The 70,834-nt window shown below is 48.4% G+C and overlaps 1 protein-coding gene and 3 long non-coding RNA genes across 5 annotated transcripts; 2 read left to right on the top strand and 2 right to left on the bottom strand.

Annotated features, from left to right (window-relative positions):
• Positions 1 to 27,099: 27,099 nt before the first annotated feature.
• Positions 27,100 to 36,861, top strand: LOC141751953 (uncharacterized). 2 transcript variants are annotated; one of them, XR_012590154.1, is made up of 4 exons: positions 27,185 to 27,323; positions 33,743 to 33,841; positions 34,611 to 34,706; positions 36,733 to 36,861. It is a non-coding gene; the product is annotated as an uncharacterized LOC141751953 (long non-coding RNA). The 2 variants fall into 2 exon arrangements; XR_012590153.1 differs by lacking the exon at positions 36,733 to 36,861 and having other exon boundaries at positions 27,100 to 27,323; positions 34,611 to 35,795.
• Positions 36,862 to 42,400: 5,539 nt separating this feature from the next.
• POU3F3 (POU class 3 homeobox 3) lies at positions 42,401 to 43,909 on the bottom strand. The gene has a single exon (XM_074609593.1). It carries the CDS (start codon positions 43,859 to 43,861, stop codon positions 42,542 to 42,544), a length of 1,320 nt encoding a protein of 439 aa, XP_074465694.1. The 5' UTR covers positions 43,862 to 43,909; the 3' UTR covers positions 42,401 to 42,541.
• Positions 43,910 to 47,220: 3,311 nt separating this feature from the next.
• On the top strand, positions 47,221 to 64,159 carry LOC141751960 (uncharacterized). The gene is made up of 2 exons (XR_012583929.1): positions 47,221 to 47,352; positions 63,563 to 64,159. It is a non-coding gene; the product is annotated as an uncharacterized LOC141751960 (long non-coding RNA).
• On the bottom strand, positions 60,405 to 64,696 carry LOC141751957 (uncharacterized). The gene is made up of 3 exons (XR_012590155.1): positions 64,385 to 64,696; positions 61,604 to 61,678; positions 60,405 to 61,506 (listed from the first exon to the last, which is right to left on the bottom strand). It is a non-coding gene; the product is annotated as an uncharacterized LOC141751957 (long non-coding RNA).
• Positions 64,697 to 70,834: the final 6,138 nt, after the last annotated feature.

Below are 70,834 nucleotides of genomic sequence, written 5' to 3'. Positions count from 1 at the left end.
AAAGCTTCACTATCAACAAGAGAAAAACTACACGGGTTTCATTTTCATAGCATTCAGTAGAAAGTTATTAGGAAGTGATTCGGGGACCTCCAGAGCTGTAAAACCGAGGGGACCAAGGGGACAGGAATCTGCGTAGCCAGCACGCTGCAGTTTGCTGGTTGGCTTGGGTCTCCTTCCAGCCCCACAGTATTCCCAGTTCTCTTTGTGCTGTACTCAGGAAGAGCACAAAGCTGTTTTCTTTCCAGACAATTTTACCGATGGGCCTGACTGCTTAATTGGTTTGGCATAGGATACCAGAGCTCCACCATTTGTCTGCGCTTCCTGTTTGCTTCTGGTCTGTAATTCAGGCTGTAGAACTGCTCTTCAAAGTTTAGTGTGGTATGGTGTGGCAGATTGTGTAGCAGATTGTGTAGCTTTGTATTTGGTGACAAATTTGGTGTTATTTAGATGGCCTTAGGTAGCTCTTGACCCTCCAGCCCCTCGGCTACTCATTTCCAGCCCCACGTCACCGCGTCGCTTTGCTTAGCCAGGTGTTTATGTGGCCATGAAGTACAGCAGCTCTGGGAATTGATCTGGTGGGAAAAGCAGGTTGTGCTTCCCCCAGCTTGTTCACTTTGGCTGTGGATGCAGACGTGCCAGCACTGCCCAGGACACCAGCCCCGGCACTGAAGGGCCACTTGAGGAACCATGGTGTGCACCAGTCACCGCCCCGTGGAAGCGCGAGTCTCTGCAGAACGCTCACAACAACGGCCCGGAGTTTGCACTGCTTTTTCAGCTTTTGCCTGCAGGGATTGGAGGAGTTTTAATATCCGTGTGCTCTATTTAGCTCAGTTATATTCCACTTCTACTTTTTCAATACAATGCTCTTGGGGATGCGCACACCTTAAAAATGGAAAAAGAGGATGTGCCCAGTAAAACTTTTCCAACAAAAGCCTGTCAAGCAACCTAGGGCATGTGCCTGCATGTGCACTTCTATGTGTGTTAGCCTGAATGACACCAGAGAAATTATGCCAGAAGGAGATTAATCCTTTTGCATTGTCCTGTTCTTCCTTCAAAGTCAGGAGGAGGTGGTGCTGTGCATAGTATAAGACACATACTTTATCAAGGTTGCACAACTTGATTTCTTAAAGATTTGTCTTACTCCTAAAATTGTTAAAAAGGAGAAATTGGGACATCTGTTACAAAAGAAACATCAGGTTATAAATAAGGAATGGTCAGGGCTTAAGATAGATGTTAGGTGGATGAAAAGCTGGACATGAGCTGTCAATGTGCACTCACAGCCTAGAAAGCCAACTGCATCCTGGGCTGCATTAAAAGAAGTGTGGCCAGCAGATCCAGAGAGGCGATTCTGCCCCGCTGCTCTGCTCTGGTGAGAACCCACCTGGAGTACTGTGTCCAGCTCTGGGGTCCCTTGTGCAAAACAGACATAGACCCGTTGGAGCGGGTCCAGAGGAGGGCCACAAAAATGATCAGAGGGATGGAACACCTCTCCTATAAGGACAGGCTGAAGTGAAGGCTCCAGGGAGACCTTATTGCAGCCTTTCAATACTTAAAGGAGGCTTATGAGAGAGATGGCAATAGACTTTTTACCAGGGCCTGTTGCAATAGGACAAGGGGTAATGGTTTTAAACTAGAAGAGGGTAGATTCAGGCTAGATATAAGGAAGGAAGAAATTTTTTATGATAAGGGTGGTGAAACACTGGCACACCTTGCCCAGAGAGGTGGTAGATGCCCCATCCCTGGAAAGATTCAAGGTCAGGCTGGACGGGGCTCTGAGCAACCTGATCTGATTGAAGACATTGCAGGGGGGTTGGAGTAGATGACCTTTAAATGTCCCGTCCAACCCAAACCATTCTATGATTCTATTCTATGATTCTTTGTTAACTTAGAAATGATATTTCATTTGTTGATTAGGTAAAAAAATTACAAAGCAATTGAGGGTCAGATTCTCATCTAACCTATCTTAGTGGAGCTCCATTGAAATCAGTAGAGCTTTGCTGATTTACGTCAGTTGAAGATGTAGTCATGACTTTTTATAACTCAAATTAATTCCTGCAATAGGAATATTTTTGACTTGAAGGAAGGATTTGCAGATCAGGATTGATTAGCTCTTTTTTTCTGAATTATTAGAGCATCTTTAGTTTTGTTTTAAATTTGTTTTTACTATCAATGGTAGCTTTTGTCTCTTGTCCTCATAAATTATCTGTTAAAAGTTCTTTAGAGTGTCAAATACTTAGAGTATCTTTCAGATTCTCAGGTGACTAAGATAGGATTCTTTCTTTAATTAAAAAGAAGAAGATTGAGTTTCAGGGCAATCATGTTTTGATATTCCCATATGTATCTAAAGTCACTCAGATTAGGAGAACTGGGCTTCAGTTTTTGAAATTAGACTTTGTTAAATTGGACTCTGAGAGTGCATTTCCCTATCTGACTAAAATACCAGTGGTTTTAAATATTACAAGGTAAGCCCTCATCAACTGTGATAGATGCTAAATGGCATCTTACTTTATGACTCGATTCTGATCTCATTTCTTACACTGTAAAACTGGTGTAACTTCTTGAAACTCAGTAGAATTACTCTAGGTTTAGACCAGCATAATAAAGGTTTAAAGTCTGTCTCTAGACTTCTACTCCCCTAAAGAAAAATGGTTTGCCAACGTAGCCAGTGTAACTAAAACCAGTATGTCAGATAATAGAAATTAATACAGTAATACTGAAGGGTTTAAAGTTATGATGTTCTGTTTTCATTAATTAAAATACCATCTTTGGGGTATTTTACTGAACTTGACTAATTATTACAACTACTTGGAATTCAGAATGTCCACCTCTAACATATCAATATGGCACCATATCAATAACATCACTGAACAGTGCAGGGCTAGGCTTCCTTGGTTGTGCAAAGGAGAGTTTTCATTGGGCAGGTGTGATGCATCAGTGTCCCACCATTAAATGTGATCGCCTACCCAGAACAGAGGTGGTCAGAGTACCTGGTCAGCATCATTTCCAAGGTCCCACCATGCATACAGGCCCTGGAGTGCCTGCACTGTTTCTGGGCCACTTCTGCTCCTCCCTCCTTGCTTGTTTCCCCACCCCTGTCAGAGATCTCCTGCTCCCCTCCCTTCCAGCCTCAGGAGTCTGTGTGTCATCAGCCAGCAGACATCCCTAGCTTGCCAAGCAAGTGTGTGCAAAGCGAACCAGATGCAGGAAGAAGTGAAAATAGAGGTAGTGTAGGTGAGCAGCAGAGCCCAACGGTGCCTCCAGCTTCAGATTCCACAGCTGGACTCTGAGGTCCTCTCTCCTGTTGCCCACCAGCAAAGGCCCTGTGCACATCTCTTCCTTCCAGTGACGGAAGCATTTTAGAGCTCACCACGAGAGTTCCTGTTGAGATTCAAGTCCTTACAATGACCCTGGCTTTTAATGGCATACATATACCTACCTCTGTGGTTTCAAACCTCCACACAGTCACACTTACCCAACAACCATTCTGCCTAATCAATACCTTTAAATGGGTTCTTGCCTTCTCTTCCCTTCCTTTCCCTTTTCTTTCTCTTTTTTCACTGGTCACTTCTCACAACAAAGCCCCACACTTTTCTCTCTTCAGCAATTCCTCTCCCATTGCCTTTCTAGAGCAATAGTGTAGTGATGGCTGCTCGTTGCAGGTGCAGGTAAAGGGGGAGACATCAAGGACAAGCTGAAGAAAGTAGACATTGGGACCAAGACTTGCATACAATGAGGGTTTATGACTTTCAAAGCAACAAGCATACAACACCACTGCCCCTCCAGCTGTGGTCAGGGCCCCTGAACAGAACAGGTGGGCAGAACATTCATCACGATTTGACTTATTTGGCTGTGATGGGTAAATTAATGTGATTTCATAGTGTGTGAGTCTGCCTCAGTCTCCTCCTCCAAGTTTCTTCCATGTATTCCCCCTTGGTCTTGCTGGCATTGTACAGAATATGGTCTCAAGCCTGACAGAAAAAGTCCACTGTCTTGCTGTTAAAAAAACTGGGGAAGAAGAATTGAAAAGAAACCCACCCTTCTATTTCCACTCCACAGTTTTTTTTCTGGTGAAAACTTAAGAGCTGTAGATGGTGGCTGAAATTGGCAGTGGGTCACTAAGATAAGATGGATAGCATGATGGTTCTGTTGACCTTGATAGCTTTAGCTGCCTGGACAAACTGAGATACCTGCAGAGCCTTGGACAAGCAAGGGCTGTGGAAAACCCTGCCGGGGTATGTCCTATTAGGTGGTGGCAATGGCAGTGAAACAATGCAGTGACAGCAACATCTAAAAGCATGGCAGAAAAATATGCCTTTCAACTGATGTGTAACTGAGAGGTCAATACAGAAAACGGTGATATAGGTCCTCTAATGGCCCTGACTGACAGAGTCCAAGCTTTGTGCATCCAATACCTACAGGTAGCACAGCACGAGAGTCTTCCAAATGGCACGTGCCACCTTGTGAGCACTGTTTCTGTTTTTCATCATTCACACTTCAAATTGTCTAGCAAATGTAATTTGCTTTGCCAGTTTCCAAATAACCTTTACAACCCCTTCCTCAGCATTTCCTGAGAATCACGATAGTCATCTTCCTCACCAGCTGAGATGTGGCTCAGTTTTCCACAGATCCTCTCTTTCTTCTTCTTTCCATAGCTGATCATCCTTTATCTACAGAATGCTCGTCTGTTGCTGTCATGGGTCCTTAGCAGCCTGGGTCAGGCTCATACCAGTCCTGCCACCAGGTAAAATGGCAATCTCCAACTCTTTATGGCAAGCAACATGTGCAGTTGTGAATTCTAACTCTTCTTGGAGCCCAGGTCACAGAGTAACATGCAGTGGGAACCTGCGTGTCTCCAAATTGACACTTGTAGGACCACTGCCATGACCAAGAACATCCTACTTTTCACTTACACAGCAGTGATGTACGCTGGTATCCTACTGCTGAAATAGTGTCCTAGATGTAGCGTGAACTTCTTTATTTTGAAGGTACGAGAACCAGCCTTCCCCAAGGAACTCTCCAGAAGGATCCTCAGAACTAATTCAGCAGGGGTATATTCTTACCCGCCTGATGAACCAGGGCCAGTCAAAGTGCAGAGTGAGACATCAGGCAGTGGGGCTGCAACATACAAACATCACATGGGGAATTCAACTAAAGCATACATGTGCCACGTATGAAGGGAGCAAAATGCATTCTGAGAAATAATATATAGACCCAGCACTAATGACTGCAGAACAGGTGTTACAGACGGGCTAAAAATAAGTCCATGTGACAAAGACTGCTCTGTAATGCCACGGATGCAGTACCCACCTCTCACGTAGAGGAGCTTTGGCCACATCCCTGTTCTTGATTAGGAAGAAGATGGAACTGAACACTGCTTTCTTACATGAACATCCAAAACAGACCAGTAGTCGATGCTACCCGCACTGCTGGTTTTGCCTGGAGTCCCATTCAGAGATAGCGGAGGAGCCGTGCATGTGCTGCAGAGTTGTTTGCACCCGGATAGAGCTGCAAAAAGCAGCAGGCACCTGAGACAAGCTGCCATCAGCAGAAACCATCAGCAAGGAAGTGCTCTGTGTTGCTCAGTTCGTGGTTTACACCCGACCCGTATTTAAATATGCTGAAGACAACTTGGGGCGGGGGCGCCATTTCAGCATGTAGCCAACCTAATCCTCCTCTCCTGCTCAGCACTGACGCAAGACTTTTGCTTCCCTCCTCTGACCGATCTCATGCGATTTAAAGTGGCTGAAATAGGTAAAGGTAGTAGTTGTTATTGTGTCATGTTTACATGCATTGATGTGCAGTAGAAACAGGGGGAAAAAAAAGTGATTGTGGTCAAGTGAACTACTGTAGGATAAAGAGAGATAAATAATTCAGATTCTCATTATAACAGAAGAGTGCTGCTCCCATAGAGAGGAGGGAGACTGTCTTTGTGTGAATTGGTATGCAGTGGCTGTTTAGTAGCCCTAGCATGTAATCTAGCATTAGTATTAACATAAATCAGTGGCAGGAATTAACAGTATTTCTAAAGTCTTATATGATAACTGGATCCACACTATATTGTTTAGTCCTCCTGGGCATTTTAATAATCATGTAATAGAAATGTTGGAGTAGCTGAGATATTCTTTATATTGCTCTATGAAAGGTCTTTAACGCAATGTCTTTAGCAGACAGTTTTGATAGAATGTGTTGTACAAAAAGAAATATGCCTATTTTGGTAATATGGGTATGTTTCATTAGCTCAGCCCGCAGCGGTATGACATTACATTTAAAAAGGAATACAATTAATAACAATGAGAGGGGTTTTTTTAGCTCTCAGAGTATAGCTGGAGGAACTGAGCAAGGTGTCAGGGCAATTAAATAGAGGCACTGTATTACCTTTGTCTGAACACTCATAACATCATCCTGTCTCAATATGTTGAATAGGGGATTTCTTTGCAGTAGGATTCCTAATTTATTTTGATGTTTCCTATAACTCAGATAATAATAAGATGGACTTTTTTATTAATCTTTAAAAATGTACAAATCTTGGGAATTAGCATGTCTGTGGATCAGTATATTTTCCATTTTCTGTAGAGTATGGAACGATTGTATGAGAGATACACACAATAGCTTCTCAGCACTGAACTTAATGGAACCATCATATCAGCGCCGTGGAAAAGTACAAAATACTGCCGGTGCATGTACAGCACATGGATTAGATAACTGCAGTCCAGGGAAAAAGTTATACTTTGAGACTATTAAAATAATCAACATGGGTATTATTTTATTCAGCATTAACCTTTATGTTCCATGTTAAATGACAATGAAACTGGTGGAACACAATCCTTCCCTAGAGTAACGGTATCCAGCATTTCTTTCATCTCTAAAGAGGCTTCTTAATATCCTGCAATCCTAAAAATGCTACTTTTCCCCCACTGCAGGTCAAATTTAATAACAGTAACGGGAGATAAATGGATTGGGCTCAGCTGAGCCTTCGGCAGCCCTGCGGATGGGAGGCAGGGATCTCTGCCCTCTCGGGAGAGGTGGCAGCAGAAGGCAGCAGAGGCACCGCAGGCATGGCCTCGGGGGACCGAGTCCTTCTTCCCGCTGGGGACGCAGCCCTTCCCGTTGCGCTCACTTCTCCGCCAGAGGCTCTTCCGCTCGCCCCAGTCTGCCCAGCACGTCTGGATGGGAAGGCCGGGAGCGCACCCCGATGAGGGTGGCAAGGACGTAACCTGAGGCCTCGCCGCAACCAACGCCCAAACGCATATCAATGCTTTGAAAATGGAAGGCCGAAAGTGTTGCTTTTGCTGGGTCGCTTCCCTTGTGCTGCTCACACTCTCACGGCAGCAACAGTTATGTGGGAAAAAGCACTAGGCAGCTGCCAAAGCAGAAGCGACCTTCCCCTCTCCCCACACCTCCGTGTGCCCCAGGCGCGCCGGCGCCATTTTATGGGTGCCCAGCAGCAGCACGCCAGAGGCCGCAGGAAAACACCCTCCCGGGACCCGGAGGGGATTAATGAACAACTCCACAGACGTTCATGAGTAACCTATTACCGCTTGGCAGGGAACAGTTTCCCTACCCGACAAGCTCCGGGTTACTCCTCCTGAAGCAGGGCCCAGGTTAATGACACATGGCGCCGGGCCGCCCCAGGCAGCAGCTGCCCCTGGCCCTGCTTAGCCCTGCACGTATGCGGCGGCACATGGCGCCTGGAGCCATTAAATCGCCCCAACCCACCTGCGAGGGACCCCCCTCCCCTGTTAAGTGTTATTGACAGACCCATCAAAGGCGGTGATGCATCAGCCGCCGGCCTCGGCCCCAGCAGGCCGGGCCGGGGGGTGCGGGGGGGAACGACATGTGGTCGCCGTGGCAACAGCGGGGCGCGGGGCCTGCCGGGAGGGGTGTGGCGGCCGCCCGGCGGCCATGTTGGCGGGGCCCGGTGGGAGAGGCCTGGCACCCTCCCATCGATCCGCCGGGCCTCGGCGCTTATCGACCGCTCCAATTTGCAGGAATTTACGGTATCGATGTGGGGCTGATTAACATTTTGCGCCAGAACGGTTCAATACGGGCTGGTAACAGCTTTTAATGATTAATTGACTTTTATGATTCCGCCTCAGCGCTGTCAGCGAGCTGTGAACGGCGGGCACGCTCCTCCCCGAGCCGCTCTCCAGTGGCACAGGGCAGTGATTGAGTACCTGGGAAATTAGTGTCCTTGCTGTCTCGTTTTATGAAAGATAAATGCTATGACATTTAACGCAGACCTTAATTTAGAACCGAACTAAGCAGATCATTTTGCAATTTAATCGTAAACAGGTAAATATCAAAACTTGTTCAGCATTTCACAAGTTTGGTGGACAGACAGCAAAGGCAAAGCGGAGCAGGCAGCGGGGGAATGGCAGAGGTAAAGTGAGGTAATGAGACTTGGAGCCAGCAGTGTTTTAATAATAAAAATGGTGGTATAAGTGTAGACAGTCTCACATCCACGATTCAGGTATGTTCTTCCCACATGGCCATCTCGCTCTCTCTTTCTCTTTCCTCCTATAATCTCATTCACTGTTCCCATGCTAACTGTAAAATGAGGGTTTCCGACACATGACTTGATACATGAAAAAGAATGTCACCTACAGTTAATCCGTTACCTAAAACAAACATAAACATTATGGAAAAATTGCAAAGGAAAACAAAATTTTATTATACTCCATAACAACTGAAAAAAGATTGTCTGGAAGGCTGCGTGCTGTCAACTCCTACCTTCCTGTGTTCGTATTTATAGCCTATTTCTTTGCATTCATTTTAATTAAAAAGATTGTAAGTTTCTTTTTAAATAACTGTCTAAACAAAATGTCATATTATGCATGTTTATACATACAAAAGATAAAATGGCACATTTTGATCCTCTTTGAAATTTTATTCTCTGCTTTCTCACCACTCCATCATCCCCTGTATTTGAGCCGATTTACAGAGAAAATGAGGCCACAACGGGCCAGATTCTTAAATCATTTTGACCCACTTTGGAAGAGCTGGAGAACTGCCGAATCTCCCCATTCGAGGATTCCCTTGGCACGAGGGAGTTCCTAGCTCATACAAAGCTGACAGAGCCAATTCCTATGCCATCTGTTCCCACAGAACCCGTTTAGAGGAGCCTACTGGGGGCAGAGTAGGGGTGCAATGGAGTCATTTCTGCCTTTTCCCTCTTCCTTTCCAAATCCCTCATGGGGGCAATAGCTAACCTGTTAAAGTACAGCATGAATCCCAGAAAAAGAAAGCTACAGCAGGCTCCCTTGCAGCTCTTCATGTCCCTTAGAGCTGTGCCCTGTACTCCTTTTACGAGTTGGCTGGGATACTCCAAAAAGCTGTGCAGATGAGGCCAGCTCCAAAGGCTGTTCTCTTTTAACCTGAATCACTTTGTGGAAGCTGTTGTGAAGGAGCAATCAGACAAAGAGTTAAATTGCAAAACTGATTGGGCAGTAACCTCTGGGGAAAGGGAGAAAGGGGACAAACTTCTGGACACGGCTGAGCGCATCCACATTTTAACCCTGATCAGCAGAAGTCAGAAGAGTTCGTCTAACAGCAGCCCTCAGTGCTGTCACGCCAGCTATGTGATACCTGGAAGGGGGTGCTTAGCTGTTGAATCAAAATTCACAGTGCTGAGTAAGACACCTAAAGCTCTGTGTACACTGGATGTTTGCCTATGGATTTGTCCTGATGAGCTTTGTGACCCCACTGGCAGTGTGATCAAAATGGCGTGTACTCAGGCATGTATCTCCACTGGAAAGCACCCGCTATTAGCAGAGAGGTAGTAAGGTATGGCTTTTTAAACCACTTCTCAACTGGTGCCGCTTGTTACACTCCCACCTGACCATAGGAGCACGTCCCCTGCTTCTCAGCAGGCGATCCGGCAGGCTGGCGGGGAAGTAGGGTTCATGCTCCCCAGAATGAAGCAGGGACAGAGAGTCCACACAGTCAGCCTAACTCAGCAACGAGGTGGCAAGTATGTGCTGAGGGGGAGCCTTGACATGCTGTTTGTTTGTATTTTAACACCACCTTTCAGATATTTGCTTCTTCCTCTCAGCCTGAGCTTCTGCGCGACTGGCACATTCAGAGTGTGACAGCATACCACACTGTGCATGGGACAGACCAAAAGGTGCCTCACAGCCCCCCAGAATCCAGCTTTGTTGCCCCAAAAGAGAGAAAGAAGAGCAGGTCCCAAGGGCTACTCCAGCTACGAGAGGGGAGGGGAAGCAGTGAAACGTGTCGGAAAGCCATGCTTGGACGCTGCTGTCACTGGGTAACTGGGGGAATGACTGCTGATCCTGGGAGGAGCAGCAGGTTCCCTGACGCATACTCTGACCTCTCACTTCGTGTCATCAGACAGCCTGGCTTTCAAGGATGCAGGACACCGGTTAAATGGCTATTATAATAGCCCATTATAACCCGGGCAAAGGTCAGTCTAAGCCACTGCTCTCACTTGTGTGCTCTTGTTAGCACCACTTGTGCTAACAGCTGGCCCTCGATAGAGCTCAAACGTGTCCACACAGACTGCCTCTCCACTGACCCAGCAGTTTGAAGATCCAGGCTAGAGAGTGTACTTATTCTGGCTTTAGAGATCAGCAGTGAGTAAATTCCTGAGTTAGGTCACAATTTTGGGCTAAGGTCTAGGAAACATGCAAGGCAGATAAAGCTTAAATTCCTCTGACATCAACTGAAGAAAGCTGACACTTAGAAAGTAACCATGGGTAGATGGGTACAGTGAGACATATGCCTGCTCCTGTCCTGTACGGTGACCCAGCTCTGGTCCCACAGCTGTGCATACCCATACAGCTACAGCACTGGACCTAAGCTCACAAGCCTTATCTCCTGAACCAGAATGACGTATATCCATTTAGCCTGGATCACAGATGAAGCAGATGTGTCTGTGAGAATGGGCACAGCAAGTGTTCCAACCGCAGCTAATAGGAAATCCCAGTGAGGGGAGTTTTGCTCCCCATCAGAGCTGCAGTTAAGTGTGTCTTCAAATGTCAGTTTCTGAACTGGGCTGTCCTGTGTTTAGCTACCTTAGTCACACATCTGGTGGCTTGTCTCTATACTCCTTTGCTATGGGGTTCTTGCTGATACTGCTTTTAGCTAGAAACCTGTTGATTGTGTGCCCCAGAAATGGGACTCCAGACCTATCTCAGCAGACTCTACAACAGTGTAGAGAAGGAGGTCTCATCAGAAGGATTTAGGTGAGTGGGAATAGTGATGAGAGGGTGCTTGCTTCTGTTTTCTCTGTATTAGCTGTGTCACTATGCAGCCCAAAAGGCGCAGCTCATAGAGCCAGAGGGAGCAGAAAGGAGTGCCATGAGTGGCGTGGGCAATGAGTACTCCCAGGGAGAACGGGAAGCTCTGAACCCTGGTTTTCAGTCTGTGCCTGTCTACATGCAGTGCAAAAGCAGTGCCTCTCCTTTGCTCTATTTAGCTCTGCGACTCTCAGCTACATCATGTGAAGTATGATGTGGTCCTCTCCCCTGCTACCTCTTCTCTCTCAATGAGAGTCTCCTTAAGAGACCTTCAAACCCATACCTTAGGCTAAAGAGAACTGGAAACTTTTATTTCCCAAAGTGTTCCAGCTGCCAGGCAATTGCACAAAAGCAGTTGTCACATTTGAAAGGAAGTGGCTGAGAACACTGAAACCAAGAGCATATGAGACCATGCTGATATGGTCTTTTGCAGATGGAGGTGAGCCTATTTTGTTCTTTTTCCAAGCCAGCTGGGGAACTGCTTTACTGTAAGCTGATCCTGAGCTAATGCAACTACACAGCTTCACGTTCAAAAGCTTCTAGTTAGCATTGTGTGCCCCAGAAAACAAGCAGGGGGACTCTCAATTGCTGCCAAAAGCCAGAGTAGTCCTACATGTTGATCCTGTGCACCTTCTAGGGAAACCTCATTGGTCCTGACCCAACAGAGTATAAAGTGGGGAAGGCCCAGCTTGTGAAAGGAAATAGGAATGGTTCAGCTGTGTTCAAGATGTAAGACAAGCAGGCTGTTGCTTTTTCTGCCTCCAGTTGCAAAAAAACACCAACAAAATCAAAAACAACCAACCAAAAAAAGAAAAAGCAATAGCACTTCTTTGCAGAAGTCTGTGTGTTGGGGCAGTAATCAGTGCCTCTGCTTCTTTATTTCCCTGGAAGGTCCAAGAGCCTTGTTCTCCTGAACCCTGCTGTCCTGCCCCCGGCTCTGTCCTAGCCTTCACTGTACCTTAACATTTTCTGCTGCAGGGGAAAATAGGCTCCAGCTCCTCTGGCTGCAGGAAAGCTGCACTCCTTTTTACTTGAGCTGGCTGTGGGTAGGAGTGGCCGGACACACACACTAGGACTGTACTGGGTACCTAAGAAGTCCCACCCAGTCCCACCCAACCTGCCTGGGAGAAGCCTCATCAAGATTGGCGGTGTTTTCTATGTGACCCTCAGTGTGCACTTACATTCTGCCTAAGTTGCATTTTAGGCGCATGAAAGACAGTTTGGGATCATGCCCGGGTTCATCGCACAGTGCCTTGAAGAAGTTCCACCTGCTTACCTGCAAAAATGAGACTTCATGTTTCCTGCTCCCTTGGTGGGGGAGCTGAGGAAGCAGGAAACATCCTGCGTTGTCTGAATACGACAGTGGAACAAGAGCCATAGAAAGAGAAGGCAAACTGTGCAGGCAAAATCTCAGCCTCACTGAAGTCCCTAGCAAAAATTCCACTGGCTTCAACAGCTTTCTGTTCTTTAGCTGCGTGTCCTTATGTCTGACCGCAGACCCCTTTCAATGGCAAAGTGTTAATAAGTTGTATGACTACTACAAAGGCAGAATGCAACTTTCTCCATTTTTATTATGGCGCAATACATGCACCCTGAGTAGCAAGCAGCATCTCTTTACATCAGGCCTTGTGCGTCAGGTAATACAGGAAGAGTATTGTATTATTAAGAAAGTGTTTCTCTCACAGTGTAGAATGACTGGCATTGAGTCTTTTCCCTCTCTATTCTATCACATTCCTCTCTATTCTATTGCATTTTGGACTATATGTATGCTGCATTCACTGAATATTCCCCTATTCAGCCTCACTGACTTTTGTTTAGGTGCATGGCTAGGGGATACTGGAGGAGGCGTGTAGTAGACTGTATTTGTAATTACATCTCTGATATTTATCCATTCAAAAATAGCACAATAAATTTTTGAGGAAAAATAATATCCAGCAGTTTGCCAAGACAGACCATTGTTTTTCCGCAGCCACATGCCCACCATTCCTTGACAAAATTCCACACATTATCTTTTTTCAGGGGTTCAGAGGGCAGTTACCAAGTGTAATTTCCACCTGTAGGCACTGATTTAGTTTTGGTTTTATGATTCCTCTTCCAGATTTAGAAGATAATTTAATTAGGCTTCTTATAGATTTCTTTGGCAATTTTTGAATATATATATATATTTCTCTTTCTTGATTACGATCCCCTCTAACTCACTGGATGTCCCAAATTATAAGCTTTGCATGGAATCAGTTGCCTTTGGCTATGTTTGGTATTATGTTACCTTCTGTTCAGTTAACGGTGTGGAGATAGGCCATAAGCACTGGAAAAACCTCAAAGCTCTTTTCTGCTGTTTTGAAATTGAGAAAGCAGAAACATAATTGCTTTTGTTGGATCACAATCCTGAATAGCAAAAGACTTTTTAAACATCTGCCCTTCCTTTGATTGGCTTTACATCTTCTCTCTTTTTTGTCTACTGTTCATTATTCTGCATTTTATTCACTAATGAAAAATTCTATCCATGACAATATTTTCATATGCTGTAAAATGACTGGGATTCAATGCATTTAATCTGATCTAGCCTTACAGAAAACCTTAATAGAATGTGACAATATATGTTAATTCTGTGAGGTTTGTATTTCCTTCTTGCTCGTGTAATATCTGATCTGTCCTACCTACAATCTCAGCTCAATCTCCTGCAACCCTGACTTTTAACAGAGCCAGAGTCTAACTCCCAGGATGTATTTGTAACACCTATTGAAGGCAAGCAACTTTGCGTGGCTACATGGGAAATAAATTTTTCTTTCTTTGTCACTGGGGCCCTATTCCCATTCAGATCTGTGGCAAATCCAGCACTGGCTTAAATTCCACCAAGATCAGGCATCAGAATTGTTCCATTTTACACAGGATTCTTCCTGACAGGAGAACTCGCATGTGTCTCCATGCGCTGATCTCCCTCCCCTCTTTATCACTAATCGAATGACTTGATATGTCTCTCCTCTTTTTTTTTTTTTAATACCACTGTCAAATACCTGTCATGACATTAGCATTCATTCCCAGGGAAATGTAGCAGCCAGAAATAATGCTGATCCCCGAGTGGACCGGAATAATCTGTTCATTCTGCAGGGAATAGCTATCCTTATTCAATAATAATATTGAAATTAAGAAATAACACTCTGTCTTTTAACATGGGAAGACAATACAAATAATTGGGGAATTTCCTAATGAGTCTGTTATTAAAACAGTATCTAGAGGAAACCTGAGCGTTCAGCCAACTGAAATGTGTCCTTTTATTTTTTTCCTGGTTTGAGCATAATGCTTGACATCAATACCACAAGTATTTTCAGAGCTACCTGGGAATAAGGGGGAGTGAAGGCAGGAGGCTTTTGAAAAGTCACTTCTGATATTGCTCATTTAAAAGCTAAGTATTTCAAAAGCAATGAGGGCCAAATTTTCAAGTGCCGATAGTCCCCAGTTGGATCCAGATTTTCAGAAAGATTCCATTCTCATTTACACTTCTCAATAGAGCATTTTTCCACAAGTGCTCAGCAGCCAGCAATTCTTTCTGGCCAGGAAGTCGTTGAGAAAACTGGCCTTTTTTTTTTTTTTTTTTTTTTTTAAGTGCCTAAAAGGGGAGCAGGGAGCTCTTTTGTGAATCACGTTCTTCAGGCAAGTTATGCCTGATGAGCCTGGCACTGAGAAAAGGAGTGAAATATAACTTTCCTCTCTGAAACCTCTAGAGATGGTGGGCGCTAGAAAGACCTAGTGTACTGCTGGGCAGAGATAGCTCCGAGAGAGCTAGCTTGGAGACTGGAGGCAATGGAGAAACACCCATAATTCCTCCTGGAGCTTTGCAGTGTATGAGGGAACAAGTATTTCCATGAATACCAGAATTATTCCGGAAGCCTAGTTTCCAATGGAGTTAGTGTTTCATGGCTGACTGACATTTTAAATGAATTATACTATTGCTGCGGAGTGAATTCTGCCCTTATCAGACACTGGAGAATCCATAGGGGAGAGAAGCCTTAGCTGTGGAGTGGATTCCCTTCTATCTAATAAGGTATAAGCTCTGACTGAAGCTTTCCTTCACATACATCCAGTCTCTCTCCCAGGTGGATTCTCTCCGTGTCAAATGAGAATCGAGCGTGGGCTGCAGCCTTTCCATCGGTAGGAAAACTCTTCAGCTTTCTATTTTCACAAAGACTTATGAACTTGATTATCTCTGAAACCGTTACCTTTCTGCCAGGTTCAGCTACAACTGGCCAATAGGTTCGAAGTTATTGGACAACCATGCGCACGAGCACACACACACACTGCAATTATACAAGCTGTGCTTCCTTATGGAGCCAGGATAGAAACACCCACTGCTAAAGTCTAAACAACTGCAGCCTGCTGTGTCTATGAGCGAGTTGGGGAGGCTGTAATAAAGGACTGAGTGGAAAGAGAAATAAATTACTCCCTATCTTCTGTCCCATATAGCTATCAGTCACGTGTCTCCCTCCATCCCTAGCCATAGCTACTCCCTGTCAGACGCGACTGCTCCAGAGCCCCTTTGGCGTGGAGCGTGCTGGGGGGGAGGCAGTCAGGGAAACTGGAAGCGTTCCTGGCCAGTCTGCCAGTGTGAAGGATTGGCAGTGCTTCTTGCAGTTTCCTTTCCCATGAGCAACTAGCAGCAATCAAATACAATCTAGCCCTCATTATTTGCCGTTAGTTTCTTTGATTGTGATTTGGAAATACGTTGCTAAGGAAAGCAAAAACCGTGGTTAACTGATTGATAGAAAATAAGAGTCATAGAAAACATCTGGAGAGCCAGATGAGTACAAGCCATTGTTTAGTTTAATACCCTTATAATATTTGCTGCAAACAGCCAAGCTGAAGGGTGGATTCTTCATCATTTTTATTATGTGCTCATTCCAAAATATTAGTGAATGGGCTTTGACAGCAACGTTTGATCCATGCCCTTTTGCCCAGACATTACCATGTCTTGGCTTCATGAGGCAGCGTAAGGCCAAATTATCAGAACATAATATCGAAATGTAAGAATGGTCATACTGGATCATACCAGCGTCCCTCTAGACTCCTGCGTCTGATGGTGACTAACAGCAGATGTTTAGGGAAAAATACAAAGCCAAAAAATGCAGCCGTTGTTCTCCAATACACCCTCCTAGCTTCTAGTGATTAGCAGCTAGAGAACAAGCTGAGCCAGAGGTGGTATCTTTGTATTTAATATGGCTAGATGGATTTTTCTCTTCTTGGATTCTCCCCCTCAGCCTTTGAAGGTAGAAATAATGAAGAGCTTATGTTTTGTCTAGGAGAAAATGCTGAAGAGGGAAATCCTACAGCTGGAAACTTTCGGAGTCACCCCTAGAAGTGGGCTCCATTAAGCTGCAGGGGCATGTCTAACCCTAAGTTAAAGAAAGGGAGACTCAGCCTCCAATTTGAACTTTTGGTGTTCACTCTTCAGCTAACCGTGCCGTTGTCGGGCAGCAGAAAGCAGCGGGGGAAATGGGGTGGAAGCAGACTGCAGCTGCTCAGAGCCTCCCTTCAGGCAGGCAGGAGAAGACCAGCATATCACCTGGCTGACCGTACAGCCCACCAGCTGCAGTCCTGGGAGCCAACGCCGTGGTTGAAACATGCTCCTGAGACGCCATTAAGCAGGGTGGTCTCTGAGTACGTATAGAAATATGGTTGACAGAAATGTGGTTAATGGCCAACTTTCTTCAAGTCTTTCCAGGTCCATTCCTATGCTGATCATAGTTATTCAACAACTGTGCTTTACACCTATGTCAGTGTGTTGCGGATTTGTTAAGGAACGCTCTACGGGCCCAGGACAACAGATAAGTGTTAGCATATTTCCGATTTTACAGACACTGAAAATGAGACGAAGAGTTGAAATCACTTGCCTGAAGTCCACAGGGCGAATTGGGAACTGAACCAGGTGTAGAAACTACACACTCCTAATTCTCTGTTTGCAATGGCTCAGAAATGCTGACTCCTGAGGAAGTTCTCTGAGTGAAGGACATTCGTGAGGGCCTCCACTGTAGCCTTTTTTTAATTCTACATGTTCCTGCCCCTTCTCACATCACATTCGTTTCTACCCAAAACTGGTGTGGTCCTAAAGCCACCCCAACTGAATCACCCACCAAAGCAGAACGGACACGGTGTAGTTCCTGCTCTCCGCTTTTCCATCAGACCTTGTTCACTACACGTGAAAGGACTTGCCAGCAAAGCTACACTAATATAATACCAACAGAGCCACCTCAGTGGAACCGTTTTGATGAACAAAATAATAAACCAGCAAAACGGCCTTTTTTTTTTTCCTCCCTGATATTGTTCTGTCTACCTCAGGCAATTGTTTTCATGCTTCTGACTGACACAGCAAGGATGGCAAAACTCTGCATAGACAAGAAATCCTGAGGGTGGGAGCAAAATATTCACGGCTGGTTCCAGTTGCACCTCAGTTGTCTCTCTGGGCTGGCTGCTTGCATGAGGGAGTTTGCTTTTAGAACTATATTATTGGAGATTTGGGGCAAATGTCATTATTATTTGTTAATTCTCCTTTTTTAATATTGCTCATTTTAAAAGAGCACTAGACTCCAGCATTTCCTGATGCTATAGGAACTAAAAACTAGGCCAAAAAAGAAAAAAAGGTGCTTTGAGGAAGATCAACAGATAGACAAAGCCCTGGCAATGTTTGACCATTGGGATGTATTTACTGAAAGAAGACCCATTTTGAAGGACAGACTCTGTCTGAGCAACTGTGGAAAAAGCCTCCTGGAAGCAAGTCTGGCAGAACTGATAAGCAGAGCTTTGAACTGAGAAATGAAGGGTACAGAGTCAAACAGTTGAATAAACTCCACGTGCCCGGAGAAGACCAGAGGAGAAAGCCTAGGTACGCGAGAGTATGCCAAAGGACAAAGAAATTTCAGTGATCAGAATGGCTGGGAAAAAGAAGAAAGAAAGTGCAAACTGTGATGAGAACCACTTCCAAGTTGGCAATATGGTGAGTGTCAGGAGAAGGTCTTAACAAAGCTGTGGTATGGGGTACAGAAATATTTATCAACAATATATGTACCGAAAAAGGGAAGAGCATGAGCTAAGCTGGCAGGGCATTCGGCAGGACAGGTATGCACTGGTAACACAACAGAATAGCAATCGCGGCTGAAACACTGGTCTCGAAGCATATGCATTATTCAGAAAGGCAGAGATAAAGGTGAAGGTGGTGGCAGAGAACTGTGCATTAATGATATGAAACACTGCAAAGGATATGCAGAAGGGAAAGCATGCGAAAAGCAGAATTTGTTCTAGTTAAAATCACTTTGGGGAAAGCTGGTAAAAGAGAGCACTTGGAAAGTGCAAGCCCCCTGATTTGGTTCTGGTTAAGGGTAAAGTCAGCCATTAGAGAGACAAGTTCCGCTGGATTTGTATCATGCAGGGAAATTTTTACCTTCCCAAATACGGATCAAAGAACAAATGCCTCTAATGATGATAGAATCCAGATACTTCTGGATGTAATAGTCAGCAAATTTCTTAATAAAATTCTCACAGAACCGGTAAAAAGTGATGCTGATTGAGACTTGGTTTTTGTAACTGATGATTGCAGCAAAAAATGACCTTGGCTCAAGTGGTCAGGGACTGACACTTCCTAATTAAATGGAACAGATAAATGAGTCTGTTAATAAGGTTTTGGATTTCAAAAGGGCAAAGTTTGGTAAACTCATGGAATTGATTAGCAAAGTCAGATGGATTGCAGAGTCCGAGCATTAAAATGTGAAAGAGGCCTGGAGCTTCTACAGGTCTGAGAGAATAAAAGTTTTGGGAATCTGTGTAACAGGAAAAAGAGAAAGCCTGGTTGTATAACCCCTTCAAGAGAGGTTCTAGTACATCACCTTATCTCTTTTGAAAGAAAGACAGGGTGCTAAACAGGGAATGAACTAAAGAATGACAGGAAAGATCACACCAAAGTCCTCCTAAGCTTTCTTGGACAAGATGATATACCACACACAGAGAACAAGGTAAATACTGTCTATTTGCATTTTACTGCATCATTTGGTACAGTAGCACAGAAGACATTATTTGTTAGCTGGAGCTCTGCAGAAAACCTGTATGTGTAATAAGGATCTGGCTCATAGCATACAGACAAGACTGAAAAAAAAGCATTACAAGGCTAGAGAGAAGCAATTAGGAGAGTTCTTCAAACTAAGTGTTGGGACCAATCTTGTTTAATATTTTCATAAATGATTGTGACATAAGTACAGACTTTTAAATTTTTGATGACATTGGGAGGTGTCATTAATGCAAGGAAAAGTGTATCAAGACTCTGAAAACAGGTAAAGATTAAAAACAAAAAAATTAAATATAAGGTCAGGACTAACAGTACAATTACCCGTAGTTGCTCTGAGCTTGTAAGTGAGCAGAAATACATGGCCACGTTATCAAAGGTGACTCTCATGACAGTATGGCCCAGCCTTCAAAACATAACTAAAATCCAGTGAGGCAGAGATCAGGAAGTGTTAATACTTTAGGACAAAACCTAATGAGACCTTGTGTGCAGCTCTGAGAACCCATGGGCAGGAAAGCTCGATTCCAGCTGGAAGCACTGTGCAGAAACACGACTAACTTGACCAAGAGGAAACAAGAAGAGGCTTGAATAATTTGGCTTGTTAAGCTGGGAAAATAAAAAAAAAAAAAAATGAGGACTGAGAAGATACAAGCTAGCGACAAGAAATCAGCAAAATCAGAAAACATTTCCTAGCTGTTAGAGCCATCAGTCTTTCTGTGGGGGAGAATGAGAACCAAGAATCTAATGGCATTTAGGACTGAACCTGACACATAATTGAAAGAAAATCTATGCATTTGCAATAAGAGGAGGTCTTGCTAGTCCAAGAAGTCTCTTCTGGTCTGGTGGGCCTAGCTGTGGCTGAGTATCTGGGTATCTATCTGATCAGGAGGAGGGATTTGTGTGATGACAGAAGACTGCAAGTCTCTTTCGGTGTTTGATAAATCTTTTAGCTGCTTCTCAATTCTAAACTTTTGCTGGTTTGCCAAACATGAACTGAAACAGAAAGACCCAAATCTTGCAAAAAACTTTTCAAGTTTGAGCAATATTCAGTAACCTGAATGGCGAAGGAGGAAGAACATGGATTTTCATGTAAAATTTAAAACATTTTTCTCAGACTCGTCTGACTACTCAGCTGAATTTCACTATCTGAAATATTCAGGCTGGCTATGCCCTACATAGAGAACAAGCCCCATTCACTACCTGCCTGCCAGCCAAACATCGAAAATGAAAAAAAAGTGGCCTAGGACATTTTGTTTAATACCATCTAATATGCATGCAGTGTTGCTGTTTGACAGTTTGAAGCTAAACCTACTTGCAGAGCTAAGGGCTTGGGCTTCTTCTTGCACGAGGCCGTAGGAAATTACCCATTGGCTTCACTGGGATAATACATACGGAGTTCTTACAGCTGAGCGGGTGGATACTTTCTCCTCTGTCCACAGGGTCCATCTGCTTCTGCTGCTTCCCAGAAAGGTCCTCAGAGTGAAATTTTCAATAAAGGTGACGGGGTCCCCTGAGATGTGTTTTTCTGAAGAACCTGGTGCTTGGTTATGCTTCTGCTTCTGCCACTGTTAAGCAGCCATTCCCTGTGTCACGCTCGACTCCTGAGACTCACCTGTCCGGTCTCCGTCTTGCACTGTGGCTCTGGCAACTTGCTTGTTTTCAGCCCAGTGCTGCAGGCTGTCTCAGGCCGCTGACCTCCCAGGCTAGGTGTGATCGATCCCCCCACCACCTGGCTCCAGCTGACACCTGAACCCTTGGAGCAGAACACACAAAGAAAGGCTTTGCGGTACATATGTCTCTTCCACCACAGCCCAGCACAGCAGCTCCCTTGCCTTCATACCTCCCAGTTCGTGGGGTCTCACTAACTGGGCAGAGAGAGAAAACCTTGAGTTTATTATTTTATAAATCTAACTCTTCACAAGCTGTACATGCCAGCCCTTGGTAAATGGGTATTTTTCACCCCAGCACAACCATGTGAGAAGGTACTCCTATACTCATTTCTGACGGGTTTTGGTTTGGGGTTTGGAGGTCTTTGTTTCGTTTTTTATGACTGGTCTCATGCTGCTTGGCATTTCCTTTAATGCTTGGCTCTTAGGCTCATACGGTTATACAGAAAATATTTGAAAAGAAAGGGAGGGTCCAACTCACCCTCTCATGAAGAAAAACTAGAAGACCTCATTCTTAGGTGAAGCACCACAGCCTGGACGGCAAATAACGGGGTGCCTAAGTGAAACTGCATTTCAGTCAGCATGATTGTAAATTGATCTGCAGTTGAGCTGAGGGCTGGGTTCATGTTTTCTGAGCATTTTGCCACTGGCTACAGTATAAGTCAGGCCCCTTTTTTAAAAGTGAGCCCATCCAAGAGATTTTGTTTGATGTGGGCAAAATGCGTTCCCCCTCAGTAATAACAGCTCATCCTGACTAGCCCTGAGTCAGTGCTGAATGCAGCTTGTCCTTGTCGGCACTGCCTAGAGAGAGGTAGGACAGGATCCATCTACCCTAACTTCAGCCATCTGGCCAGGTACGCTATAAGCTAGCTGTCTGGCCTCCTGCTATAATCGACTGAGCCATGCAGGCAACTTCAAAAGGTGACTCATCCCTCCCTTTAATAGGTGCCTAAGCGAGCTGGCATGAATCGCCCTCAATCTTTCTCCACTGAATCCAGAGGGAGCCCAGACTTGGCCTACCCATTAACCAGTATATGGCTAAAGTTAGCGAAGATAAATCCCATCTGCAGTCAGTGCTGGGTCTGATAACTCAACTGCTAAAGCCACGTTTGAAATGCAGGCACTGCTTTTAGAAACAGGTATCATAAACTTATTGGTATCAGATGTTCTCCATAAATGGGCAGTCCTAAAGGGGGGACAGGAGGGAGGGGAAGGATGGTAACCCCTTGATTGTGAAATTACATGATTACTAAATGAATATGATTCTTCAGCAGGCTGTTTTTAATGTCCAGGTTGTGTTTCTAATGAAGGAAAACATGTTGTATCACTGATCCATATCACAGTGTTCATGCTGACTGCTATCAAGAGAAGGCAAGCTCTAAACACAGGACCTCTCAGATTTTTATTCATACCTGCAGAAATAAAACCAGAAGGTTGTTCTTTTTTAAAAGCAAAATAGTCTCTGTGCAGTGTATCTGATTCAAACCATATTGCTAGCAAGGTGGAACCTTGAAAACATTAAGATTTTTCTATGGTAAAAGTTAAAGATTAGAGGGCCCTGAGGAAACAGAACACATGGGCCAAAAGTTTTAAACCCAAATATTAAAGATAGTCAGCCAAGTCAAAACATTGGCATCTACATGAAGGGGTCATGAATTACAGAGGGACCGGGAACCCACTGAGTCTACTTATTCCCTAGCGCTTCTGAAAACTACTCCATTTTTAATTAAATACCTTCATGTGGATGAAGCTGCTTCAATTTTGTACAAAGGAATTCATGTGCTCCTTGCTTTACTGGAAAAAACTCAAAAGGGTTTAGTCCCTTGTCTTTCTACACTGGAAAGGGAAGAAGGATGAGAGAAGCCTTTGGAGCTGACAGAGGTTTCTCCAGTTGAATGAGAACTCCCCCGGGGGAAAAGAAAAAATAAAAGAAAAAATAAAAATAAAAATCACATAATTCACCAACAGCTCAGCAAAAGGACTTTGGAGGGATAGAAAACTCTCCCACCACAACTTCATCGGGTTCAGGATCAAAACTTTAGGATGAGCCAACCTCTGTGAGTTGCACAGTGAAAGGTACATTTGACTTGCCACAGCTGATCCCATCTATGGCCCTCCTGGGACTGACCTGGGAAACACATTGCCTTGAGTTAGCTCAACGAGCTGTTCTCATCTTTCAAGCAAGAGAAGACTCACAATGCTGTAATAATGTCAAAGCCAAAGCCTAACGTCCTTGAATGATAAAGAAAACACCAAGTACTCTGGATTATATAGTAAAAGAAAATAGGTGTCATATTTTAAGTCGAATTACAATCTTTATGTCCCACATGATTAGAAACAAATGAATATCTGCTACTGTAGACCTAAAAGTAGATCTCCCTCACTGATGTCAGGAGGACCTTTCCTAAGATGGAGGTTGTGACAGCAAAAAGTGCCATCTGCCATCCTTCTGGACTCGCACTCCTTGTGGGGTGACTGAAGAACAAGCATGGGGAATCCACCATCTGAAACACATTGGGCAGCTGTCCTTCCATCACTCTTCACGTAGAAGTGGAGGAAAAAATTTTCCTTTCTTAGTTTAAAAGTTTCTCTCAGTTAAAAATAATAATTCACATTTCCCAATGTTACCACAAGCCTGGGCTTCTCTGCTGTCCTTTTCCGGACAGTATGGCTTTGGACAAGGCACAAAAGATTTGTCTGTCCTCACCTTCTCCATTCACAGCACAGTGAGCCCTGGTGCCAAACACAACACCAGGGATGCCAGTCTCAGGGCAAGGCACTTGGAAATTAAGTACTGAGACAACCAACTTTTGAGACATGTAAATCCTTCACTGGATCTAGTCATAAAACTCTCTAGTCTAACTCTTCACAGGTGGCTAACGAACTGGAGGGTGTCTGAGTTTTCATGCCTACTCTGAGACTTCCTAGCCTGACTGTCAGAGGTTGTCTATTGTCCATACACCCAAAAATGCATTCTTATTTCAGTGTCGACAGAAATTGTCCTTCCTCCCAATCATTGAACAAGATGAGCATTCCCAGACTCAGAAACAAAAATCTATTCGGGTCTGAGGATATACACGTTAAAATTTCTTGTCTATAAAACCAGTTTAGTGACAGTAGTTTATTTCATTTTTGTCATGCAAAGTTTAGTTTGTATTTACAAGCCTTATTTTGATTCTGGAATAAATATGTGTTATTTTTAATTATTAGTGCTCATAAGGTGTCAGAAGATTACACGGGACAGGGATTATGAATCACATTTTCACCTCTGAAAATGCAAAACCCGATAAAATTTGACCAAGCAGCAGAGAATTGATCAGGCGGTCATTACCAATGCTTAATTGTCTGGTTTATGTAGTGGCCTGTGGTGCGGCACAATCAGAAAGGATAAAGTCCTGGTAACCTTGCACTTCAGATTCCTTCTGGCACGTAGGAAGTTTTTGCCCCATATGATAAAGCAGGAGAGAGCACCTGAAAACTCTGCTTCCGGCTGTCAGGGGACTTCAGGACTTTCAAGGTGTAGGTTTTTCAACACATTTAGTCGTTCCTCTGTTCAGAAGGCATAGGCAACCTAGGTGGATGAATCCCATTTCTAAACACTATGGCTCCCATCGAAGATGTTTCAGATGTTACATCAAAATAAAAAGGGATTTAGAACCTAAATATTTTAGTATGGGCTTTAAGACTAAGGTCCACATACAACAAAGGTTTTAGACCTGTAACTCTTATTCAGGCTTTTATCTCCCTATTGGCATCTGGAGGAAGGCAGGACCTCACGCAGGAGTTTGTAGCCTAAACCCCCTGTTTGGGCTGGGCCTTAAATGCTTTAGTAGCAGTAAACTTCAGAGTCAGTGGCACTCAGGTACCTAATCCACCAAAATCACTTTGGCAAATGTAACCTGGCCATCAAAGTCACATAGCATTTGCCACACGCAGAAGTGATATCCAAGGGCACTGGACAAAGTGGGCTGAAAAATAAATACAGTTTGAGCGGCTGATGCAAATGCAGTTGTTGCAAGCCAAAGGCTACACTACCATTTTATGACTTGAGGCACAGACAGAAGGATTTCTGTGCTTCTTTGGGACTCCCCGCCAGCATGCAGGTACAGAAGACCTAGGTAAACACAGCAAAACTGGTATGTGTAACTGAAGACGTAGCCCATGTTCTGTATCTGTAACAGAAATACAGATGCAGAATGAAGGTAAACTTCAAACCTAAAGAAAAACCTCACCCTGGCTTAGCAAAAATGCCTGTATTCTCCAATTCTAACTTGAGACACTTAGGGGTGGCCAGAGCCAGAGAGGGGCAGGCACCTGTAGAGACTGGCTGTGATCTTATGTGAGCCCAAACATGTCCTGGAGAGTCTCTGTTTCATTTTACTGCCCATGCCACGGGCCTGGGGGTGAGTAGGCTCCTAATCTGGGCAACTCACTTGGTGCCTTAAATTCAGTAGGGTGCCCAGGTCAGCTGCCTCCCAAAATAAGTGTCACTCTGGCTGTGAACGCATACATGGCTGCAGTGGCCTGGCGAAAGGGCAAGTATCATAATTTAACCTTAAAAATTAGCATACGCTCAAAAGTTTTGGGAAGAGGGAGAGAGCTTCCTGGGATGCCAAAGAAGCAGCAGAAATTCACTTGTAAGATGCAGCTGCTGGCTGGGGCCTGCCCTGACCTCCCAGAAAAGGGAAAGAAATCAAACATGCTGGGCTGGGAGGGCCTCCTCCCATCCACCCTCAGCTCTCTCTGGCTTTGCTGGGATTTATTCCTTCCTCTGTCCACCAAAGAAAAAAAGAAAAAAAAAAAAAAAGTAGCTCTACCAGCTCTTCACAGCTACAACGACATAAAAAATAAAAATAAAAACGCAGAGGCTGGGGGAAGCTCCTGGGGGAGTTATAACCCCTCGGACAAGTTACACAAAGCACCGTTGGGGCAGTTGTCTTGCAGAGGATCAGCGCCCTTCCTCTTGCCACCGGCACCTCCTCGCTCCTAAGAGCGATGCCCAACCCAGCCCCTCTCCCCACAGCTCGGGGGTCACGGGGGCCAGGGGGTCCCCTGCCTCCCTCCGCGGGGTGTCAGGGCAGCAGCCTGGGACCGGCCGTTAAAGGAACCAGCGCGCCATGCAATCGGCGCCTGCTTTGCCGGGAGACGGGGGGGCTTAAAAAAAAAAAAAAAAAAAAAGGACCAAATAAAAAGGGGGGGGAGGGGGGAGAAAAAAAAAAAAAAGGAGCAAATAAAAAAGGAGCATATAAATCCCCCGCCCTGAGCGCCTCCCGTTAGATGGCGCTACAGACTTGACAACCACGTGTATAGAGGTGGGGGGGGTGGAAAAAGAATAATAATAAAAAAATAACCCTTTTATTGTCCGAAACGCGGAGAGCCGGCCCCGCCGAGGGCAAGGAGGGCGGGGGGCGGTGCCCGGCGGCGGGATGCCCTTTCCCCGCGGGGAGAGCCCGGGGCCGACCGCACCACCGCGGCTCCGGCCGGGGCTCTGCCCCCGGGGGCCCCCAGGGCAAGGCGGGGAGCAAGTGGGCGAGTGAGGGCCCGGCGGACCCGGTGCTCCTCCCGGAGGATGGTCCTGCCGGGGGAGGGGGGTATCGCCGGCCGGTTCCGAACCGGGGAGCTCGGCGAAACGGGCGCGCAGGTTCCCGTCCCTCCCCCGCGTTACATTGCCCTTTCCAAAAAGCTGCTCAGGCGACCTGCACAGCCTGCCTGGGCTCTGACGGATGGTTGTTTCATCAACATCCCCCCCCACCCCCCTTTTTTTCTTTTTTGGAGTCCCCCGTTTTTCTCCGGTTTATGTCCGGAAGTTTCGGGGCAGCCGGTCGGTGGCCGCCGCCGGGACCCGCCGGAGCGGGACGGCCCCGGGGACGCGGCGCTGCCCCTCGCCCGGCCCGGCCGAGGAAAGGGAGGGGGGACGGGGACAGGGGACACGGTGCTGCGGTGTGAAAGCAACCGACACGCAACTTCTTAAGGCGGTGACCGACTCGCCATCGCTCCCCCGACCGGTCCCGAGCAAAAAGCTGCCGGGTCTCCCCAGCGCTGCCGCTGAGCGTGCAGGCGAGCGCCTCGGGAAGGGGTTAGGGCTGTCCCGACGCAAAGGCCACCCCCGCACCCCCGCCTCCCCGTGCCTGCCGCCGGGCTGTGAACTTTCCGGTGGGGTAAGTTCTTCTTTAAGAAAGCGAAGTGTTCTTCCTTATGCATATTTCAGGCCGCTTGCCCGCAGTGCCCAGCTGACGCCGGGGCTGGAGGCTCACACGCCGGACCCGAATCGCAGGGGAGTAAATCATCCACACTTTAAACGCACCCTCTGCCAGGGCTCCGCTTGGGAGCCCCTTGCCATTGCTCTAAACACATGTAAGTCAGAACCCGGGGGGGCAGGAGGGGGAAGCTGGGAGGAGTGGGGGGAGGCTGAGTCTAGTTAGGGAGAGGGGCAGGCTTATTTTGCTCATTCCCATCACAAAATAAAAAGAAAACAAAAAAAAAAAAACAACCCAACCTGATAATACAGTTTCCTTGTCCTTGGACTTTTTTTAACTTTTTTTTCTTTATTACTTTTTTATTTTTTTCTTTATTACTTTTTTCTTTTCCCTTTCTTTTTTTTCCTCTTTTTCCTTTCTTTTTTCCTTTCTTTTTTCCTTCCTTTTTTCCTTCCTTTTTTCCTTCCTTTTTTCCTTCCTTTTTTCCTTCCTTTTTTCCTTCCTTTTTTCCTTCCTTTTTTCCTTCCTTTTTTCCTTCCTTTTTCTTTCTCTTTTTTCTTTCTCTTTTTTCTTTTTCTCCTCTCTCTTTCTCCTCTCTCTTTCTCCTCTCTCTTTCTCCTCTCTCTTTCTCCTCTCTCTTTCTCCTCTCTCTTTCTCCTCTCTCTTTCTCCTCTCCCTTTTTTCCTCTCCCTTTTTTCCTCTCCCTTTTTTTTTGTATTATTTTCCGCCCAGCCCAGGGGCTCCTGACTCCCCTCAACATGCGTGTGCCCCTAAAGGTAGCCGAGAGGTGGGGGTTCGGGGCTTCCTCCCTCCTTTTGCCCTCCACCAGAGCGCTTTGTCGGGTGCGCAAATGTGCGTGTGAGGAGCGGAGAGGAGCGCTGGGAGGGTGAGTGAACCCCTTGCTTCAGCCGGGGGCGGGGTGGAGGGGGAGGCCGGAGGGGACCTCTCCTGTCACCGAGCATCAGAGGAGCCCTCCGATGGGGCTGAGGGTGGGATCCCGAGCAGCCTTTTCAATCTGCGGCGACTGGGGGGAGCCCCCCGGGGGTACGGGAGGAGCCTCCCGGGGGTGCGAGAGCCTCGGAAAAGCTCCCCGCCCCCCTCCCTCCACGGACAGCCCTATATGCGTGTATAGTTCTGTACGTGTACCGAAACAGAGCGTATGGGAAGGTCAGACGGGGGATCTTCCACTGCAGCTCGAAGTGGGAAGGAGCAACTTTCAGTGCTGTGCTCTTAGCGGTTTCCTGCCTTTTAAAGTGAACTTGTTCGAGTGTGTTATTCAAAATGTGGTTCAGTAGTTATGCCTTCAAATTAAGTTGCTTCTCGGTCCTCATTGGGAAAAGCAGACATGTGTCCTCAATTGTATAGTATAAAAAAAAAAAATCTACTAGGTACTTTATGATTCCATCTGGAGAAATTAAAAGCCCAGAGCTGTAATGTTTATTCTTACATAGTTTACAAAAAAAGGGGGAAATGTGTGAGACACATGTCTCCAAATATAACCAAAGTGCTTTCCCTTCTGGTTAAAAAGTTGCATGCAAATGTTTTCATTTTAGCACTCCCTGCCACCTGTACTTCGCAGGGAAACTTTTCTTGGCGTTAGTGATGGAGCACCAATAGTACTTATTAATGAATTAATTATTATTATGGCTGCTGAATTGACTTAAAGTGCTTTGGAGGCCAAACTAATCCATGTTAATCAGTTACAATTAATTGTTTCAGCTGCTGTTTTAAACACAGTTTCAAAGACAGAGGCGAGAGGCTGTGCATGGGTTGCGGGGGGTGCGTGTTCCGGGGGCCCTCCCCGGGCCCCAGCCCTGTGCCCAGGGATGTACTTTTGGGTTGCGGGAAACCGGCGCGACTTTGTCCCGGTGCCCGCGTCAGGTCACGCACAAAGGTGCGAGGGGCGACTTGGGTGACAAACTCCTCTTTCCCTTGCCGAAAGCTGCGAAGATTAAGGGACTCCCGGGCTTAGGAGAGCGGAGTCCCGGAGGGAGATTTCCCTCTGGAGTTCACATTGTGGAGAAGGCGGCTGCCGTGGGCTTCACACTGCGCCGGCTTTGCTTGGCCGCTTGGGTCGGGGGCTTTTGTTTTGCCGGCAGAGGCGAGGCGACATCGGTGGGCAGAGGGGCCGAAGGGTGCTCTGCGGGGAGCTGAGCCCTCCCCTCCCCGCAGGCTCTGCGGAGAGGGGAGAGAAGAAAAAAAGCCCCCCCGAGGCGACAAGCGGCAGCTGGGCCGGGCTCTGTGCGTGCCGGGGGGGACAGAGGGGCGGCCGAGGGCAGGGAAAGCCAAGCAGGCAGCCGAGACACCAAGGGGATGGTCACCGCTTGCCCTGCCGCTCCCCGGCCGCCCCCGCCTGGCCGGCGGCGGGGGAAGAGCCGGGGAAGGGCAAGGCCGGGGCGCAGGAGTTGGCCAAAGCCTGGGGAAGCCCCCGGGGGAAGATGGTCCGAAACGGGGACGGGGGAGCGAGGGCCGGCGTTTGGCCAGGAGGTCGCAGGGCGGCCCGTTTGTGCCCGGCACGACGGCTGCGGGGAAGCATCCCCTCCCCTGGGGGTGACAGGCGACAGCAGAGAGGGCCCTGGCTCAGGTGGACCCGGCGATGGCTGGGGTCTGCCCGGCGGGGCCGGGGGCCGCGCTTCCCCGGGGGGGAGATGGCGGCGGGGGGGCCTAGGAGCCCAGCTGCCCCTCTTCTGCTAGGGAAACGGGCTTTTCCACAATAATAACGAACCCCCCTCCCTCCCAAAGTTAGGGGCGGGAGGGAGGGAGAGCGGCGGGTTTCCCTGGGGGAAGCCGGTGGTCCCCCCCCGGGGCTGGGCGCCGCCGCGGCGGGCAGGGGCACCCGCGCCGGGAGGGTTCCTGGGCCTCCGGCGGCCTCGGGGGAGCGAGACTACCCGGGGGGGGGGGGCACCAGGTGTCACGAAGGACTGCTTGTCGTTAGAGACTTACGCTTCGCAAAAGTAAAACTCTCCCCCCACCCCCAGCATCAATGTGAATTTTTTATTTTTTTTTTTATGTCAGTCCGCAGAATGGCAATTGGGAAACTGTACTGCCTCCCATCCTCTCTGGAATTAGGTTGCTGGGATTTTTTTGCGGTTTGATTTTTTTTTTTCCTTCTCCCACTCCGTCTCTTTCTCAAAGATTGACTTTTTTTTTTTTTTTTGCCTTCATCCCATTGACTCTGCTCAGCTTTTGCTTAAGACGGGCAAGCAAAAAACCAAACAACCCTCCCCCCTATACGTGCAAACAGACGTTTCCTGGAGAGCAGTAAAACAAACAAACAAAAAAAACTTTTACCTGCAAGAGAAGATAAGTGTACAAAATTATACACACACGCACCCCCTCCCGTCCCGTATCGAACACAGCTGTAATTCAATGGAAATTGAGGGAAGAGATGCATTTTCCACGTGGGAACGGAACAAATAAGGTGGCAGCGGGCGGCCGGGTAGGTAGGACACCTGGTTCCTGCCCATCACGCGTGGAATCGTTTTCTCCAGCTGGGACGGGTGGTGGTGTTCTCGCAGAGGTGCAGGAAACAAATCCTCGGCTCTCGTCTATCACAAAAGCAGGCTGCGTTTGATGCAACATGCGTATTAACCAACTTTCTCCCTTTCCCTCCCTGTTTTTATTTGTTTCCCTTGGTTGCGGGACCTAGGTGGTCAAAAAAAAAAAAAAAAAAAAAGAAGAAGAAAAGAAGGACTTGCGTTTGTGGCGGCACTTTGTGGTCGGGGCAGCTCACCCGCATTAGATTATTGCCGGGGATTTATTTGCATGCAGCTGCAAACCCACAACCCGGCTGCTGACCGCTGCGCATAAAGGGCTGCCGGGGCCGGCCCCTGCCCGGCCGCCGCGGCTCCCAGTGGGGGTGGCAGGAGGATTTGTGGGTGGGTTTGCTCCCGACACAGCCCGGGGGAGGGGGGGGGTCACAGAGCCGGCAGCGGCGGGGTCCCCAGTGCAGGCAGAGGCTGCAGGTGCGTGGGCGGGGGGCAGCAGCCCCGTCCCGCAGCCCCCCTGCCCGCCGCCCGGCTGGTGTCTTCCCCCACCCCGCCCCCGCCCCGCCAAGGCAGCCGCGGCTCCCGCTGGCCTTTGCGCACAAACACCTCCGAGAAAAGCTTTCCCTAATGCCTCTGTCCCGGGTAAAAAAGAACCGGTGGCAGATCCTCGGGATTTCTTAGGGTTATTTTCAGTGCTTTGAAATTTGCACTAATGTTGGTGTTCTTTCCCCCCCCCCCCTTCTCCCCTCTCTTCAGCCCAATAGTGTCTGGCAGCGTTTGAGGAGGTAGCCCTTAATCTTTGAAGCAAGGGCTTTACGTTCAAAACGCCTCCTTCGCTACCCCCTATATCCCCCCCGCACACCACCACACGCACCCCCCACGTTGCGAGGACGGATTTGGCTGCATCTGGGATGGATGCATCTGTCTCCTGAGGCCTCCGTCTACCTCGGGCCACGCCACCAGCTCTCCTTCGTCTTGTCCCGGAGAGCCAGGCGAAGGCACGGGGGTTGCCGGGGCTTGAACTTGCTCACCTCCGAGCGCAGCGGGAACAAAAGCTGCCCCCGCGGCGGGGCCAGTTCGCTGGCGGGGCCGGCTCGCTGGCGAGCCCCGCGGCAGCCCTGCCGTGGCCTGGCCCGGCTCCCCCCTCACACCCCACGCAGGGAAGGACGGGGGCACACCGGCCCCCCGCAAACTTTGAGTGTGGGGGGGGACATCCTATCCGTCCCTCTGCCCCGACGGCCAGCACGGGGATGTAAGAGAAGGGGGAGACAAAACTGGATGAGGGGAGCTTAATATATTTTTTTTTGGCAGAGGAAAGAGAAGTTTTCACTCCACGCAGGCTCCTTCGGCCGGGCGTGAGCAGGGTCGGGGGCGCTGCTGCGGGCGTTTCTGCCAAATACAAGGGGCTACGGAGAGAGCGGTCAGGAAGGGCAGCACCGGGTGGGCCCTTCCACGGGGAAAACCGCCCCGCCAGGGCGAACCTGGAAAGACAATGGGGATTCCCCACACACACACAGACACGCTCGCCCATCACCCCCGCCTCCCTCGCATCCCCACGGCGGTGCGTGGGGCTGTCGCGCTGCCCCCGGGACAGGCCACACGCCGCGGGGAGGGGGTGAATCCCTTCTGCCTGCTGGACGGGGCGGAGGGCAAGGGGGAGGGCAGCCCACCCCGCCGGGCCGCCCCGTCTAACGCGGAGCACCCCCGCTCCCCGGCAGCGGGAGAGGTCCGCCCGGGCTGGGCAGGCACAGGGGCGCTCGGTCCCCTCGCCCTCCCCTGAGCACGGGGGGGGGGGGCGGTCTCCAACCCCTTTTCCCCTGGAAACTGGGGGCCTGGGGGGGCTTGCGCAAGGTGGGCCGCGCCCGTGGGTCGCAGCGGTTGCCGGGGAGTCCCACGAGTGACCAGGAGAAGTGGAGGGAAAGGCAGGAGGGGATGAAACCATACGCAGGCTCCGTGCGGAGCTGGGGGGGGGGGGGGGGAGGGGGGCGGGGGGGGAGATGTGCGTTGTCATCTTTGTTTTGGTTGTGTTGTTTTCCACGGGATCTGGGACAATGGCCGGAGTGGATTATTCATTCCCGTAGGCAACACTTCCCTGTATGGGCTTCAGGACGCAGTTGGAGGCTCGGGAACAAAGCGGGCATCTAATGTCAAGGTAGCTGGTCCCCGTCCTTTGTTTATGCTATTGTTAATGACGGGGCTCACTCAGCCCTGGCCTCAGCCGTGCTCCGTGGCGTTAATATGGGCTTGAGAGAATAGGCAGGACAATTGAAAACCCAAACCAAAACCCCAAACAACAGCAGCATCCAGCTCAAGCGCAGTTCTTCAGGTAAAACACGCCTCTTCTGGGCTACTGAGAATTATATTGTCATTTCGCCTGGTATCCACAGAAATACACGTACCGTTCGTAAGATTAAACACGTCTGTATCCATCATTAACACCTAGGGGAGACACTGTAACCCTGTCCTTCAGTCCAAAATCAAAAGGGAAAGAGCATTATTTTCAAATACCCACTAGTAGAGCACGAGGGAACCCCCACCATGCTAAAAAAAAAAAAAAAAAGAATTAAAAAAATCTAACAAAATAATTCTTTTAATTATGATAATCTGAACGTGGCAGAAACCTGAGCGTTTATCGACTCATTTTCTTCTTCTCGAGGTAGCGGATGGTATTTAAAGTTCAACATTTCACGCAGCTCCTTGTTTCGTTTAATTTCCTCGACAATCTAGGCGATTTCAGCAAACTGAGTTAAGAATTTTGGTACACACTTGAGTATGTATCTGCATAAAATACAGAAGGCAGCAGAACTGGGGAGAGGATATTTTATTATTTTAGGAAGAGAAGGGAGTGTATGCTTGCATGTGCGTGGGGATGCGTGAGAGAGAGAGAGAGAGAAATGGAGAGCCTTGCGCCTTACATTTGGTTTGTGGCTTTAGTGTGGACTCTGGAACAAGTATCTATTAGGTTTCTCTGAGAAATGTCCCACTTGGGCAGACGGGCCCCTGTTTTCAATGAGAGCTCCAGAAGATGAAAGAAATGTATGTTACTCCAGCACAATTCTTCACCAACCCATTTTTTTCCCCCCTTTAGAAAGATTAGTTTCAGCTCTGCTATCCTGGGCCCATTTTCTGCCGGGGAAGGAATATAATAATGATCAATGCCCAGCACTTCTCATTTCTTTTGTACTTGGTAAGTATTCCCAACGTCTGGAACTTGGAGGGGAGGTGGAGACATGAGCCCAAAGTCAGCTTCTGAGGATGTCCCCATTCTCTGGCTCTCACCAGCACTCACACGGAGCGGGGAAAAAATCCAACCAACCAAACCAACCCACACAGAAGACCCGCCAGCCCCCACCTCCCCTACAGCTACACACTTGCTTTTTGTATTTTAGCTGCCTGCTCGGTGAAGTGGTTTCACATGCATCGGGCTACCTGTGTTTATGCGACCAGCTCAGGGTGTACGTTAGTACTCCAATTGGAAATGGAGCCTGGAGTTGTTGAGCAAACAGTTCCCGCTCGACTGTAGCATGGACTGAATGCTGTATAGTCAGCTCTATGGAGCGCTGGCAGGGAAGTCGCACCAAGCATTTCCAAAACTAATAACAAAAAGGTTACTATATATAAAACGTTTATGCAGCCCACACTGCCTCAAGTTGTTTAAATTTCGGTTTGATGCACATAAATATAGCAGCCATGTGGTTCCCCATTAGCCAGTCCCTGCTTTTTTAAATCAATTCATTTCAATTTGAAAGGATGGCCCCGGACGCAAGACAGTCAACAACCTTTTGGCTTTCTCCACTCAACGTGGACCTCAGGAAGAAATAGCGTCTGTCTTTGTCATTTCACACGCGTATCTCGGTGCCTTGACATTGTGTTTAAGAGCAGGCCTACTGCCAGTGAGGGTAACAGTCCCTAGCTGGTTTCCCCTTTCTAATCCATTTTCCCCCTTCTCGTTTCAGGCTCCTTCTGAGGAAGAAATAATTCTGCTGGGACCCCATGTCTGGACTTTGGAGGGCATGGTGCAGCGGTCTCATCTGAAAGCACCGTCCCTGCAGGTAGAAACTCTCCTCTGTATGATGTGCCTCACAAGAAAGGCAGTGAGAGGATGCTTGGAGTGACCAGGCATCTGGCATCAAGGAGCAGCGCTCCACGCTACTGCGGATGAAAGTTTGTTCTCAAACCAGACCCTTTGCAGTACTCGTTACTGGTGCCGAAACAGTTCGAACCATCCCCACTCTAAAATAAAGATCTCCATTCTGGTATGCCAGCGAGCTTGTCTTGCTAAACTTTCCCTGTTTGCATTGAAGGTATCGAGCTGATGTAACGCTGCCTTTTCACCCCACTGATGTGCGCAGTAGGAACAATTCAGAAAAGTTCTGTTTAGCTTTTTTTCCCCTGGTAGAAGAAATGCAAGCTATCAGAAACAAGCCTATGTTTGAAGGTACAGTTTTCAACATGTGAGTGGGAAACATATGTACTGGCACAATTCAACCACTCTGTAAGGGCTGTGCTCGGTTTTTGGCTTTTAATCTCAACTCTGTTAGAGAGAGAGATGCAAAATGGAAGGGAATGTGATTATTTATGCTGTAGCCTTGTGATACTCATCCTATAACCGTTGAGGAGAGAAGCAAAACACTCTGCTGAAGCTTTGGGTGAGCCTGAGTTTCAGGGGGACTCTGGTCTTCACAGATTCTCACTTCACTGCCTTTCTTCCCTTGGTATTTGTTATACGGGATTTTTTTTTTAAATTTCTTTTTGGTCTGCTGTTCTACGTTTTAAAGTGAGTAGAGACTAAATCCTGCTGACAGACCGAGATCCCTCCATCACAAACTCACATTTGGAAAATGCCTACCCCGCCTCGACCACCCCCCTTCGAGCCATCCTCCCCCTTTCAGGGGAGAAAAGAAAACCTTAACAGAGAAAAAGAGAAGGGGTGGGGAGGAGGGGGGATGAAGGGGGACCCCCTGATTCCTCAGTGACCTGCACAGCTCTGAGTTCCCTTTCCCCTCCTGCAGATAAACCCCGTCCGAAAAACAAACAAACAAACAGAACAAAACCAAAAAAAACCAAAAACACATGGCTGAACTTTTAACGTGGCTTGGGGTTTTTACAATTCAGGCTCAATTCTAGCGCTTTCAAGGGTCAAAAAAAAGAAAAAAAAGGAAAAAAAATTAAAAAGAGGGGAGAGGGGAGAAGAAAGTTTGGATTTAACTCTTTGCTGCTAAAAAGAGCACCACAACTAACATACCAGCCATCAGCCAAAGCAACCAGCGGCCCCTGCAGCCAGTCGGTGCCCGGTCCCAGGGGCGGCCAGCCCTTCCCGCGGGCAGTGGCCCGCACACAATGGCGGGCGAGCAGAGGCGGCTCCGGCCCCGGCCCCGGCCGCCCGCACCCTGCGCGGCCGCCGCGCCCGAGGGCTCCCTGCGGAGCAGGGCCCGCATCCCTCCAAACGCTGCGGGGGATGTCAGCCCTGCCTGCAGGCTGCGGGGCTGGCAGGACAGTTTTTTGGTACTGCTAAAGGCATACACACACACACGCAGATATATATATATATCTCATACACACACATCTTTATATATAGATTTATATGTAGGTGTCTAGTCTATGTTTAAATAATCCTATCTATACACACAGTCCTCCTCTGATGAGGTCATTCTCCCATATATACGAGATTGGGTGCCTGATGCCAGAATCTAACGCCAAGATCTTATCTCCACCGATCTAAGAGCAGTATAAAGTAAACGTTAGCAGAAGGGGAAATAAATTTGGGAGAGAAACATTCAACAAGGTGTCCCTGAAGGCTTCTCTCCTGCCCTCCCCAGCCGAAGTACCCACGCACTTAATGCCAAAGAGAGCCATTTCGGCGCAACAGACTCCTGCTTCAGAGCAAGGACAGGCTGCACCCCGGATCGTGGGGCTGTGCCCGGCTGGGGCTGCACCTTGGCATTTTTAATTCCCCCCCCGCCTTCCCTTTCCTGAGCGATGCTCGCCTCTCTAACGCTCTGGTCGTCTGCAGCTTATTTATTTTTCTTTCCCCCCCTCCCCTGTGGCTCCAAATGTCTTAATGTTTTTTGATTTCAGGAAACTCAAAACGGAAGGGGGGATGCTACTTGAAAGTGTGACTCGAAAAAAGGTTTCGCTTTACAGCCATCAGTAGCACCAGGAGACAGCTCCATTAAAAAAGTAGTTTTCCACTGCTCTTGAAAAGCCGTTATTTTTTACATCGCTTTTAGGAAGATAGATTAACAAAACATCACATTTCAAGCCACTCTGATCTGTAATTAAATGGAGGAGCCGGTTTGTATTCTCCTATGGCTTTTACAGAAGTTGCAGTGATCCAAAGTCAGGTTGCTGTGTCAGAGTGGCATTTTTATTAATGAGAATACAAAAAGCTTGCATATTCTTAGCCCGGCTTGAATTTAGTTGCTAAGCAACCGCTGTATGGTAATTCATCCGCGAAATTTAAATCTTGGAGAAAGGATCCTGCGTTTTGCTGAATGGTCGCCACGAGGAAAACAACTTGTGGGACCCGCAGCAGCTGCCGCCGCCGCCGCCGCACCGCGCCGCCCGCCCGCCCCGGGACGGCCCGTCGCCCGCCGTCACCACCGCCCCTGCCGCCCCTCCGGGGCCGCTCCGCCTCCCGGGCCGCCCCGCCGGGGAGGGAGCCCGGCCGGGCACCGCCAGCCGCCCCGTCGGCGCTGCTCCGGACCGGTCCGGCCACGCGTGGGGAGACGCGGAGTCTCCCCGTTTCCCCTCGCCAGGCGCGGCCCGGCCGCCCCCGGGGGGACCGGGTCCCGGCGCGGCCCCGACGGCGCGGCCCCGTGGGCGCCCCCGCGTCCCCGGCTGCTCCTTTGGCGTCGGGGAGGACGGGACTTTCCCCCGCTCGGCCTTCACCCCTTCGCTTTTTTTGTCTCGCCAAAGCCTCTCAGCCAAAAAAAGCTCCCCACTGCTGTGTCATTGACACCGCGGGCCCGCCGGCTGCCCCCCGCTCCCCTCTCTCCCGCCGCCCATTGAAGGCTGCCCCCCGCTCCATTATTCCAAACTGCAACTGAAAATACCGGTGGGGAAACCACCTCCCCGCAACCTCCTCCTCCTCCACTCGCTCCAGCCATCCGCCTCGCCACAGGCCACCAAGCTCCGCTCGCCATCCCTCTGCTTTTAGCCAAATCCGTCCCTGTCCTCGAGCGCTCGCTCCGCGCCTGCCTCCGAGGCCGCGACTTGTTGCGTCCCTTTTAGAGTTTGATTAATTACCCTGGAAGTTAAGCAAACTCAAGTACATGTGGCGAAGAAGCTCACGCCTACAGTTTGGTCCAGCAGCCTGCCGGTTACGCGGCTTATCTTTACCCTCTCGTGCAAATCGCAACAAGCATCTCTGCGCCTCAAAAAGGCGCATCCCTCTGTGAATATATAGAAGTATCGCTTTGGCTGTAGCTTGAAGATGTTGATCATTTATTACAAAAATAAACGAATAAATACAACAATATATTGTTGCTTTCAACAGGATAAATATTTTACAAATATATAATTTAAAAAAACAAATTTAATTGTTAAAATTATTTAAAATATTACACTTATTGATAAAATTATCAATAGTATATACTGCATTTCATATTAGAACCAATTATTCTCTAAACGTTCCATTGAAAACCATTCATACAAAACAAGTTATGAGCATTGTAATGTGCAAACACGAGTCACTACATTAAAGCATAAGAATTCTGTAAAGATCCGATAGGAACCGCTGCGTTTTTGAAACCAAGGTAGAGCTCTTTCCTAAATTCCGGAAAATACGCGGATCAACAGCAGTTAGATGACTGTTTTAAATACACCTGAAAATGATTTATTGTGTACAGACTCGACGAGGGGAAGGATGGGATGTGAGTGAGAAAACTGGGGCGTAGTAGAGGACCGCAGGATACGAAAATGTAAACTAAAAATAATCACATCTCGGGATTACCCAGACTGATCAAACATAACTTTGTAAAACATTTGTCTTTCCTTTAGGCAGAAAAGAAAAGAAAAAAAAAAAAGAGAGAAAAAAAAAAGAGTAAGGAAAAGGATGCCGACTCAGTTACCAAGCACAGAACACTGATATTATAAATGAATACAATTACTAAATTCATTAGGAGATCTGGCGATATATAACAATATTTTCATTATTTACACGTGTAACAATATAACCCTTAGCGCAAACCTCTCTCAGTTATTATCTACCTCTTGTTATCTCACAGACTCACAACCCTGAAATTCCTAAATACATTCAAAGGATTCAGTTTCTCGGGAAGGGGCGGGGGGGGGGGGCGGGGGGGGGGGCGCCCATGGCCTCACTTTTTTTTTTTTTTGGTGCAGAACAAGTCCAGGGAAGGGGCAGGTTTTGCCGGTCCCTCCAACCACACGTTCCTCCTCCAGCCTGAACCCCAGCTTTCCTCAGGCAGCAACCCGCAAAGGTGGCTTTTTTTTTTTTTTTTTTTTTTTTTTTAAAATAGAAACCAGCCTAACGTTATTTAGCTCTTTGTTGCCATCCCTAATCCGGCAACTAAATCCCGCTCCGAAATTTAAATAGACCTTCTGCTCCGGCTCTCCTAAAACCGCTCCCCTTCGCCTGTGAAGCCAAGAGGATCCCACCACGCGTGGGGACGGTACCCGGGCACCCGCAGCGCAGCCCGGCGCTGCCCGCCGCCTCCCGCGCCCGGCCTTTCCCCTCCCCAGCTGCCAAATTAGCCAGGAGCTTTTGCTAAAACGAACAAAAGAAAGAGCGTCCTTTACCCTTTCGGGTTTTCTTCCCCTTTGTTGGGTTGGTTGTTTTTTTTTTTCCCACCCCCTCCCCTTCTCCCACCCCTCCCCATCGCCCTTTCCTCCGTGTCAGTGGGGCCTTTCGGATTTCACAAATCAAACCGACGGGGATATTTACTACGAGCTGGTGTTAAAATAATGCATCCCGGTGCACGGCTCTCAGGTTGGCTTTGATTTATGGACTGACACAAGGCCTATCTGAAAGGAAGAAACGTTTGTTGGTCCCTACAGCAGTTTTCTGGGGGTTTAACCCCCTGCCTCAATAGCACGGAGATAAGCAAGGCGCGGGGGGGGTGGTGGGGGGGCGCGGAGGGCGCGGAGGAAGGGAAGGAGAAGAAGGTGAGGAAGGAGCCATGGACGAGACGGATCATAAAAGAAAACCTTATTCTCCGGTAGACTATCAGTGGGGGCGGGTGGAGGCGTTAGATGGCAGCTCTCAGTTCCCACAGCCTCCCCGCTTCAAAATGAAGAGAGTTGGAACGGTCATTCACTTGCCCCTATATCGCAATAAATTATAGCGGGTAAATATGACAGGCCAGCTCGGGCATCTATCGGCATCTCCGACGTTACTAACACACGCATGTGTTTGCAAAGAAGGTATGGCAGCGCTACGGCAGAGTGGAGGAGAAAACTACACTACATCACTTCACACCCCATAGAAAAACCCTTAAAACAAGAACAACAACAACAGCAACAGCGACAACAGAAATGGGAAACTGGGCGGACCGCACGTAGGATGCTGAAAGTGTTATTCTATATATCCTTTTTTTGGGGTGAAAAAAACCCCAACCTTCTCCTTAAATCATAAAGATAAATTAAATACAAATATTTATACAGACATAAACCGCGTCAAAATAAATTATAGCTTAGCCCTCCCCCCCCCCTCCCCTCGCAACCTACCCCCCCCCCCCAAGCCTCAGTTTGGAAAGAGAGATAACAAGACCGAACTTTTGGAAACGTCCCTGCTCTCAGCATCGGCCCTTCGCGATCGGCGGGGAGGCTCCGGCATCGCCCTCGCCGCGGGTGCGAGCCTGAACCGAACCCACACGGCCCTTCCTGAGACAAAGGTGACCTTCGGGTTGAGCCTTAATCTCGCCTTCCTCCCCCGTGACACGGGGTCCCCGGGTGGACGGGAGAGGGGGTGTCCCGGCGGAGGGACGGGCGCGGGGGGAGCGCCGCGCCGCGCAGCCCGCGGCGGGGATGCCGGAGGGGCGGCTCTGCCAGAAGCAGAGGGGTCGGACCCTCCGTATCCCCCCCCTCTCACTTCAGCATTTGCAGTATTTCCCTTCAACGAACTTTTTTTTTTTTTTTTTTTTTTTTAAGACACAAGTGTTTATGCATCAGACACAGACTATTTCATTCTAACAAATTTATTTTCTCAATCAGCTCTTACGGAATCACTACTCAAATTAAATTACAATCAAATTATCACATCAAAAGATACCCTTATTACCTAACAACTGTCCATATTTTCATTTCATTTTGATTTGTGCTCGTCTGAAAAAAACACGTAATACAAGATCTGGGGAAAAAATAAATTACCGTTTTGCAGCAGTTCATAGGTATTCTGAATAAAATATTAAAAGAAGTCATTTAATGAAAATATAAAGCAAATTTTTTTTAGATCAACAACGGATCTAACAATTCTATATTGCCGTCTTTTTGAAAAGTCTGTTTATTAAAACCTACCAAAAACACTGCTTGGAAATGGCAGTATTATATAATCACATCCACAGCACCCATTCAATCAAAGTTGGCAACGGATTTAGGAGAGGAGAAGTTCAGATAAGTGCAGCTGCAGATGCTCAGTCCTTCTAAATCCCTTTATCTGAATCAGTCCAGAAATAAAAAATAAAAATATTAATAAAAAAAATATTAGCAGTGGATTTTTTTTTATGACTCTTCCGTGATGATTGGCAGCCGTCAGGAGCAGGACTTTGACAGCCCTAAATTATTTCCCTTTCTCTCGCTGGTTCCCTTAATTCATGCAAAGTCCTTCTACAGAGCTCGAACTTTAGGGACCAACAACCTCTCCTTCTCCCACCCTCCCCCCGGCGTCTGTCCCTCCCCCCTTTCTCCTCAGGGTCAGTTTTTCGGCGTGCGGGCATTTATTTCCATATTTTTGTTCTATAGCTATACCTATATATATAGATAAATATATATATATGTATTTGCTTCCCTATGCAGTCTGCTTGTTTTTAGTGCTGTGTGCATATTTTATTTTTTTTTTCTTTCCTGGGAAAAGTGGCCCCTTTCATTTTGCAGAATATATAGATATATAGATATATATGTTTTCAGAGTGGATGTCTGCCTTGCACCAAAATTCTACGGTTTGGCCAAGAAAAACAGGGTGCTGGAATGCAGCAGGCACCCTCTGATTAACCAGATTATTTTGCTTCTGCTTCCCTTTTTTTTTTTTTGGATAGCTCCCATTCAAAAAAAGAAAACAAAACAAACAAACAAAAAAAGAAAAGAAAAAGGAAGGGGGGGAGAGGGAGAGAGAAAGGAGAAAAAAGTTTCCGTGATTCATAGAAGAGAGCCCTTTTGGGGATAGGGGGGAGAGTGCGGGGAGGGGGGGCGGAGGAGGGGAGAGAAGAGGTGCAGACATCAATGATGTTCCTCGCTGCGAGAGGGGGGCTAATTTGGAGAGTGAAAAATAAAAATAATAATAATAATAATTAAAAAAAAAAAAAAGCCCAAGCCCACCCACCCAAACCCTCTCCCCGCAACCAACCCCCCCCCCGGCACATCTGCAGTTTTGGTGCATTACGCATCTCCACCCCGTTTTCCCAAACACGGTCTAAAACGCTCTCGCTCGGATCGACCTTCTCCACCGCTCCCTGTCGGTATCGATCTTATATATATATATATAGATGCACGCGGATATCCATATATATATAAACACAAGCAGTCTGAACGAGCCTGGATCGTGTGTGTGTGTGTGTGTGTGTGCGTGCGTGTGTGTGAGTGTGTCTGTGTCAGCGTGCGGCTGTGCGCGGCGGCGCCGGTTGCCGGTGGCGATGCCGGTGCCGGCGGCGGTGCCCGGCCCGGCCCGGCCCTGGCTGCCCCCGCGCCCCCGGCCCGCCCGCGGTGCCCCTCACTGCACGCTGGTCTGCAGTCCGTGGTGAGGGGGCGGCGTGTCGGAGTTGACGGTGCCGACCTGGGAGTAGACATCGTCGGGGGTCTGCTGCTGGATCCCCGGCGGGGTCATCCGTTTCTCTTTCTGCCTCCGATTGCAAAACCAAACCCTGACCACCTCCTTCTCCAGCTGCAGGCTGTCCGCTAGGTTCGTAATCTCCTGGGCGGAGGGCTTGGGGCATTTCAGAAAGTGGCTCTCCAAGGCCCCCTTGACACTCACCTCGATGGAGGTCCGCTTCTTCCTCTTCCTGCCCTGGGCGGCGATCTTGTCGATGCTGGTGGGGCTGCCCGTGGAGGAGTCGGCTTCCTCCAGCCACTTGTTCAACAAAGGCTTCAGCTTGCACATGTTCTTGAAGCTGAGCTGCAGGGCCTCGAAGCGGCAGATGGTGGTCTGCGAGAAGACGTTGCCGTAGAGGGTGCCCAGCGCCAGCCCCACGTCGGCCTGGGTGAAGCCCAGCTTAATCCGCCGCTGCTTGAACTGCTTGGCGAACTGCTCCAGGTCGTCGGAGGTCGGCGTGTCCTCGTCCGAGTGCGGGTCGTGGCTGTTGACGCCGCCGTGGTGCGGCGGGTGGTGCCCGGGGTGCTGGTGGTGGTGGTGGTGGTGGTGCCCGGGATGCTCGCCCAGCTCCGGCGTCTCGCCCCGCACCAGCCCGGGGTGCACCAGGCTCTGCCCGCCGGGGGGGGGGCTCAGCATGCCGTTCACCGTGAAGCCCCCGGGCTGCGAGTAGAGGAGCGACTGCTGCTGCTGCTGCCCGCCGGCCATGGAGGGCAGGTGGGCGGCCGCCGCCGCCCCCCAGGCCGCCGGGTGCCCCTGGTGCGGGGGGCCCAGGTGGGGCGGCCGGTGGTGCAACGCCGCGCCCGAGTGCAGGTCGTCGCGCCCGCCGCTGCCCTTGACGTCGGGCGGCGGCGGCGGCTGCTGGGGGCTGCCCGTCATGCCCACGGGGCTGCCGGACCAGGGCGAGCCCGCTTCGGCGGCGGCGGCGGCGGCGGCGGCGGCGGCGGCGGCGGCGTGGGGCAGGGCTGTCACCCACTGGTGGGCATGGCTCAGCATATGGCCGCCGTTGCTGGCGGCCATGGCGCCCGGCATGAAGTCGCTCTGGACCATCTTGGCCGCCGGGTCGCCGCGGTAGCCCCCCGCCACCGAGGTGACGGCCACGCTGCCCGGCTGCATGCCGCCGCCGCCGCCGCCGCCGCCGCCGCCCGAGTCGGCGTGGACGATGGAGCCGGCCGCCAGGATGCCGTTGCCGGGGAGGTAGGGGTTAGAGGTGGCCGCGGCCATCCCGCGCCCGCCGCCCGCCGCTCGCCCCCGCCGCGCCGCCGCCGCCGCGCCGCCGCCGCCACCGGCTGCCGGGCGCCCGCCGCAAGCGCCCTTGCCCGGCGCTGCCGGGGCCGCTGCCGGGGCCGCCGCCCGCGCCGCCGCCGCCGCCGCCGCCGCCTTCCCAGCCTCGCCGGGGCGCCGGGGCGCGGGGTTCACCTGCTAGCGCTCCGCGGCGCGCTCTCCTCCGCCCGTCCGTCCGCCGGCCGTCCTGCCTCCGCTCCGCGCCGCGCTCGGTGCGGTCGCCGGCTCTCGCTTCGCCTTTTTTTTTTTCTTTTTTTTTTTCAAAAAAAAAAAAAAATCGCTTTTCTTTTCCTTTTTGTGTTTTTTTTTTCCAAAAAAAAAAAAAAAGAAATATTTAGCTGTACATATATTTATTTCCTCCGCCGCCTTCTCGCCCGAGTTTGCTGCTCACAGGGAGGAAACCAAACAAAGGCTAAAAAGCGAAAAAGAGGGGGGGGAATCAAAAAGCCCCCGTGCCTTCTCCCCTCCGCTCCCCTAGGAGTACATCTCCACCTCTCAGCCTTCCCCTCTCAGAGTGAAACTTTTCCTTTTCTTCTTCCTTTAAGGCTTTGTGTGTGGGTATATTTTCCTTTTTTCTGTCTCTCTTTCTCTGTCTTTCTCTCTCTCCTCGGCTCCTCGGTCTCCTTTTGCTCTTTTATTTGCAAGTTTTGTTGGTGTCCTAAGAAAACTTCCTGTGATGATGATGGTGGTGATGGTGGTGATGATGCATTTCTCAAAGTTGTGCTGCTGCTGGAGCACTTTGTCCCCTTTGAAACAAGAGTCCTGCCGGAGCCTTCTTGCTAGAGTCACGCTCTGGATAAGACATTTTTTCTCTCTACCTTTCCTTTAGGCGGTTGGAAAAGGAAAAAAAAAAAAGTAAAAAAAAAAAATTAAAAAGTTGAAATTTCTCGTTACCTCGCGAATTGTCTCTCTCCCTCTCCCGCTCGCTCGCTCTCTCGCTCGGTTTGTTGTTTTTTTTTTGGTGGTTGCTTGCTTTTTTTTTTTTTTTTGTTGGATGTTTGTTTTGCTTTTTTTATTTTAATTCCAGCAGTTGGTCGAGGGAGGAGGCGGAGGAGGAGCGCCTTGGCGGAGAGGTGTGTGTATGTGTGTGTGCATATATGGTATCCTTTATACACTAACTCCAGCGGGGAAGTTGGCTGCCGGGCTGGCAGCGCGCACTGGCGGTGCCGGAGTCCCGCCGCTCGCCTCTCCCCGCCTCCCTCCCCTCTCCCGGGCCGTGCCCGCTCCCTCCCTCCTTCCCTCCCTTCCCTTTCCCTCCCCTCCCTCCCTCCCCTCCCGCCGTCTCCCCGCCGCCGCCGCCACCGCCCGGCCCCGGCCGTGAGGAAGCCGGCCCCGTCCGCCCCTTCCCATTGGCTGCCCGCCCCGTGACGGACAGCCCGCCGCCGGCCGCGCGGCCCCCCTTCCGGCCGTTCCGATTGGCTGCTTTTTAATTTAGGCAAAGTGGCGTCGTCGCTGCTCCGGCGTTGCGTCCCCCCGTCTCCCCCCCCGCCTTCCCGCATCCCTCCCTCCATCCTTTCATCCCTCCTCCCATCCCTCCATCCCTCCGCCTCTTAACTCTTCCCGCCCGGCAAGACACACACGCACCTCGGCAGCTCTCCCGCCGCCGGCTCGGGCAAGGGGCGAGCGGTAATAATTAATAATAACAACAAAAACAATAATAATAATAACAACAACAACAACGGCGCCGGGCGGCGGTGGGAACGCACACACGCATCCCTCCCCCCACCCCCGGCACTGCCCGCACCGCCACCCGGACCTGCCTTCCCCCCCCGCCCCACGCCGCCCCGGCTGCCTTTGTCCGCCCCCGGGGCCCCGGCAGCCCCGGGGAAGGGGCCGCCCCGTCGGCGGGGGAGGCGGCGAAGGGGAGAGCCCGTCGTCCGGGGCTGTGTCGCGGGGAGCCGGCCCCGCGGCGTGAAGCGCCGCGTTATTCTTTCTCGTCCGGCGGAAAGAGTTAAGGGGGGCGGGGGAAGGCGGGGGAGCGGGGAGAGGCGGAGGGGGGGGAAACGCGGACTCGGGGGGGGATGCGACCGAGCGGAAACGCCGCGCACAGGCAACCTCAGTGAACCACGGCAAAAAAAAAAAAAAAAAAAAAAAAAAAAAGAGAAAGTGGCAACAAAAACAAGGGCAAATTGAACGCTCCTTGGGGGACTGCCGGTGCAATAACACCGCTCGGACATCCAGGGGACGCGGCGCTGCCGGCTGACCGCCACCGCGCCGTCCCACGCACGCCGCCCCGCACACGCGTCCCTCGGGGCGCGGCGTGGGCATTCAAACGCGGAGTGTGGTGTGTCGTGTGTCCCCCCCTTCGCCTGGCCCTGCCCGCCACGCTCCCTCCCCCCTCACCTCCGCCTCACGCCGGATAATTCGCCCCCCGGGAGCGACGAGCCGCGTCCCTCTGGCAGCGCCCTCCCTCCGCGCCCCTCCGCGCCCGCGGAGCCAGCCCCGCTGCCCGCCCCGCGGCCGGTCCTCGGGGCTCCGTCCAGCCCCCGGCTCGCCCAGGCAAAAAATACCATGGTGGGTAGGTTTAGAAAAACCATTAAAGTGTCGCGTACGGATCTGAAGGGCACTGGTAACTAAACCCCAAACATAACGATTTTTTTTTTCTTTCTTTTTTTTTTTTTTGTTCCCATGCGTCCTCCAAAGGTTTCTTTTTTATATATAAAAGATCCAACACAGATTTCATTGAATAAATCTGAGATCTCCAGGTGCAGACGTTTGAATAGTCAGTGCCAGAACCCCATGTTTTCCTTTCCAGCCGATTTTGCTTGGATCAGGCTCAAAAACCGAGTGAGTCTCGTGGTTTTGTTTACACTGAATGGGGAGGATAGGAACGGTGCCATGGGGCCGTCTTTCATTAATATACAGTGAGGATTTTGTCTAAATTACTGCTATGAATTTCACAGTACACGCTTTCAAAAGCCGTCTCAGGTGGCCTGATGAAACGTGATAGCGCCTCTGCAAACAGATCTACTTTCTTAATAAAAAAGGAAGGGGGGGGGGGAGAAATCCCCCCAAAATAAAAAAAAAATAAAAAAAATGTATACCCTCATAACAGCGACAACAAAAAATAAAGCTCGAGCTGGAGTAATGTCTTTTATTTAAAAAAAAAAAAACAACCAACACACACAACCACAACTTAGTTCCCCAACTCTTCCCACCCCCTCCCTTGCAGAGTGTGATTGTTTTGTCTGGAAAAAAATCCAAAGTATAACAAGGGGAGAACAGTTAGTGCTGATTTTCATTTGCATAAATTTTCATATATTTTGGTGAAAATAATAGACTAGTGGAGAGCGGGGCTTAGTGGAGTCAGTGCAAAGGAAAATCTTAACATGGATCGTTTCGCTGGAGTTGAGAACATGCTTTTTTCCCCCTGTCACCTTATTAAAATCAAAAATTAAAAAATAATTCTCTAAATCCTGGAAGTATGATCGGTAAGTGTTTTACATTTTTTTATCTACTTTTGTTTTCTTTAAAGTCTTCTGGATATATATTTTCAAAAGCTTAGGACAAGACAGGGAAACCCATGGCAACTGGCTGGAAGGAAACAGGCTTAAAAAAAAAAAGGGAAAGGGAAAGGAAAAAAAAAATCCCACCAGCAACAAAAAGCACCTTAGTGAAATATTACATAAAAAGCATGGAATGAATCCAAAGCTCAAGGCAGCAAAGCAATTCTTCAGCGCTGGAAAGTCTTTCTGGTTACTACTTCACTTTTCTGGGCACTGTTAATTATTGTAACACCATGACTCGGGAGTTGGGGGGGGGGGGAAGGAAAGCTCTCGAAAATATTACAGATTTGTGAAGGAGAGGAGAGGCAGAGATGCGGGCTGTTTTCAAACGCTGCTTCTCGAAGCGGTGTGGTGGGGGGGGGTGGTGGGGGGTGTCTGCCGGCGGGTGGGGAGGGGGCCCGGACGGTGCGGCGGGAGGGAGCGGGGCCGGAGCCGAGGCGACCCTGCCCCGGTAGCCGGGCACCTGCGGGCAGCGCCGGTGCGGACGGACGGGAGCGGGGGGCGGGGGGAGAGAGGCCGGGGAAGGTGCGGAGCGGCGGTGCACGCAGAGGGTTAATATTGTAACTAGGGAACAGACGGTTAAGCACAACATCTAGAGCTCTGTAGTGAAAGTCCATCAGAAAGAGTATAATCAATCAAAACTAACCAGGACATCCCTTCATTTTATTCTCCAAGGAGATTGGGGCTGGAGGATTACAGACCAGATTTCACTTTGTTTCTCTCTCCTGACAGTCTTGCCTGTCTCTCCGCTTTCCCCGAATCCCGTCTAATTGAGAGGTATAGGCTAATGATCTGAAACTCTTTTATAGCGTTTGGGTCAGTGTGATAAATAATGTGATAAATAATGTAGGATGAAATTAGTAGGCCAGATACCGCTCCTGAAAACTTTACCGAGGCTTAAATATCCCATTACGTGACTTTCATTTGTTTTAATTTTGCCTTGTTATTTGCATAATTTTTTTTTTTCCTCCCCCCGCCCCCCGTCTCTGTTGCTGCTCTTTTGGATACACAATAGCTGGTGATCATTGTAATTTCCTAGAATTAGTTACTTCTTTGGAAACGGTCGATAGTCAAATCAATAAAATGGCTTGTAAAACTAGGGAGGTATAGGTTTCAATTTGGGGGGGAGAAGAATCGCTCATTTTCCACTTCTTGTTGACGTGCCCAGCGTCTCTTTTGACTGGGGTTAACTCTGTGTGCTCCATCGGAACAGATGCCGTATAGAGCTGCTCCCTCAAGATCATTTGTTTCCTTGATGGGGGAACATTTCTGAGCAGAACATATTGGTTGCCATAGAGAAAGAAATAAAAGGAAGAACACTAGTCACATTAAGCTATATGTTTGTGCACTGGGCTTTAGATAAAAGGACCCCAGTTCAAGCCAGAGAGAACGGGGCCAAACCCGAGCTTCTTAGCTTCACTAAAACTAGCTTTATTTTGTTTTGGACTTTTACGGTTGAAACATGTAAGCTAATTTTATTGGCTGTCGTTAATTTTATACGATACGGCTTGCTGAGCAAAATCAACTTTCGCCGCGCTTCGCCAGGCGCCGGCCGCCCGCCAGGGGGCGCCCTGCAGCACCCCAAACTCTCTCTTCCCCCCTCCCCTCCCCCAACTCTCCCCCTCCACCCCAGTCCCGTCCGCGCCCGGCCCGGGGTTGGGGGGGGGGCAGCCTGGGGCTCTCCCTGTCCTCGGCCCCCGGTCCTCGGCCTCTGCCCCGCCCCCCGCCCGGGAGAGGGAGCCCCGAAACTCCCGGGGCCGGCGGGGCGGGAGCGGAGAGGAGCGGCGGGGAGCGGGGGGTATCGGGGGGGGGGGGCTGCCAGTTCAAAGGCCGCCCCAAAAGTGTCCCAGTTGGTGCGATGCCTCCAACAGACCCGAGGCCTGCGAGGGAGCGAGAGCAGCTAATCAAACACAGGCACGGGCACGCCGTTCGGGGTAACCTGAGGTGCCACGCGGGTTTTATTTTTTCTTAAATTTTTTTTTTTTTTTTCCCGTCCAAATAAGGCGCTTAAAGCCTCTGGAGATGCAATAAAACGACTCGGGTTTTTTTTTAGATCATTTAATATTTAATCGCCGTATTAAACTTGAAAAAATAGCTGCTTTTTTTTTCTTTTCTTTTTTCTTCCCCCCTCCTGCCCCCCCTCCGCCCCCCTCAAGCTGGCCACTCCCCCCCCCCCTTTTTTCCCCCCCCTCGACTTCTCCATCTGCGGGAGCCAGAGCCGGGCTCCCCCCGTCTCCCGCCCTGGCCGCACACCGGCCGCACACCGGGCACAAGTTGTCGCCGTCCGGGACACCGGCAGGCGTTAACCTCAACTGAAAACCAAGAACATCGACGGCGACCACAGCTGAGCTCGGCACAGCTCGGCTCACTGTCCCTTCCCCAAACACGCAGAGCCTCAGCCCCTCATCCCGAGCGCCCGCTCCTTTTCTCCCTTCCCCTCCCTGAGTGGTTGCAAGAGTGAGAAATTTAGGGTTTTTTTGTGGCATTCCTGCCCGAGCACGGCTGCTTCTCTCCCTCCTCCTCCTCCCCCCTCCGCTCCCGCCGGCACCGAGCTGGGCACGGGCGGACAAACGTGGCTGCAGCATCCCCTTAACGCACCTGCAAGGGGGATGTCCCGGGCAGCCCCCGGGGGGGCTGAAGAGCAGGGGAAGCGGCAGCTCCCCGGGGGCGGGGGTGGTGGTGGGGGGTTGAAGGCACTTTGTTCCCCCGCGCTGGAGCCCCAGCAGTTTCCGTACGACTGGGAAAGTTTTATTCCTTGCCTCCATAAAGGAAAGACCAATTGGAGCCCTGGAAATCACACAGCCCATAAATATGATAGATTCTGGCAAGATGAACTCCCCGCCTAAAAACCTAACACATATACACACACCAAAAGAAAAAAAAAAAAAAACGGGGGAGGGGGGAGAAAGAGAGAAAAGTAATCAAAGAGAGAAAACGACTTACAAGAATATACACTTTCCATTTAAAGTGTCCGTGGGTCTTCATTTGGAAAACGGAGTCAAGTCTCCGTGTGTATTGACCGTGCGGGGAAAATGGTTGAGATATTTACATGAACAAAACTTTCCACCTACCGCATTTGGCGAAATAAAACCCTAGCAATATTCCAGACTAGTAAAACACATTTCCAGAGCGCAATGCTCCTCAGAAACGTGGTCGCTTAACTTGAGATTTACCGTAGTTCAGCGAACATTTCCCTCGCCTCCGAAAAGAGCGGGTTTCGGAGTCGAAAGAGCCCGGCAAAGTTCAACAACACGGATTTGGGAATGAGCGCGTTTCCCCCCCCCAGTTTTCCTCTGCCTCCCCCTTCCCCCAAGTGTAACCTGCATTATATTTTAAACAAAACAGGAGTTAGCAGCTCCTCTGCTGTTTTCCCGCATCAGTTAGCAGCGAGCGGACCTCGGGGTACCGCAAGCCACCAGACAAACTAACGCTAAAACGAGCAACAAGTTAATTCGGCAAAACTTAACTTTACCGCCTGCCTTTGGAAAAGTCCGGTTCGGCCAGGATTGCCCGGTTTGCGCCTGAAATGGCACCCTAATCGTAACAGTGTTACAGAGAGCATATTTTCCCCCCCAACACCCCCCCCCCCCTTTCTTTTAATAAATGCCTATATTGTCCGAATGGACGCCTTCGGAAAATGAGTGTAGAAGCGATACTGTCGCGGAGGTAGGGAAAAGAAAGTGAATGTTTACCGTATTTAGTATTCATTTACTTATAGTGGGAAATGATTAGGTATCTACTAATATAACCGTGGAGACCAACTGCCTAATTAGCATTTACAAATTAAAATGTTAAACATAAAGACATACTCCGTATACAGTCTGCTATATGTAAAACACATTCGTGCATAATACAGCAGTCAGCTGAAAACGTGAAGTTGACTGGCTTCCAGATATGTAGCGTTCTTGGCTAATGTGATCTGCTCTGGGTTTTTCAAGCTTACCCATACTGTAGTTCATAGTTCTTATGACCACGTTGATAGCTGCACTAGGCATATTACACTACCCAATCTGGAGGAAATAGGAAAATACACAGATTACTTTTAAAGGCTGGCGATAATAACGATAACCACAATAGGCAGGCGGATCATTTATCCATACCTTTTATTCTGAAGGCTTCACTCGGAACCTTATTTATTGTTTTGAGCATAACAAAGCATATCGGGTTCTGTAATAAATTAGAACAATAATACGGAACTGCACATGCAAAGCAAGATAGCTTTTGAAAACGGTGTCCTTTCTTTCCCTGCTGCATAATTCTGATATTACCCAATGTGTCATGCTTAGGGTTCACCTCACACGGACTGTAATGAAAGTTGCCAAATGAATGGAACAATCTATCTGTTGACTTGAACTCAACGTGGACACGTTACATATGATGGAAACCTAATGCTCCCACCGACGTTAAAATCAGAGGGATATGTGGTTCCAATCCAGCTTCTTGAACATGTAGATTTTTATTTATAAGAATAATTGTGCATGTAGGGACATAAAAAGGGGATTTACAAGTTGGAGTCTTTTAAAAGAGACTGTGAAAACCTTAGTCCCGCTTTTATTAGACATGATATCATTCTGATTTGCGTGCTTGCCATCTCAATAGCGTTTCACATGTGAAAAAAAAAAAAAAGAAGGATCCATATGCATTACATAGATTTTCTTTTACGCGCATAAGGACTGGCAGTCTCTTAGTGGATAAGAGGGTGAATAATTGTGATACACCAGAAAACAGTTCGTGCAGTTTGGCAGCTCTGTTTTTTATTATTAGATTTTTTGACATTTGAACTTGTCTATTGTCTGAGGAGCTCAGTGCAGATTGCAGTAGGTCAACCTTAAGGCTGCTCTTTTTGGCATTGCACACAAACATGCACACGCTGTCTGTTCTCCTTGCGTGAATGCAGCAGCTACAGTTTTACCGTCTTTTTTTTTTCCGATTTTTTTTTTCCCAAATGCACATGTATTTATATTTATCTAATCCGCTTGGGGTTTTCACGGTCGTGTGGTTAGTTTGTACGCGTGTTCCTTTTACCCCCGTTCCTCCAATCTATATATTTGCCTGATGTTGGGTACTTTTAAGTACTCAGTCGCTTTTACAGCGGTGTAATTCCAGCATCACGGGTGTTTGATAAAAGGGACTTGGGTAGCCCTGGGATTAAATGACATATTTCCCCGCAGCTTCGCTCAACTCCATCATGACTCCTACAGTCCAAAGTTAACATTATTCATCATCTCCTCGCATTTATTCCCTCCTCCTCTCTCTAAATTCAGCCCCGCCATCCGACTACTGAAACAATTTCTTGCCGCCTGCTAGAGCTGGGGAGGGAAGAGAAGGGAGGGAACGGGGAGGGAGGGGAGAGGCGGGGACCCGAAAGCCCGGGGGCGAGCTCGCCGCCACCCCGCGGCCCCGGGGGCGGCTCCCGCTCCGACGGCCCTTCCGCGGGCGCGGAGCGGGCCGCGGCCGCGCCGAGGTCCCAGCAAACGGCAGCCCAGGCGGGGCGCCCCGGGGGGAGAGGGAGCCGCTGCCGGGAAGAAAAATGCGAGATAGGGATGGATCCCCCCGGAGTGCGAGGGGGGGAAGGGAAGCGGGAAAACTGTATCGAACCCGGGTAGGAGAGTCACTTTGCGCTGGGAAAATCCAGAGATTGCGCCTAAATAACTTTTCCCCGGAGTGATTTGCACCTCTTTCTCCTCTCGTTTGGTCGGTGCTGTTTTAAATTGAGACGCTTCCCTCATCCTGCCTGGGCGCAGGGACTCAGGCCGAACAACAACCCATCTCCTCTTCTAGCGGTCTTTCATTTAAATATGTATCCAGATCCATATAAAAGCAGACGCGTATATAGATACACGCACACCCAGGCATGCACAGACGCATATACGTCCAGATTTGTTCCCCTCTTCGCTCCCCCCTTCCTTCTTTAACGAGCGCCTGATAACGCGTTTAAGGCTTGTTATTTGAACTCTCAGATCAGCATGCAGAAATGTAATTGCATCGTTTTTCATCAGGAAAGAAAAGAAGGAGGAAGGCGGGGGGGGGGGGGGGGGGTTCGGGAGGGAAGCCCCCACATTACCCTCCCCCTACACACACAGACACCCAGTGCTCTGTAATCGCTGAGTCACCGTATTGGGGGTCAGTGGATAAAGACGAAGGAGAGAGCAGCATCTCATTGAAAACCCCGGCGCAAACCGCATCCCTCCTCATCTCCAGCCTGGAGATCCCTCCCCTCTTCCTTCCCCTGGATTTATTAATCCGGATTTGGAATAAAGTGGCCCAAGTGCAGCCAGAGCCCTCTTTTGGGGCTGGATATCCTCCTCAGGCGCAGTGGGACCTGCTTTGTTGCGGCGGGGCGGGGGGGGGGGGAGAAAATCAACATTAAATTGCTATTTGGGCTGTCGGTGATTGGCGTCCTTTTTGGGGGGAGGAGGAAAGGGGGAAACACCGGCCAGTTCACCTAGGGATATAAAGAAAGGGAAAGCTTTCTCTGGGGCTGGGCTCTGATCTGGGCATGTTTATTCCTGTTTGAACGCTATTGTTCCTGCCAGCCTTTGACACAAACAGAAGGTGGGGGGGGGGTGGAAGAAGGGGGGGCGGCTGGAACAAAGCTACTCAAACCCAAGCAAGCCCCAAAGGCGGAGGAACAGTTTATTTTCTTTTTTTTTTTTTTTTTCTCCTTTAAAAATGTATGTGACAAGACTTTTCTGTTTGAGGTTGTTTTCTGGGTGTCGTCGTGTCCGGCCCCCCTCGCCCCCCCCCCCCCCCCTTTATGAGCTGAGAAGAGTGCCTGGCTGTGATTCACTTACCAGGGCCCATTTAGAGAGGTACATGTCCCCCCAGGTGGGTGCCAGGGAGCCTCGCAGGGACAGCTTCTTGGGCCCCTGGGCCGCCGCTGGGGTTGAAGGAGCAGACTTGAACTCGGTCTGCGGCAAGGCCTGCAGTGGGAAACAAAGAGGCAGAAATGTTGGGAGCCCAAGGAGAGCCTGAAATACAGAGAGGCATTGAGCTTCCCAGAGATGCTTCAGCTTCTCAGTGGGGGACAGGGCAGGATCCTTTTTGGGCTGGCTCTGTGCAGTTGAGGGCTGGACTGTACAACCCACACTGAATCAGAGGCATTGTGTGCAAATGAATAAGCGCACATTGTTTTGAGATGCTGCTATTGTATTTGGGGCTGGGGGGGAGGAGGGGGTCATATTTTGTGAGCGTGTGTGCGCGCGGGTCTGTGTGCTTTCCAAAGGTGAGTGCAGATTGCAATAGTTGCTGCTCTGTTTTTGTTTGTCAAACAGGGCCCTTCTCTTGGGAGAGGGGCATGTGGCGGATCCCAGCCCAGGATTACATTAATCAAAGCATTATTTCCCCAGGGATGCGCAGCACAAATGATAGTAAATCCTAATAAAATTGGATCGCTGAGAAATTGAGCGCTTAAAGTAATCTGCTCTGCCTGATAAAAACTTCAAATTTATAAGATATTATGCATCCCCACCCCCAAACACCTTAGGTATCATCACTATGTGTGTGTATTATACATCTATCTGTAGGAGAGAAATCACTGCTCAGTTTAACAGGCCCATCACTGTTGAATATATACATAGATATAAGTGTGTGTGTGTGTGCACGCACACATGTACCACACACACACACACACTCAGAGCCATAAAATAAGCTGAAATCTATATGCACGTAAAAATAATGACTCTGGTCAATATTTCAAGGACTTTGCATATGCCACTTTTGCTGTGGCAGGTGCTGTTGAAGGCTGGGACGAGGCTCTCCATGGTTGTGTACCAGCACTGTAATCTTGCCTGGAGATTTTCTTGCTTTTTACTGACGCTTACCATGGGCCTCCATGACGGCACCCGTAATCCCAGCCCCACTAAGAGCAGCTTTGCTTTTTGAAGCTGTGACCATGGGGGTTGTAGGAAAATTAAGAAAAAAAAAAAAAGAAAAAGAAAAAAGAAAAAGAAAAAAGAAAAAGAAAAAAGAAATACATGGACATGAGCATTTGAAGCTGAGTTTAGAAAGCCTCTGAGGGCATGAGCTTCAGAAGGAAACTGTCTTGGACTGGGTAGGCATATTTGAAACAAGGGACGGTGTTCCCAGGCCAGTTATTTTGCCATGCATGCTGCATGGAGGGCCAGGCTACCACCTCCCCTGCCCCTTGGCTACGGCCAGCGAAGGCCAGGGTAGCCACTGGCCACTCGCTGGCTTCAGACCCTCAGTCTCAGCTACTTCCTCTCTGCAGAAGGAAAGTTTGTTTATAATTGCAGCCATAGGACACGACAGGAGGCTCAAAGAGACCCACTGTCCAGCAGGAAAAAAAAAAAATAAAAAAAAATTGCTTTGTCCCTCCTTCTTCCCCTAAATGACCGCTGTGCTTCCAAATGTGAAAGGGGCAGACGGCATTTCCACTCCCCCAGCCAAAACTCTTTGAAAGGCTGCGAGTTTCCCCCGCAGTTATAAATGCCGATCATTCCTCCTTCCCCCGCCGTCCCGGGACCCCATCCGGCCCCGGGACCCCGTTCCCCCCGCGGCAGCCGGCCCCACCGAAGGCCCCCACGCGCGACCGTGACCGGTCCTGCCCGTTGCCCTCGGGCGGACGCGTCCCGTACGCCTCTCCCTGCCCCTTTCTGTTCTGGCATCTCGAGGCAGAACGAAGGCGGCTCGTCCCTTCCCCTGGCGTGGGATTTTCCTGCCCCGTCCCGGCCGCGGGGGCTTGCGGGGAAGCGGGGTCCTGTCCCCGCAGAGCCCCATTGAGGAGGGGGGGTGGGTGGGGGGCTGTTCCCTGACGGTAGCTGCCCCCCCCCTGCGTGCGGGCAGGGAGGCGGCGGGGAGCGGGGGGGGGAGGCTGAGCCCTCTCCCAGCCCCGAAATGACGCAGCCCCTGCTCCAGCATCGTCTCCCGTTTGGGCTGGCTCCATTTCAGGAGCTCCGTCTCCCCCCACCCCCTTCTTCCCAGCCTTCCTCCTTCCTCCTCCTCGCCTCACCGTCACTCTCAAACATCCCCCCCACCCCACCCCCCCGCCCGTCCCCCCCCCCCTTCCCCCCCACCGCCCCAAACTCCTTCCTCAGGACCGTGGGATGCTGGTGCGCTCTGGTGAGAGTTGCCGGTCTCCATTTCCAAGCGGGGAGCCGCCGGGAGCGGTGAGGCAGACGCGGGGGGGGGAAAGGGGGGGATGTGCGGGCCGGGGGGAATGGGGGGTTGGTGGCGAGAGAGGCGATGAATGAAGGAGGGGGAGAGGGGGAGGCCCCGCACCGGCGCATCCTCCCCCCCCTCCAAGGAAGCACCCCCGCTCCCGGCAAGGGGCAGCCCCCGCGCTCCCCGCCCGCCGCCGACCCCGCGCACCGGCAGCTCCGCACCGCACCGCACCGCTCCACGCCACCCCCGACGGGGCTCCTGCCGGCTCCGCACGGCTCCCCTCGCCCCCCCCTCCCCCCCCCGCGGCGTGTGCGGAGCGGGCGGGGACCCGCTCACCCCACCACTGAGGGTACCGTTTTTCCTCTATCTCCCCTCGCCCCCGCCCTTTTCCTAAAAAAAAATAACCCCAAACCACCCCCACACCCCCCCCCCCGACACCATTAATTTGCATACCATTTGGCAATACCATCGCTCGGCATTCCCCCCCGCCCCGCACTCTTTTTTATCCCCCCCGCCAAGACCTACCCTTCTCCCACCACCTCCCCCGCCCCGCATCCCGGGTGCAACCGGATGACCAAAAAAAAAATAAAAAATCAAAGCTGGTTCCAATTTACCCCAGTTGTCCTCCTTTGAACACTCCCAAGGTAGGTATGGCTCGGGGTGGGATCCTGCGCTCCCGCTCCCCATGTGTTCAGCAAGGTGCCTTCCTTCCCTCCCCACCCTCCCCTCCCCGCTTGCTTTGCCTTAATTGGCTCTATCTTGATGTGCACTTGTTTTGTTTAGCCTATTTTACCATTGCGGACGAGATAGGCAGAAAAAGGAGCGTTTGACTTGGTATGTCTCTCTGATTTTTTTTTTTCCCCCCTTCTCTTCCCCCCCCCCCCCCCCGCTTCCGAGGTTAATTTGCATTTGAGGTCTAATTCCTATTTCAAAATCCCGGTGTTTCAGGACCGTATAGGAACAGGGCATTCACTTCTGTTTCTGAGGAGGAGACTGTCCTGTATTCGCTCTTCTCGGTATAATTTCATTGTGTTCGTGAGCGACGGGGATTTACATCAGTTATTCTGCGATTAGTTTTTTAAAGAGTTAGATCAAATTTAAAGAGAAAAAAAAATCTTATTCTTTAAATGGTAAAGGGAGCAAAATACCAGGCATTAAAAAAGGAGCACACGTTATTAACAGTGTTGCAAACTTAAAGTTTAAGGCACAGACTTTATATTCATATAAATGTATTAATCTGCATTCCTCGGAGTTGGATTTCTAGCTCCCGAACATCTGATTTTGATGACAGTCAGAGAAAGTCGACCATAGAAATACCGAGGTATATTTATATTTCCTTACCTCTATTTACAGGTGATTTTACTGCTGTTTGCTACTCTTGCTCCAGCGCTTTGTAATTATTTCACTCCTGAAAGGCATTTGGTAGGATTAGATGCTGCTTTACTCATTAAAGATTTTCAGCCTGCCCAGGTATAACTTCCATCCACATCTCTGGAAATAGTTATGTGGCCATGTGGACTTTATGGAAAGATTATAAAAGATACATGGTCATATAAAAAGATTCTGGTTTATATCCACGGTTCTTTCAGTTCTTTGGATGTGATGAAGAATCCGTCTACGTTTAGGCCTTTATAGGTCCGTTAAGGACTTCCTTCACATATTTTATTCATATATATAAAATGAATTTTATTTATATATGTAAAGATTACATGAATGGCATATGTTGCATAATATGCATATGGGGCATTTTGAGTATTTCTACACGCACACAAATTTATTTTTCACAAATGTATATGTGTGCGTACATGCCTGTTTATACACGTGCGTGATGAAATACATGCTGGAAGAAAAAACTACCCAAAATAAAAAATGTTCATAAAGGAAAAGCTGTTAAGGTAGTTCACTGGGAGTTTGCGTCTGGTGCCTTGCAAAAGTCACTTAAGTTACAGACTTTACTGTCAATATCTACACACACACCCATCTCAGCACAAAAATATTTGTGCATGTATTTGTCCTTCTAGCACTAACTAAACAGGGCTATGAATTATGCCTAAAAAGATGCTACTGAGATAAAAAAACCTTATAAAATAGTAATGGAAAATGGAATTTTATATAACGCCAACAACTTTAGCATGATTCTTGGCATAAGCAATTTAGTGCAATTTCATTTGTCTGAACCAGAGTGATATTACAAAGTGAATTAATAGAACATTAGTACTGAAAAAAAGAAACACTTCTTCCTTTGAAATATGAAGTGCCACTAACTTGAGATGAAACCTGAAAGTCAGTGAATAATATATGGGAAATATTAATATTTTAAATGTATCATATTTAAAATTGCTGTGAACTTAAACAAGGTTTCATATCAAGAAAAAACAAGTAATTCATTTGAGGCTCCAATTTTATATGCAACATTTTACAAATGAAGCAATTCACTAAAGAAGTGAAGGCAGGTATGTAAGCATATTTTGGTATTTTGCACATGAAATACGGTCATTATGGAAGATGAATTTAATTTGGGAAATGATAAAAAAGAACATTTGTTTTATTTTTCTAGTGCGCTGCAAGGAAAACATTTTTAAGTAGCTGATTAATGAGATGAAATGAACTGATACGCCCCATAATACCTGCGTGGGCTTTTATACCTCGTGAAACCGCACCACAACGGGACCTTTATAAAAAGTATGAAGTCAAGTAATGCAATCATATTTTAAATTTAGAACGGGAGTTGATACGATTCAGCTCGATGTCGTAAAAAGTGAGCCCTCTGGCACTTGGCATTACGTTATTTAAAAATTACTCCTGCAAGGAAAGTTAATAGAAGGAGTGCAGCGGGGTTGAATCCCAGCGCTAAAGCTCGGGGGCAAATTGCGGTGCCGCCGCCTGCCCTGCTGTTGGTTGTAGTGGGGAGAAAGCGTAGCCCGCGGTCCCCTCCTCACCACAAGGTCTATTGACTCCAGCGTTTCACTGCCCTGCTCCAAGGAGCAGGTGCGGCTCAGCCTCTGGAAGCCAACCCTTGTGCTCCTCAAGATGGGCCAAATCCTGCTTGTCCTGTTCATTGAAGCCACCTGGAGTTTTGTCTCATCAGAACGAGCAGGATCTGGCCCTCAGTCTCCCCTCCTTGGTGTATCTCCATTGGACCTCAATACCAACAGAGGGATTATTTTTGTGTTTGTTTGATGTGGACGGAGTTAGGTCTGGCGGCCACAACGACCTTGCCCGTAGGCCTAAGCCCTGCAAGGGTTAGATCCTACCCAATTTGGCTCTGGTGAACCAGGCCAGCAATAACTGCAGTTGCTACGTATGATACATAGGATACACAGGATACATGCGACCGGGCATTTTGAACAGTTGGGCAAAACCCCATGTCTTTGAACTGATGGAAAGCGCTGGATGCGTATTAGCTTAGCGAAAAAGGGCAGTTGCATGTTCTGGGAGAGACTCAGGCTGTCACGAGGACTGTAAGCACTTAGGAACTGTCTTGTTGAAGGACAGCAAAAGTCTGGTTAAGTCTGTAACCTGGTTCCCACCAGGAGCTAGTTGCAGGCGCCACAGAAGGAGGCAGAAGTTGGGGGTGGTGGTGGGCGGGGGGCAGGACACGCTTCTCACCTGCCCCACAGCAGATCTCTTTCTGGCCACTGTTACCCAAGGCCCTGGGACGTTTGCTATACTTCCCCCACGTACCTCCCATTAATTTCAGTAGCTGGTCTTTTCCTTCCAGATGCCCAGTTCCCTTCTGGAACTCACTGTAGATATTTTAAATTCAAAATAACTGGGATGGGGAAAAAAACCCCACCTTTTCCTTTTTAAACAGTTATACTGTTTTATCACAATTTGTTTAAAAATACATATCTCTGCTGTGAAATAACCTTTCATTCCACATTTATACCCATATGCACAATGTTAACTCATAGCAGAAACAACATTTTAAAACAGTGTCATGCTTATAGGATAATTATTAATCTTGTCAGAATAAAAAGCATACTAAAAGTACTCCATACAAAGGTTTGTGCCTTAACGTTTTTGAAAGTTTTTTCTTTAAAGTAATCAGAGATGTCATAACAAAGGGAGAAACTATACGATATATAGCACATAGTAAAAGTATATGACTCCTACAGGACTATTTAGAAATATACAAAGATTATCTTTTTTCTCCTTTTGGCTAGCAGACTACTTGATGAAAAGGTATGGTTTTATTTTTATTCCTGCTTGTGTATTACAGTTCTATGAGGATGATGTGAAACTACAAATTCCAAATTTTAGTAGCTATAAATGATATAAAAATAAGGAAGAGAAATGTTCATGATACGTATCTGGAGGGATAAATACACAATAATCGTGCAATCTGAGAGCAGAAAAAATAACTATTTGACAATAAAACAGATGCTAAATACAAACAGAATAATATTGTTCTAGTGAGAAATATAGCAAATAAAATGCTACAAGAAAAAGACATTTTTGAGACGGTCTCTGTTTAGATCTTTTCCAGTTGAATGTTTGTTTTTAATGTTTTGTGATCACCGAGGTACAGTTAGTGGACAAGTTAGTCAAAACTTTTCCGTCTTGGTTTTCATACCCCCTATCCACAAATCCAAAAATGTAACCTGCAGCAACCTCACTTAAGGTTAGGGAGGTGGTTTTGCTGTTCGTTGCCTGGGATTTGCTTGAAGTCGGATTTTGTACGCTCTTGACTGGTGCGCTAAAATTGCTGGGGCACGTGAGCTGGGTTTGGAGGGTAGCTCCTGGTTCTGTGCAGGAGGGCCCGCTTTTTCGGACAGGGGGTTCATATAGGCACAGGAAAGAGATAACTGCAGGAAAGGGACTTACCTGGGCACTTACCCCTTCATTTGATTTCCGCAAGAACGGTGAAAACTCGGTATTTAAAAAAAAAAAAGTGCCCACTTTTCTTTAGGAAGTCGAGCGTGGACATAGAAATCCGACTTCTGGTATCTCTGGCTGAAAAAAAAAAGGTAAAATGCTATCACTGGAAATTTCTATTTTTATCTTTGCATAGGTTTAGCATCAGCCCTACGGATATAAAACACAAACCTACTTTTCCCCATGCGGTAACTGTTTGCTTTGCCTTTTCCTTCAGAGAGGTAGGAGAAACGATTAAGCTGCTACCGCCCTGAAAAAAGCAGACATCAATAATAGAAATTATTGTTCATTACTCAATTAAGAAAATAAGAAGTCTGGAATCTGCATAGGGTGAATTATGATTTTAAATGCTGATGGTTTGACTTTCTGAAATTCAGATCTTGGTGCTAAACTCTTCCAGCTATTTCTCACTACCGTTAGGAAAGAATAAGATGCAAATTTGAAAGGCCCGTTAGAGGGACAGCCTTCTGCACTGTGACACGCTGAAACCTAAGGAAAATATAGCAAATGTTTTTCAGAGCAGCCAATGGCTGGGGAGAGGAGAACATGCCGCAGACGCCTCTGCACCCGTGAACCCTGAAGCAGGTCGCGTGCACCTGGGGTTACGGGCTCCTCTTCAGAAGAGGAGAAGCAGGAGAACCAAACCCCACGACTGGCTATCAGTCATAGTCTCCTCAGTGCAGCGCCATCTATTTTTGGGATCAATTTTGGCCGGGCGGTGTCGAGCCCAAAGTGGGGAAGGGGCCCAATCCAAAGCTCTGCGCACCCCCGGTGCCCACACTCCAGGGATAATTTCTTTGTCTGCATGCGATGGGTGAAGCCATGACCCTCCTCCCAGGGACAAGCCGGCCCCACAGCCCCTGGCAGGAGCTGGGGTCCCCAGGTGCAAGTGGTGCCCCTCTTTGTTGTGCCAAATCCATAAGGATGGGGGTCCCCTCCGCATCCCGGCCCCAACTCCACTCTTTGGTTTCATCTCGAACCGCGCTGCTAGGTTTTTATTTTATTTGAAATCCTGGCTTCACCTAGAAACGATTGGGCTGTGCTCAGCACCGCCTGTCTTGATAGGTTTGAAATTTCAGGGAAACCTCAATACTGGCATTTTATAAACACAGTAAGCAAAGCACGCTGGAATACTAATGGGTGAAACGCATTTTAAAGGGGCACCATCGCGTTGTAATTTCGCCTGTTAAAATATATCAGCCAGGGCAGTTTGGGGGAGTTGCAGCAAAGCCACAAGTGTTCTTCGCAATTTAAAGCTGCTGCGTTTTAATTCTTTCTTTTTTTTTTTTTTTTTCTGCCACTGTGAAAGATCCCTGGAGACAATGGGGGCTGTGACACTGAGGAACAGGTTATCCTGACTGTGCAGGGAGCGCCGTAAAAACCACAAAATGGACACACAGAATAAAATACGACACCGTCTTTCTTCCCTGTTTTCTAATTTTTGGCATTTATAGTAGTTATGTTGCATCAGCTGCGGGTAAAAAGGGAAAAAAAAAAAGGAGTCGGAAATATGGTCCCTAAACTGACAGAGCCTCTTTAAATTTGCTTGAAGAACATCTCAGGGAAAAAAAAAAAAAGACAAAAAAAAAAGACATACTACACTGTTCTGGATTTTATTTGTTTAAATGCAAATTTATGGAGCTGGCCACACACCAAAAATTGGAGAGTTTGGTACTGCAGTTGCTTTGGTGTATTTTTCAGCATTGTAATGGGCTACAGGGAGACAAAGGAGAATATGAATATATGGCAGTTGATATTTAGATTTGGGTGACATTTTTGCTTGTTGTAACTGTCATTTTTAAAAATCCATTTTCCTTCTATCCTGCTATTGAATTGCAGCAGACGTTGATACGGAAAAGCTGGAATTATTTAATAACCGAAATTAGGAGTGATTTTTGTACTATATTTCTCATTACCAACCTCTCGACTGATGAGGAATCCCGAGGTCCAGACTAAGCTCTCCCCTCGGGCAGAGCGGGCCGTTAAAGAGTGAGGTGATGGACAGACCACTTCCTCACCCCCAAAACCTGCTTCTTTACAAAGCAGTAGAAAACAAGCCCTTTCATAGAGCATGGAAAAGCAAGCTCAAGCATGACGCTACTATCACACCTTTCATGGTATTTTTTTTTTCCAGGAGCCTGTCCCTGATTTTAGTCCAAAGGAGCTGCTTTTGGGAATTGTGTGTCCGGCTCCGGCGTTAGCCTGCTAAGGAAGAGGTATGCCCTTTGTCCCTCACCTGCAGACGGCTCGGATGCTTTTCCTTTTCCGAGGCGAGCACTTCCCAGTGGGCTGCATTCAGAAAGTGCTTTTCACAGCATTAGTACAGAACCAAGTTACAAAAGAATATTAATCTAATACATTCCAAAATTCAAATATGTGTGATTAATAAGCATTATTATCTATAAATAAGGCTCTAATGATACTTTGGCAGTGTTGTAAACACAAGAATCAGAAGCAATTATTGTCATTATTGTTCTGCAAGTACTTTCCATGAATACCAAATGGATATTACTGTCCAGCTCCTTGGCACATAGAAATCCTGTAAAGAAACAGTTGTCAGTCAGTAAGGTCTGGCCGGCTGCTGTTAACTACGTTTGTCTAAAAAGCAGCGTACCTAAAGACAAAGCCCACAAGTTATCGAAAGCAGGACGATTGTTGCTTTAAAAATTCTTCTTTGTCTTTTGCAACCCCCCGAATGATGTTAAATAAAGCCTGTGAGAAAGTTTTCACATCCTGTGAGATGAACTGTTTGTGTGATGGCTGTGATTAAAAATGGAAACGGATCGTCTGCCAAAAAAGCTGCCCTTCTTTGTGCGAAACCCACAAAGGTGAGAACGTCCCAGCTGAAAGGTGGTGTGAAAATAATGACAAGGACCCCCCCAAGCCGTTAGAGGTAACCCACAGCTAGTTTTCAAGGGTGCGGGATGAAAGGGGCATTCGTCCCCGTCACGTTTACCTCTGCCTGGTTTGTACAGGTCCCGTAGACTCAAGTCACGCTGGTGGCCGGGTCCCACTCGCTGTGACACCCCCACTCGCCTTCCTTTGGCAGTCTCACCTCCCTCACCAAACCTCACCGCTTTAGACGGCGCCAGCCAACAGCAGCATTTTGTGGTGGGTGTCATGTTGTTCTTCAGATGCCAGGGTGTCATCGTGAGCGGGAACAGTGTGGGTCTGACTCTCCGAATCTGCAGGAAGAAAAAGAAAAAAAAAAAACCAAACCCCAAACAGTAAGCTTTACTTTCCAAATGTGTTCAATTCTTCTTTCCTCTCCTTGATATTTGGGGCGTGCGGCACCCTATACCATGTGGTTTAACATTTTGTTCTCTATTTGTAGGTCAACATTTCCATGATTAAACTTCATCCTTTATTCAGCCTGTTCTGGCTAGGCTTTGCAGCACATGTGATATAAGCTGTTTTCACAGCTAGTAGGCCAAATCTTACTCTGGATAAGGGAGCCAAACATATGTGACTGAGTCAGACACTTAAATCAGCTCCCTGGTAAATGGGAGATAACTCCAGGTGCAGTGTTGAACACTGAGAACCAAAAAAGTGGGAAGGGTGGCCAACGTTCCTCCGTGTGGGAAAGGAGACATCCTATGCACACAGACAGTGAAATCATAGCCCTGCCCAAATCTCTCTCTCCCACGTTTGCCTGAGGATACGGAGCCCTCTTCGCTGAAGTCACTGGGAATCTTTCCATTGACTTTGGTGGGCTCGGGATCAGGCCAGCCTGGGGCAGGCTCAGCTGCGGCTGGGCATGGGGTGGGCTTGCGCAGAAGCGGGACGAGGAGGGAGGAAGCCAGGCTCTTCTTGGAGAGCCCGCCTTGCACTTGCAGCGTGCACAAGGTGGTTGCTGGGAGGACATGGAGCATCCCGCCTACGGCATCCCCTTTCTTTCACTCGCCCTCTCTTCATCGCCCTTACGTGTCTGGCTTATTTCCTGACCGGGGCTGGTGACTCTTCTTTCGCCTGGTGGCAGGTATCAGTTGTTCTAACGCAGGGTTGGACTGGGTGACCTCTCCTCATAAATCAGTGGAACAATTCCTGGAAGTGCTGGGTGCCCAGAGTGAGCATTACCCAACCCAGTAATCCTCAGTGCAGGGGACTGGCATTAAAAGACTCTCTGGTTTCATGGCCAGCAGCCCTCCTCCTCCTGCCCTTCTTTGCCATTGCCTGGTAACTACGGTAAGTACCGGGAAGCCTACAGGGCTCGTTAAGTGCAAACAGAAGACCCAGATGAGCAGGCAGGTGTCATTACATGCCCCACCCCTGGAGGTGTTCAAGGCCAGGCTGGATGGGGCTTTGAGCAACCTGGTCTAGAGGGAGGTGTCCCTGCCCATGGCAGGGGGTTGGAACTATCTGATCTTTAAGGACCCTTCCAACCCAAACGATTCTATGATATATGATCCAGAGCTGGTATGCCATTGCTGTGTGGCATCCCTAATGTCAGCAGGGTTGGGCCGGTCCTGGCTGTTGGACTGCTACACAGCAAGTACCTGGGTTGACTAGAGAGAACAGCAAAGGAGAGCTCCTGCAGCAAGTCCAGGGAAGAAACATTTTCCTCAAGCGGGCAAGGCTGTACCCATAACGTTGCAGAGCGAGGACTACGCTTCATCTCTTACTTGGTGACGAACTGCGTCATCACACAAGGGAGCTGGCAATGAACCGTTTCCCTCGGGAATAAGCCCTTCCAGAGCTCTGCTTGGACTGACTCCCTCAGATAAAGAAAATACTGGGAATGTAGATAGCAGGACTGTTGCTTTTATTTTTTTTTTTTTTTTTTGGAACCCATCCTTTAGCTTTTGTCCATTTGCTCTGATTTTTTGAGTAGCTTTTTTTTTTGTTTAGAAAAAGCATCTCCTGCCCAAAACGGAACGTACTTGCTAGATCATCCGTAGATAAGCTCAAATAATGAACACCGCGGCTGTGTGAGCACTGCGTTCTCCACTGTTTAGAAAGTCCTGTCCTGATAATACACATGGTGGTGTGTGGGATCAAGTGGATGCGCTACTCTGAGGCTCTGAGGACCTGCCACGTGGTTGGGGAAAACCCTGGGCGTGTGTGTGGGCATCTGAGTGACTTCCCTGCCAGGGTGTTGGGAAGGAAAGCCTGCTGGCTACAGCAAGAAAGTTGCTGAGGATTTCATAGAGGGCAGGTGCCTTCAGTGCTTGTCACACGGTTGGGGGACGCTGAAGTGAGGCACAGAAGTACATGATCTGGTGTGATGTGCCCGGGGACATGAAACTGTGCAAGGCAGAGGGAGGAGGAATCACATGCTCCTGGAAAGCAACAGGGAGAGTACCACGATTCTGCCCTCCCTGGCGTGAAAGTTAATCAAGAATATGCTGGAATAAATCCATATGTGCTTCAAAGACACATCGGTGTCAGATTAGTGGAAAGGAGACGGGAATTCAGGCCAGGAAGATCTGCTGATAGGGTCAAGTGGCCTCCCTGTCCCTGGGTCTGCCTTTTGGAGGCACAAACTGCACGTCAGTTTCACTTTTAAAAGTGTAAGCCAAATCGTGATGCTTACAGAAAGCAAGAGGAGTGGAAGAAGGTGGGAAAATCCTGTGATCAGGGTGTGAGAGCATCACACCACAGTACGGTGACATGAAGTTGAGTAAAAGCAAATTAAGCTTTTTCTCTCTGGTTATTCAGACAAAGGAAGTTAAGCCAATGTTTTCTTATGCTTAAATAACAGTCTCCCTCTTCCACGGTATAAAAGATCTTGGGATCACACAGGAATGAATTAAGACTGTGGTACCAGAAGTAATTTGAAGTTAATGAAGAGATAGTGTATTTTGTATTATCTTTTCTCTTGTTTCTGGTTGTCTTTTTTGGGGGTTGATATTACTGTAAGTAAATACATTTGTCTTTTGTTTCATTTTCCCCCTGTGACCTATTTCATTTAATTAGAAGGAAATGTGTAATAGGAAATGAACAGCATCACACTGGGCTCCATCCAAAGCCTGTGAAATCATCAGGAATCTTTCCTGTGCTTTTTCACGAGCAACCGGATCCGGCCCCGCAGAAAAGAGGGGATATTTCCACCTTATCTGGAAGAATGCGTGCTGCCAGCGTAAAAATATTACAGTCCTGGTTTTAAGATCTGGCCCAGATACTGGGGAAGGATTTTGCTACTGCATATGCCTCTCTGTGCCACATGTTTCACATCTGCGGCAGCACATTAAAGGATAAAGGTTCCTAAAACCTTAACTCCGAATATACATATAAAAAGAAGATACAAATTAAGGAAAAGATAAAAGATATTGATGGAAGTAGAGGAGATGCTCTTTAACATGCATATTATTGACTCAATAGATTGTTACGGCTTCAGAGCTATTAGGGTCTGCTGTGTCAATGTGTACTTAGGGACTGTTTAATATGCAGATGGTTGACATGACAGACCGAAGCCATTACAGTCTATCATGTCAGGGGGGATACATGAATACGCACTTTGCCAACACTGTAAAAAGTCCCTTTAAAATACAGTTGCTGTGCATACTTAGCTGCTTTTTAAAATAATTTAATAGGTTTGGTTATTCGGGTGCCCAGAGACTCCAGAGTCTGGATTTATCAGTAACAAAATTTACTTCCAAATTAAGCCATTTTCCATGTGGAATGTGCAGTCGGGAGGACAGGGTGTAATCTCGGATACGCTGCTCCTATCAAATCTTGTAAAATTAGCTACTGCACTTGTGCATATGTAGAAGAGATCAGAATCTATCTGTCGGCATGTGTCTTTTTGAAGAATATAGTTTTGTCTTTTTGAGGGGTAAGGGAGAACGTTGTCTCTTTTTTCATTCAAATAATCTTCAGTAGCAATTAAATAGCTTATGCTACCTAAGAGATCAGTTATTACAAGATAAGCAGCATGACAGTTTGGAAAAACTGAATAAGTCTTTGATTATTTACTAAGTTTTGATATCTGCTATTTGCCTCAAAATGCTAAAAAGTGAAGTATAAGATACAAACATGAAAGGCTCATTTGATCATCATAAGGAAAGGAATCAGTAGTTTTGCTTTTCTTTTCCTCAACAACTTATTTTTTATTAAAATAGCAAAGCCAAGTGTTGTGTTTAATAAGATATATTTTTTTCATTTGAATATCAAATGGAAAAATACAATTAAAATATTTCTGCTGTTACATTAGTCGTAGGCTATATTTCAGCAACGCATATATCTAAGAAGCTCAGCGTACACATTTGGTATATATTAGATGCTTCTAACAGATGCCCAGACCTCTTCCCCTGATTTTTAATGTTCTTTTTTATGGCAGCGGTCCAGGGACATTTTAATTTGCAAGCCTGTGAACTTGGAAATAATACTTGTAGCAGGGCATTACATCTAGTCCATTCCCTCTGAGTTTATTGTTGTGTGTCACCTAGCTCTGATTTTAGCTGATTTGCTGGACTGGCGTTGCACTGTGCAACTCCAGCATGAAATTCCCAGAGCAAAAAGCACTCTGCCTTGCGAAAAACAGTAACATTATAAAGGCCTTTCCTCTTATCAGGGGGACAGCTGCGGGGCAAATCTTGCAAAGGAGAAGTGCGCTTTCAGGCAAATGCAATGGTTGATTTTCTGACGGCTCCTTTTACCGCCTGGTGCCAACAGGGAGACCGTCGGGATGCGGTGGTGGCGATGGGTAGGGCAAATGCCAGGAGGTGGAAAGCGCGGAGAGGATGTTTCCCATAGCCCGTCACGCACGTGCTCCTGGGTCCTCTGTGAGATTTCTGCAGCGACACAGGAAAGCCAGGAAAAGCCTGGGGGGGGGAAGAAAAGAGCCCAGGAAAGCCCGGGAGGTGGCTGCTTCTTACAGCTCAGTGAAATCACCCTTCGCTCCAGGAGAGGTCCCCATTGGGAGATGCCTCTCCCTATGCTGGGTTACCTCTGCAACGAGAAAGGACCAAGCAGCAGGAGCCCGAGCTGCAGGAAAACGTATCGTAGCCTCAAACAACATCAGTGCCAGTGGGAAAGGTGTGCTTTGCTTCCTCCCCGTCCCTGGGAAGATGGGCGCATCCTTGTGGTTGCGTCTTGGCAGTGGATGGTGACCACGGCTGCAGGAGCAGCAGTCCCCGCGCCCCTTCCTGCTCCACCTCTGGCCATCTGGGGTGGCCGGGGAGGGGGGCACATCTGGCTCTCCAGGGCTCTGCCCTTCTCCTTCCCCCAGGGAGCCCTGGGAGCTCCACATCCCTCTCTGTGTACCCACGTGCAGGGAAACATCATCTGAAACAGGCAGGTATGAGGGTGCAATGCAGGGCGCTGCCTTACCTGGTGCTAATCAATAAAGTGAAAATGTAGCTTTTTGACAGCACTTGTAATTTTGACTATTGCAATGGTGTGCCATTTCTTTGAACGCAGTACGCTTCTGTGCCCCATTAAAGCATGGCTGGCATCGCTTTCAACTATTCACAAATGCTGAGATGTTGAAAAATGTAACATTTACAAAAGATACATCTGGTGTATATTTACAAGGCTCAGGAATCATTTAAATAGTGCCTGTGCCATCACCATATTAGGAGAAAAGTTAGTCCCAGCCCCATATGTGAAATCAGTAGTCAAATGTGTGCCGGTTGAAATTCCACTGATATGATATAGTATTTTGGGGTATTAAACGTGAACATACCATACTGGGTGTAATACCCAAATGAGATAAGTATAGACCGGCATGACATGTGTGTAATTGCCCATATGCACCTGTTACAAACTATGTGGTCAAAAAGAGGATTATGGATTTCCAGGGGCAAATGCTTAATTTTTTTACTGAAGAAGAATCTTTGGCTTCTCATTGCGAGAGGTCATCATATTTTTTCCTGTTCTTCGATGAGAATTGTAAGACCTACCGAGGAATCGAGGCAAAAGACATTGAACAGCTTCCTTTATACCACATAACACGTTGAGGACAAAAAAAGCATTTGTCTCCTCCTGCCAGTGCAATACCACTTAGGCTACATTTGAAAACTATTTTTTAATTAATGCGATGGGTCATGTTTTCACCACACTAGGGCGGGAAATTCAAGGTAAACCAGATACTCCCTTTCTCAGCCACACAAACATGAATTAAGCATGTAGCATCAGACTTAATTTCAATTTCTAGGTCTGTAATTGAGTCTAGCTCAATGTGAACTTTTTTTTCCTGCACCATCACATTAATATCTGGATGTTAGTGACATTATTTAAAGCAACAAATCAACCTATAGGACTGTGTTCATCTATACTTTCTCTATGTCATTTGACAGTAAATGGAATAAAAAAATGTTACTTTTCTCTAGGGGCAGATTTGTTAAAGGGTTTTCATCTTTTGTCAAGATATTTAATCTTGGAATGTTACAAAAAAAATGCAGTTTGTACAAGCACAGATTTCTGCATGCACTGTTTGCCTGATTGCTAATTTGGATGAACGTGC

Source organism: Larus michahellis, chromosome 1, assembly GCF_964199755.1.
Source record: "Larus michahellis chromosome 1, bLarMic1.1, whole genome shotgun sequence".
Lineage (NCBI taxonomy): Eukaryota > Metazoa > Chordata > Aves > Charadriiformes > Laridae > Larus > Larus michahellis.
This window is presented reverse-complemented; position numbering and strand designations above follow the sequence as displayed.

Bases quoted from the DNA above. Each gene is read 5' to 3' on its own strand.
- POU3F3 (XM_074609593.1), bottom strand. From the start codon at position 43,861: ATGGCCGCGGCCACCTCTAACCCCTACCTCCCCGGCAACGGCATCCTG.